This window comes from Danio rerio, chromosome 8 (assembly GCF_052040795.2).
Source record: "Danio rerio strain M-AB ecotype USA chromosome 8, GRCz13ab, whole genome shotgun sequence".
Classification (NCBI taxonomy): Eukaryota; Metazoa; Chordata; class Actinopteri; order Cypriniformes; family Danionidae; genus Danio; species Danio rerio.
This window is the reverse complement of record NC_141028.1, coordinates 42,382,408-42,454,496: the sequence shown is the minus strand read 5'-3', so window position 1 is coordinate 42,454,496 and position 72,089 is coordinate 42,382,408. Positions and strand designations below refer to the sequence as shown.

General features: G+C 36.1%; 2 protein-coding genes and 1 long non-coding RNA gene across 5 annotated transcripts; 1 reads left to right on the top strand and 2 right to left on the bottom strand.

The window, feature by feature from the left end:
* Nucleotides 1–44,368: 44,368 nt before the first annotated feature.
* On the bottom strand, nucleotides 44,369–61,377 carry got1l1 (glutamic-oxaloacetic transaminase 1 like 1). Of its 2 annotated transcripts, NM_001123304.1 has the most exon segments (8): nucleotides 44,369–45,204; nucleotides 45,361–45,503; nucleotides 51,657–51,816; nucleotides 51,899–52,049; nucleotides 57,801–58,018; nucleotides 58,160–58,283; nucleotides 60,643–60,824; nucleotides 61,176–61,377. In NM_001123304.1, coding segments are annotated over 8 exon segments (1,272 nt in total). In that variant the 5' UTR covers nucleotides 61,330–61,377; the 3' UTR covers nucleotides 44,369–45,064.
* LOC141375884 (uncharacterized) lies at nucleotides 49,794–51,938 on the top strand. The gene is made up of 2 exons (XR_015498306.1): nucleotides 49,794–50,509; nucleotides 51,117–51,938. It is a non-coding gene; the product is annotated as an uncharacterized LOC141375884 (long non-coding RNA).
* Nucleotides 61,378–61,562: 185 nt separating the features above from the next.
* On the bottom strand, nucleotides 61,563–65,294 carry npm2a (nucleophosmin/nucleoplasmin, 2a). Of its 2 annotated transcripts, NM_001199913.1 has the most exon segments (6): nucleotides 61,568–61,912; nucleotides 62,555–62,648; nucleotides 62,740–62,850; nucleotides 64,494–64,576; nucleotides 64,938–65,127; nucleotides 65,242–65,294. In NM_001199913.1, coding segments are annotated over 5 exon segments (471 nt in total). In that variant the 5' UTR covers nucleotides 65,050–65,127; nucleotides 65,242–65,294; the 3' UTR covers nucleotides 61,568–61,841.
* Between the last annotated feature and the right edge of the window lie 6,795 nt (nucleotides 65,295–72,089).

Here is a 72,089-nt window from a genome sequence, read left to right as displayed (position 1 = left end):
CGCATATACGCGTTTCCCCCAGTGAGCCTGCTCGCGCAGTTACTGTGCAAGGTCAGGGAGGACGAGGAACAGGTTGCTGGTTGCGCCCCTCTGGCTCAACCGGACCTGGATGTCAGAGCTCTCCCTCGCGATAGCCCTCCCCTGGCAGTCCCTTCGAGAGAGCACCTACTCTCTCAGGGACAGGGCACCACCTGGCACCCTCGCCGATCTTTGAAGAGATTTTTAGACGCGAGGAAGACTTAGGTAACCTCCGATTGCGGTGGCTAATACCGTCACTCGGGCTAGAGCCCCCTCCCCGAGCGCGCCTATGCCCTGACGTGGAGTCTATTCACTGAATGGTGTGTCTCTCGCTGAGAAGACCCCCGTAATTTGCCAGATCAGCGTTGTGCTTTCTTTACGCCGAGAGAAGTTGGAGAGCAGGCTGTCGCTCTCCACACTCAAGGTTACGTGGCTGCCATCTCCGCTCTCATAACGCGGTGGCTGGCAGCACCGTGGGAACGCATAACCTCATCATCCGGTTCCTCAGGGGCGTCAAGCGAATTAATCCACCCCGCCCCCTCTCATGCCCTCTTAGGATCTCGCCCTCGCTACACAAGCCGCGTCAGATCCCTTCGATCCTCGACTCAGTATCTTTCTGTCCCTGAAGACAGCTCTGCTGGTCGCGTTGATATCGATTAGAGGGTCGGGGACCCGGAGGCATTTTCCGGTCAGTGACTCGTGCCTGTAATTGGGCTGGCTTCTCTCACGTCCTGAGACCCCGCCCGCGATATGTGCCCAAGGTTCCTACCACTCCGTTTTAATACGAGGTAGTGAGCCTGCAAGCGCTGCCCTCGGAGGAGGCAGACCCAGCCCTTCTTTATTGTCCAGTTCGCATTTTGCGTATTATCCGGACCGCACTCAGAGTTTAGATCATCTGAGCAGCTCTTCGTCTGTTATAGCGGTCGGCAGCAGGGAAGTGACGTACCGAAATAAGTTCCCACTAGATTGTGGATGCCTTTCTTTCACTATCAGAGCCGAGATGAGCCGCGTCCCCCGAGAGCGCGTGCGCACTCCACTCGGAGCTTCGCATCCTCTCGAGCGCGCGCACGCGGCGCCCCTCTAACAGACATCTGTAGAGCTGCGGGCTGGGTGACACCCAACACATTTGCAAGGTTTTACAATCTGCGAGTGGAGCCGGTTTCCTCAAGGGTATTAGGTAACCCTTGGTGATTGAGGAAACAATTCGGTAGGGTGTTGAAACACGCTTGCTGCGCCATTTTCCCTAACACGGAGATACGTGCGCCTTTTTATCTGTCAGTAAAGTTCCCCGTCAGGTGAGCCCTGCAGATTCCTCCGTGGCCCCCAGCACTGACTCAGCGGAGGAGTCACTTGCTGGCCCACTACGTTGTAGGTCTGCCCGCTGGTCAGCCCGCGTTTTGGGTAAAGGTGCCTGCTATGCGTGATCCCCACTAGGCGATCCCATATGCTTATTCCGCCACGGTTAAGTCCCCCCCCTGGGCGGACCCGTGTCTTCCCTCCCCGCTTTCCACTCTTTTGCTATGCGTACTCCCCCTTTTTAGGGCTAGTCCATATGTAAATTCTGCCATCTATCCCCCCTTGGGTAACGGATGGCCTCCGCAGCGTCCTCCCTATCGAGATTGCACGCTTCCCAACGTACTGTCGTATTTTCCTAGAATTATCTAGATGCTCACGACTTCCCAAAAAATATATATAAATCCGTAAAACTTCTGTTGAAGTAGGATAAATTAGGGCCAGGGACACGTTGGAGGACCGCGCCCCCCATGATGTGGGTGCGTCACGCTTGCTTGACTATCTCCTCATCGGGGGTGTTGGTAAGGTGCAGTCATTATGGCGCTTTCAATGGGCTCCCAATGCGTGGATTTTACAATCAAATCCACTTATAGTGCTGAAGTTCCCCCCGAAGGGGAACGTTCGAGGTTACTAAAGTAACCCTTCGTTCCCCGAGGAGGGGAACGGAAGCACTATACTCCGTCGCCATAATGACTGTCCCTTAGCTGTTGAAAGTCTCTTCAGCTTAAAAAGGATAGCGTCTGCTGGTGCCAGGTGAGCTTATATACTCAGTTGATTGCTTATGCCGCTCACCTGCGCAGGCTTGCGCTGCCAATTCATTCTTAATTGGCCCGTTCAATACTCTTTCAGACGAGTAGCTTCTGAACCGAACCTCCCAATGCGTGGATTTTACAATCAAATCCACTTATAGTGCTTTCGTTCCCCTCCTCGGGGAACGAAGGGTTACTTTAGTAACCTCGAACGTTCACTTGACACTGATACAACGTTTATAACAGGAGAACATGTAGATATAAATAAATAGCAGTTTGTTTTTAGAAAAGCGTGTCTTGTCATGATGGATCATTTGTTTTGCACAAACTTCTGTTACAGGAGAAAAGGCTCTGGAAGATATCAACGATTGAAACAGCATTTAAAATGGATGATTCCCTATTCAGTGCACTTTATACTGAACAAAAGAGAGGATTGAGACACCCTGTGATTATGAGAACATGTTAAACATCCAGCGCATGCCTGTGAACGCATAAATGTTTGTAAATGTCATCATGGCAGACACAACTTTCTGATACAAACACAACATGACACACAACAATTGACAAAGCTGCTCGACAAAAATTTGTTTTGATTTAAAGAACATTAAGTCAAAATTTGACTTAAAATTAGACCAGAATCAAAAAGCGTATGCTTGGGCTTATGTTAATGTAACAGAAAAGAAAATCATGGGAAAATTTATAAACATGTTGAGAAGCAATTCTTACAAATGTGGTAATCATTTAACTATATATATATATATATATATATATATATATATATATATATATATATATATATATATATATATATATATATAAAATAAATAACATTAGACTAAACATAGGCAGAAAATTAATAAATCCTCTAAAAATATTAATCCCAATCTTTAAAAAGATTTATTATAATAGTAAAATGGGTACTTGATTGAAAAAATAGTGTACTTTAAAAAGCACCTTAAAGTAAAATATTATTTATATTAAGCAAGCATATCTTGTAAGCATATGCATAAAATATAAGTATACCTTATACTGTAGGCCTTATTTATTCCCTAGTTCACACTGTTGGGCACATGGGTCTCAAGTGTAAACATTTTTTTTTCAGTATTTCTCATTAATTTTCATATGGGTGCTCATTTTGGGCAAAGGGAAAGATTAAGGAGATTATCCATTTAACATTGTTGAAACGAGACAAGAAAAAGTAGCTAAATTTTAAACTGCTCAGATTAAAGGAACAATTTTTTTAAAGGGTCACAAAACACTAAAACTATTTTTTAAGATGTTGACAGACATGTATTAGTCCCACATTACTTAAAAACACTATTAGGACACATATTTTACTAAAAAGTGAAAAGTGGTTGTGTTTGCGTTGTTTAGAGCAAATTTGTTCTTCTTGGCGTCATTGAGTTTTCATCATATCTGTTCATTTATTTATGAGAAAGACTTGGTTCGGACCATTCAGTGTGCTCTATTGTGAACAAGATGCAACTTCAATAATATGCATGATATAGCTTCGAGGACTTCTTTTGCCTGTTATAGGGTACAGAGAGATGCCATGTTGTGTTTCCAACCGTATATCAAACAAGTAGTCGAATTGTTCTGAGAAACGGGTCATCAGTGTTGCATTTATAAATGTGTTGCAAAATATATATATATATATTGTATGTACATATGTATGTACGTATGTACATGATCTTAATAGTATTCCATGACACTGGAGGGTGAACAAAGCAGACCACTTTTTTCACAAAGTTACATGTGAAGTCATAGGAAAGTCATCCAAACCATTGCAACTGTATGTGTTTTTCCATCCCACCAGCAAATAGTTTACATTTTTAAATACTCAGAATCTGATGAAAGATTGGGCAAGTTAAAAGCCTGGTTTAAAACTCAATTTAACTGAAATTGTCATCATATGATGAAAACAAACATGCTGCTATGTATAATCCCATGGAGTTATAACACCTATAAATATTGTATTTGATGAGGCTTCAAGGTCTCTTTGTGTTTCTCTATGTGTTTTTTGCTTAATCATCCAGTACACTATTAAAGGTTCTAAACCAAGAAGACATGGCTTGTTTTCAAGTTATTTTCAATCAACGGGTTGAGGTCAAGGCTTTATGAGGTTGGTCAAATTCTTTCATTCTAAAATCAGATATCTTAGTGGATTTCCTTTGCACTCAAGCATGCTGGCACAATGTAGTTGAGCAGGTAACATTCAACTGGCATGCAGCAAACAAAAATTTGTTTTTAACTCTTTCTTTTGTATGATCAAACCAGTGTGATTAGCCTTGTCATACGATCACACTGGTGTGATTAGAACGTTTATCTACTGCTTAAATTCAAATCTGATGTCTCATGTTACAGGCACAGAAAGAGGTGCTCAGCACTTGTCATAAATCTCAATTTTTCCATGCTTTCAAACACAACATTTATTTAAGTTTCAGACATTTAAATACAAATAACTACAAGCAAAACATTCCATTTAAGTTTTGTAAAATATATGCAGATGTCTATGGAGACGCCAATAATATTTATTTATTTTTTATTATAACTGGACGATGTGCTTTATTCACATAAGATACACACTGTTTATGTTATGTTTTTAGAATATTTTCTCTATTCCTCTCCCAGATAAACAGTTACTTAACTTCATGCATTTCGGTAGAGCATTATGAATAAATTTGATGTAAATTCAGGAGCTCCTGCAGTGCTGACTTAACATGGCAGTGCACATTACACGTCATAAAACAAATTATATAATCATTATTAAGCTATTTAAAAGACAAAATATATGTTCTATCATATATTTTAAAATCCAAGTATACAAAATTTCACAATAAAATTAGAGCATTTTTCAATATTTAAAGAAAATGACTAAAAAGAAACAAAATACAATATAAGCATAGATCATTGGGGCTGGTGGGTTATATGATAAACTTGACCTGTCACCATGGGAACTTTAGCAATGCAATGGATTCTAAGCAATGGTCACAATAAAAAAACTTAAACAGGAGGGTCAGTTGGAGTATTTAAAACTCATGTGTGAAAGGGTTAAGACTAGCAAACAGAGAATTGTGATTTGTAATAGTCATGATAAAGCCAAAACTGCATGTATTAACATCTTTGACTACAGCAGGGGTGTCAAATCTTTCTCCTGGAGAATGTCTTGCATATTTTTACTGAATTTCATTCAAAAGGAATTAGGGCATTGGGATGAGCCCTTCTAAAATGAGTGCAGTGTGTGACTGATACTTCAATCCTTGATTATTTTAAAGGCTGATTTACACTTCTGCGTCAAGTTCATGTGTATGGTTTGGCGCAACCTGTATGGGTTGGCTCATGTGTATGGTATGGCACGGTCACATAGCCCTGGCCGTAGCTGATGGCATTGCTGACGTGCACCTCTGAAAAAATGTAACTACCTGTTGTCATTGTGACAGCCAAGCGTAGTGCAAGCTATGTGATTGGTGGCAATGATGAGTGTGGGTGGTGCTGAGAGCCAAGAGCCTGATGGAGCGAATGTTTACAAGTATCAAGTCTTGGAAACAAGCTCCAGATGGAAACTTTTGTTATTTGTTTACTTTAAGACCAACATTGTTCCACATGCATCGGTTACCCCCATGAGTGATTTTAAGCTACTTGTATGTTAAGGTAGCATTCAGAATAAACAAAACACCCGAGAAGAAACTCAACACGGAAGAAGAAGTGTTATTGCAGATTAACACAAACAGCATGCAGAAGTATAAATGCATGACAAGACTTGGGACCACAGCGATCAGTCAATGCAGAAGTACAAATCAGCCTTAAGAGCCCACACACTTTAGGGAGGCTCAGGAGTTACTAGAGGGCTCAATTCATCCCAATTGTTAGCCATCAATTTTTTTGAAGAACAAAGTTTGCTTTGCTTGATCTATTTGTTGCTGTTAACTTTTTTGTCAGATAAGTATCCATTTGTGAAATGGGCAGATGTAAATGCCCTCCGACATGCATTTGAGATGATTGCTCAAATCACTTCTGGAGGTGGTCTCATTCCAGATGAATCTGGACAGTTCTAAATGTTTCTGGTTGTTGAAACCACATATGTAATTTTTTCTCCTTCCAAGTGCAAATGCTTACATGCAAACACCACATATTACAGTTAAATATGTTCGTTTCATTTTATTTAAAAGATTTTTTTTCCCACTTTAATTATGAATTACAAAGTTAAATTATTATTAAATGGCAGCATTAACAACTGAGATACTGCTTCTGTAGTCTATCTCTGTGAAAATAGCAAAAATACTGGAAACAATAAAGTGTTTCCTTTGTTTACAAAGACATTGTGCTTAGTTTTTGAGCAAGAAGCACTGTACAATTTACAATGATGTCTATTATACCTGTATGGAAAAACAAATTATTTTTTTTTGGCTTGTATTGACAGAAGTTGTAAAGCCTGCCTTGTACACTAGTGATGATGTTTTGCAGCCTGCATATAAAATAATAAGCTGCTTGTATAAGGTGTGTGTGTGTAAACGTGACCATCTTAGTATTACACATGAATCTTAAGTTTAACTATGGAGGGCAACCGTTTTTATGGTGTCCTTTTTACTGTTTAATTTTAAAATTGGGCATCTGAATCTAGTTACCATAGAGCAATAAGATGAGGTAAAAAAAAATCTAAATCATTGGATAATATTGTGTTGTATTCTGGCTTTGTGAATCTGGAGGTGAAGGGTTGAGCTAGGGCAAATCTCTAATGGGTTTGCACTCTGACAGTCATTAATTTTCTTCATTGTTAACCCTGTCAATGAGCACCTGTGAAATGGAAGCACAGGAGCATAATACATCCCATCTCCCAGCCTGTATTATAATATACACAGTTACGCAGCATCACTAGCGCACCAATAATTATAGGACATAGAAGGAGAGAGATGGGGTGAGCTAGGAAAATCAGAAGCTATTATGACTCATATCTAGCTATAATTTAGGTGACCAGATTTATGTGAAATTTATTATATGAAGAATAAATCTTCTATAAGCCAGAGATAAAGGAAGATAGAAAGTGAAATTACATATTAAGGACACAACACATTTTATACTCAGATGAACTTATTTACGTGAAATCATGTAATCTCTGAGCTCACTATGTCCTCTGAGTCTTTATTTTCTCAAAGGAACATGTCACATAAGAAACAGATTACCAAGACAGCATGCTGGTTATAGTAATAAATAGTTAAGTATATACTGGTGTGCTCAAAATTATTCATATCCTCTAGAAAAGTCAATACTTTCATATATTTATTTATTTACTTACACAAACTACCTTAGTGTAATTTTTTTTTTGTGTCCAATTTATATTGGTGTAATTTTAATTGTGTCCAGTTAATATTAGTTGTTCTATAAATGTATACATTTAGACTACTTATTAATTTGATAAATAATTAAGGCCAGAACTTATCTTTTTTCTTTTTCAAAATTAGTTATACCCTATTCCTAATCACAGTATAAAAAATATATATATATATATATATTTTATGAAACATGATTTTCGCACTTGATCATTATCATTCACCATTAATTTACCAGTCTCAAACAACAACTAATCAATTTGGCATGCAATATTTGATGGCAACACTATGGCCAAGAAGAAACAATGCCTGGTAAGGGATACAAATGCATTTTTAAAACAATTTAATGTCTATTTGTCAACCACATGAAGTGTGGTCAAGAAGATAAAGAAATTTTAAAAGGAAGTAAAACAGTCAAGTTTACATTATTTTGTAAATTGATTTACACTTTAATAATAATAATAATAATAATAATAATAATAATATATAGCAAACTTGGTTATAGAAACCATTTTAAAGAAAATGGCATGTTTTACTATAACTTTTTGAACTAGGGTGCCGTCATCTTGATAAATCATTGTGTCTGGCGTCACAGGGTTGATTCTGTTCCCTGAGGTGAACAAATGCAGTGGAAGTAATTGAATGAACATGGAGACTGGAGAGAATGCATGAAGCTGTGGACGTGCGTAAAACAGCTGGTGCACATACAAGCAAAATCAGTTTTGCTAGGTTTATGGTGAGGTTAGGACTAAGGTTAAGGTTAGGACTCGGGTTAGGGTTAAGGTTAGTATTAGGGGTAGGACTAGGGTTTGGGTTAGGGTTAGCCATAGTATAAATAGGAATATAGTTAGAGTTGGGCTATATCTAGGGTTAGTACTAGGGTTAGGGCTAGGGTTATGTTTAGAGATAGGGTTAGGGTGAGTTTTAGGAATATAGTTAGGGTTAGGCTAGAACAAGGGTAAGGACTAGGGTTAGGGCTAGGCTTAGGGTTAGGCCTATGTCTAGTGTTAGGGTTAAGGTTTGGGATAGGATTAGAGCTAGAGCTAGGGTTAAAGTTTGGGATTGGGTTAGGTTTACGGTTAGCGCTAGTGTTAGGTCTAGGATTAGGGCTATGGTTACCATGCTATGGACTAGGGTTAAAGCTAGAACTAGCGTTAGGACTATGGTTTAGGCCTAACCCTAGACCTAACACTAACCTAGAGTTTGGGCTAAAGTTAGAGTTAATGCTTGAGTTAGGACTAGAGTTAGGGTTAAAATTATTGCTAGGATTAGGGGTAGGATAAAGGTTAAGGCTAGGATTAATTTTAGGCTAGGGCCAGAAACAGGTTTAGGATTAGGTCAAGAAAAACAAACTTAAAATGAAAGTAAAGCAGTCAAATTTACATTATTTTCTAAATTGATTTCTACTTAAACGAAAATATAAATAACAAACTTGACTAGTGTAACCAAGGCTAGGGTTAGGGGTAGGTTTAGGGATAGGGCTATGTTACGGTTAGGGTTAGCATTAGGGTTAGGGTAAGGACTAGAGTTACACTGTAAAAAAAAAAAATCTTAAAAAAAAGGTCAAATGACTGGCAGCTACGGCAGGCAAACAAAAACCTTCAAATTTTGGTAAAATTTCTTTGTTGAAATAAAGTGCAAAAATAGTAAATGTACAGATATTTTCATTTAAATGTTTACAGAAAAACACTGCTATTTTACAGGCTTTTCCTAGATTATTACGATCAAATCCATTTATTAAAGTAACACAATAAGAGTTTTACAGAGAAACACTTTTAACAAATCATTTGTGATTCTGGCTGTCATCCTTTCTTGCATTGTCTTGAGCCTTCACATTGCCAATTATATACTATATTGTTAGTAGCCTGGAGAGGTCACAGTCATTCTGTTTAATCAAATCACCTTCTACTGGATGTAAAATGCTCATTATAGAGCATTATAGAATTTTATAATGTTAAGTTCTAATTCTGTAGTTATTTTGGTGAAAGTAACTATAAAGTAATATAATAGTAATGTAACATATTACAATTCTGAGACAGTAATATTGTAATGTAAGGGATTACTTTTAAATAACATTAATAAGTAATCTGTAATGTATTACAGTTTGGAAGTAACTTGCACAACACTGGCTATATGGGAGTAAAGTGTGGGGTCCTCTCCCCAGTCATGATAAGTGAGCTAAAAATCCAATTGAAGGGTCTACATGCAGAGTTATGTATAACATCCTAAGGGTACAGAAAACACCCAGCAATACATGCAGGGAAGAATTAGGTAAATATCCTCTACCCATCCGTATGAGAAACAAGTCTTCAAATTTTGGAAAGGCATAAAAATGAGTGACCCCAACTCTTATCATTTTAAAGCCCTCAAAAACCAAGAAATGGACATTGGCAAAATCCCCCTAATTCAAAGGATCCTTAGGATATAAACAAAAACCAACACAATGAATGTGACTAACAGCAGGTAGCATCAGGACACGGACATGCTCATCCACATAATTAAGCCAAATCAAAGTTTAAATGCATGAAAAGAAGGGTATGATTTATTGTAATGTAGCAGCAGGACGACAAAGTAAACTTAAATGTTATTTAGGCCTAAATAGAGATTATATGACACCAACATAGCTGAGTGAAGTAAAGGACAGTAAATTAAGAGCAAAAATGACCAAATACAGACTTAGTGCTCACAGCCTGATTGTAGAGATGTGCTGATACACACAGAACTGGCAACCCAGAGAGAGCCACATCTGCTAACACTGTGCCCAGGTGGAGGTGGGGATGGAGGAACACTTCCTCACCCGCTGTACAACCAAGCAGCTCATCAGAGAAGTGTTCAACCCCATACTCCAGAGCATTTACTCTCAATTCACTGATTTAGACAATAAAACACAACTTCGATATTTACTAGGCGAAAAAAAACCTGATTGTATCCTTCTAGCTGCATAATACATTTACGCCTGTCACAAAAAAAGTCTAATAAAAATTATATAAATAAAACATCAGTAATGCGCTTACAAACACACACATATCTAGATTATTATAAATGAATGATTAAAAATATACTTTTTATTATTGTTTATTATCACAGTTTTGTCCATAACTGTTGATTGTTAAATGTACAGTTGATTCTGATTTATTATTATATATTTTTTTCATTTGTATTTTGTTATTGTCATTATTATTATTATTATGATTATTATTATTATTATTATTATTATACTATATATTATAATTCTGCACTACTATTTATTTTGTAAATAATGCTTTGGCAATACATTTGTAACATTTGTTATGCCAATAAAGTAATTATTGAATTGTAATGAGAGAGAGCGAGAGAGAGAACTGAGGAAGCAGTGGATTCTGAGAGGCAGAGAGGCTCTTTTAATGTTAAGATTGGTAGACAATGGAAACATGGACCATTGATGTCCATTTTATTAAAAAATATTTTGTTATGTTGAAGAGTAGACAAATTGTGCACAGAGACACGGCAAACTCTAATCTCACTTCATATTCCATAGTTATGATCCTTGATTCCGAGCCCTCTCACTCTACATGGCCTGTATGCAAGATCTCTGCAATTTACTAAAGGATGGTTTTCATTCACTTAGAGCTTTACACTTCTTTACACACACACACACACACACACACACACACACACACACACACACACACACACACACACACACACACACACACACACACACACACATAACAGGTTTAAACAATCTAATTGCAATTTTTTACATCACATTGAATACAAGTGTCTATCAAATTAATAAATAAAAGTGGTGGTTTTGCCAGTTCTGTTTGTATAGCATGATCATCAAAGTCAAGATAAAAAACTTGTTTTAGTGGCTTGAAAAAAAATCATATTCAAAAGTTAGGTTAGGCCTATAATAATTGCCAAATTTCATTAGCTTTTACTTTTAGATAATGTAGTGTAATATGTTAAATAATATTGTGATGAAGTACATTAAATTTTCCCCTTCCTGCACTCTGTTCCCCTACAGTAGTTGTCTCCGTGTTCCCTCCTCTGCTTTGGTTCTTCCTTGTGTTTCCTTGTTTTCTTAATTTCGATCACCTGTGACTTTTTTCAGCCTGTGTATTTAAATTGTCACTTTTCATCTGTCTGTCATTTGGTTTTTGAGTCAGTCCTCTGTGAACTTGCCTTGTGTTCTCTTGGTCTTCTGCTACATCTTGTAAGACTATTTTGTTTTCCCTGTTACTTATTGTTTATTTGTTTTCTCCCCTTCTTTGTATGCTTATTATGCTGTTGAAACATTTTGTATACCTCATTCTGAGAAGAATCTAAGTTGTCCATTTTAATACCTCATTATTGAGAAAAATCTAAGTTGACTTTTTCTCCAAAAAATACTTGTTTTCTGGATCCTTAGTTTGAGTGATTCTTTTGGGTCCAACACAACTACCCCTGTGGCTCAGTGGTTCACTCACAAGACTCCACACCAGAAACCTGGGTTCAAGACCCAGCTATGACAATTTTAAATGCAAAAATAAATAAATAAAAAAAAAAATGTTAAAGTGTCCAAGTGTCCTCTCTCTCTCTCTCTCTCTCTCTCTCTCTCTCTCTCTCTCTCTCTCTCTCTCTCTCTCTCTCTCTATATATATATATATATATATATATATATATATATATATATATATATATATATATATATATTTACTGATAATTAGTTTTTCAAATTTTATCCGTTTTGGACAATCCCTTTATAACAATTATACATGTTTTTTTTTAAAACTCGATGAAAACCTTCCATAAATGTGACATAAACCGCTCATTGTTGGAAAATTTCAGCTTTAATTTACTGTATACAGTAGCACATAGTGTATTATGGTTCAGATGTGTTGCAGTTTTTCTTCTTGGTTTTTCTCAAAAAGACAATTTTCAGAGTCTGAAATTAAGCAAATCTTTGACATGGCCTAACTGTCAATGTTTTATATTTATATATATATATATATATATATATATATATATATATATATATATATATATATATATATATATATATATTACATTAAAATATAAAAAAATAAGAGTTTGGTCACCAGCTTTAGGAATTAAAAGCTACATTTAAATTCAAATGAGTTATTGATTGCAAATTTGCAAACTGACGCATGAAGCAAAAATATATTATTGTAAAGCATCCTATAGAAAATATGAATTTTAAAGAGAGATCTGTGAGGGGTGTACTCATTTATGCTAAAACTGTATATTTTTCATTTATTTATTAATGCATTGATTTTTTTTTTTTATTCATGCGCTCCTGCAGTCCAATTAAACTCAAGATCCCACTTTCATTTACACACTGTGCTATACGGGTTATGCTGAGCTTAGTTCTGGGTGCATTTTGGGGAATATAGCTTTTCGGAATAAATAACAACCTTGGTGGTGAGGTGCCGGAATAAACTTTGTATTTCGTCCCTTAAAATGATAAAGCTTGTAGAATTGCAAATCATTTTTCAGCCCGCCTTTCTGATTGTGCATCAATCAAACCAGAGGAAATGATAATGATTTTGAAAATGGCTCTGTAAAAGTGATGTAGTTGCGCAATGTCCAGTGTCTAAGAATGTCTCAGGAAATGCTGTACATGTGCCACTGTGCTTTATGTTAAAAGTAATTTTCTGCTCCAGTAGATATTGCTGGAGGTGCTTGTAATTGCAAGAACAGCTGTATAAATATACATGAAACATGTATAGTGTACTGTATACCAAAATACATACTGTGCACTTGGAACAGTGTTTGTGATTTTTCTCCACATAGACCACACAGTGTTTCATTTTGTTGAGATTAATCCATTACTCTAAGGCAATGTGAAAGAGAAAGCAATCTTTCACAGATTAGAAGTATGAATAGGTAAAAAACAAAACATATTTTCTATTCATTTTGTTCAGTCAACACACTACTGAAAAATAAAAACACATTAGATGATGAAACAAGTATGTATGTAAACTTGTGGTGTCTTTAAATGTTTTTAATTGAAGTCTTGTTTTTATCAAAGCTGAATTGATTTGATTGAATAGCAAGTTCGTTACAATTTAAAATAGTTTTCAATTGGAAGACATTTTAAAATCAAAATTACATTTATGTGGTGGCAAGGCGGAATCTTCAGCAACCAGTAATCCTGCTTTCAGTGACACATGATTCTTCACAAACAATTCTATGCTGATTTGGAGATCGATTTATAAATTATTAAATAGTTTAAAATTATTATAAATACAGTGTAACCCAATGCACATAAATGCATAAACATTTGCTATCTAAACTTATCTTGACTTTAATTAATACATTTTTTTAAATTAAGCACTTTATTCATGATTTCAACTATAGATTTTATACCTGTCAGCAATGGGATGTGAAAATAAAGAATACGCAATTTTTTTTTTTTCATTTTAATTAATATTAGGACTAAATTAGTTGTTTTTAAAAAGAAAACCCACCAAGATTGACATCTTTAGATGTTATTATTATTGTTATTATTATTAATTATGTCTGTTCAAACACACACAAAAAACCCAAACTTTCACTCCACCTCAAATCGTGTTTACAGAATCTATTTGGGAAACAGCATCTATTTATTACTATGGAGCACATCTGACAGTCACACACTACTACATGGACTGTTTTGAGGAATGTATAGAAGGGTTAACGGTTCCTGTTATGGAAAGAAAATGAATCGTGCCTTTGTTATATTTATTTTAAAGTGTTTTCATGCCTAAATAAAACAAAAGCACAGAACAGATTCACATTTAAGAGTATTGGGTGTCCCCTGGGCCCAGTTTTTCAAAAGGTTTAATCCGGATTAAATTGATCCAGATTTAGTAATTCTGTTTTTGCGATCCGTGATCAGGTAATCCAGCTTACTTTTTGAGCCAGTTTTTCAAAGCAACATTGGATTGGATCAATCTGATCTGGATAGGAACTTTTCAGGATCACTAAATCTGGATTACCAGTGCTCAAACAGGATAGGAAATCACAATGTAGAACTATAGATATAAAAAGAGCGACAAGTAGAATAGCCAGCGTGGGGTCAATATAATTTTTTTTTTTTTTATGAAAACTAAGAAAATGTAATAAATATTAAATTAATAATAATAATAATAAATAAGAAAAACAAGAAAAAGCCCACCCCATCCTTTTCCAGCAGTCCGCTCATCTGAGACCTACAACACAAACACTGTACATTGAGGATATTTATAATAAGTTTCAAATATAGATGTAAATTTAAAAAATACTTAATGTCAAAAACTCCACAATAATCTCAGACTTCCTCATCTGATGTGAAGCGTATCCTTTAGGAGGGGGATCTCAAGTCCTTGGTTTGCTGCAGTTTGGTTAGAGTCAGTTGTTTCTCTGCCAGGCGAAGCTGTGCTTCTGCCCTTTCAGTCTCTTTTTGCAATTGTTGAAAGAGATTTCAAAAATCAGTCATTGCCATTTCTTGCATTTTTTTGTTTATTCTGTAATCATTGCTATCATCATTAATAAATATTCTAATAAGAAAAATATTTTCCATTGTGATGAATACATATATATATATCAATTAGTGACGGAATAAAATGTATTGTTTTTGGTCAGTTTTGACAGCTGTTTGGGGGATTTTATGAGGCCAAACTCTTTCTACTTTGCTGGAGGCCTATACAGAAAGGCTAAATACGTTAAAGCCAATAATCACTATAGCCTGACAGATGAAAAAATAAAATTAAAACCTTATGAATAAATAGTATATCTCGTAAGATACTGCATGATCCAAAAATAGTATTGTTTAATAAATTTTTTAAGTTTTCATGACATTTTAGGCATAAAATCCACGCTAAATCCACCCTTCTGACGGGATCAGTTTAATCCATGTTTTTTGGATCAAAGTGATCCAGATCCTACAAAAAAGGTCCGAAAAACCCAAACTAAAGGTTTGATCCGGATCAAAACAAAGATTGGATTACGTGATCTAATCCGATTATGTAATCCGTTTTTTCTTTTGAAAAACCCATTTTCAAGATTTGATCCAATCCCTTATCCAAAATCCTAGTGGATTACTTTTGAAAAACCGGGCCCTGGTGGTTTGGGTTGCATATAGGGAGGATCAGCTCTTTAATCTTTACAACCACTTTTCATTGAAAGATTGAAAATATGACAGAAATATGGGAAAATTCCTTTACGAGATAATATCGGAATAGCATTGTAAAATACGAGAGAATCCCAGAAAAAATGGCAGGGTTGACAGATATGATATTTCATTCATAAGGGCAGCACTTTGGCTCAGTGGTTAACAATAGCTATGAATATGATCAGATTTCATCCTGTTGAACAATATATGTAACTACCAGAGTTGGGTGTAATACATTCCACAGTAACGTGTTACTGTATTCTAATTATATTTTTGGGGAACGCAATAAATGTAACAAATTACATTTCCAAAGTTGTGTAATTTGACTATAGTTACTAAAGACTATGTAATTGGATTACTTGCGAAACAATTATAGTTTATAGAAGAAAAAAAAAATCATTTAAATTACTTTTTCTGCTGCAACGTCAGTTAATAAGAAAATTGCTGAAGAATGAGAGCTAAACTAGCTGCTGATGAGAGTGGCTGCTTCTTCAATTGAAAATACAGACATTACTTTGATTTAATTGAATGATAAAACAAAATTGCTGCTGTGAAATCCAGTCTTTAGTCTCTACAGAACTTTAGACTGCTTTTATCCTGACCATCAGCTTTTCAAGCACCTGAACAGAAACCATTCTAGGACAATACTCGTCAACAAGGATGACACAGGATCAGAAGTGAGGTATCTTCTGAATGTAAAGAGACCTAGACCTAGTCCAGTTCATCATCATGATTCCAGACTACAGCGACGACATCTTGTGACAAGAACTGACCGCTAATTCATACAAATGTTGGTAGATTAATCACTCCAGACAAATGATGTCAATGGTTACAGGTATCCAGTTTTCTTCTAACAGGTTGGGAACATGCGAATGATGAGTAGGGGTGTAACGATACACCAAAGGCACGGTTCGGTTCGGTTCACGGTTTTGGAGCCACGGTTCGGTTCGGCTTCTGTTTGCTGTGGGGTTAGGGTTGATGTCATCTTAACAGCTATGCTAAGAAACAATATTTTCTCTTAATAACAAAAACAACTACACTTTTTCTTTGTCAACTTTGCCTTCACGTTTTAGTACAGTCAGGATACCTGAGTAAAGAACTAAAATGTAATAAATATCTCTAATAAAAACAAGTCAGAAAAAAACAAATCACTTTAGTGCAGCCATCTTAACTAAGTAAACTAAAATTAAAAAAAAAAAAAAAACTGCAGTGTAGACTAGTGTGTAACGAGGAGACTGACTCGGAGGGATCCATTATGCAGTATTTATTAGTCAAGCTTTCACTCAAACACACAATATGCACTAAAGTGCAAACACACATCAACAATAGTCTGTGAAGTATCAAGACTGGCGGTGAACAGACACAGAGGGGTTTACCAGGCATTGATCGAAGGCAGGCTGCGAGTATCAGAGTCCGTGTATCAGGCGTGGGTTGTGGGCAGGCAGCGAGTATCAGAGTCCGTGTATCAGGCGTGGGTCGTGGGCAGGCAGCGAATATCAGAGTCCGTGTATCAGGCGTGGGTCGTGGGCAGGCAGAAGGCGAAGCAGAGTCATAAACAGGCTGGAGTAATACACGAGGAATCAGGCAGGGAATAACGCTCAGAAATGCTGGCCGGGGCTAAACAAGACTTCTGACTGAGTGTTTGTGTGCGGCTTATAAAGGGTACGTGGGTCGTTAGCAAGATTCAGGACAGGTGTGTGCACAATCTGCGTAAGTGAATGATGTAATGCTAGAAGTCCGGAGAAGGCGGCCTCTGCTGGCCAGCGAGGGGAGTGACTGGGACCGAGTTGGTGACAGAGACCCCCCCCAACGAACGGCTCCTGAAGTGAGAAGAGTCTCGACGCCGGGGTCTTCCACGGGGGCGAGGGGCCGGCATATCCGGATGCTGCAAGTGGAACTCATCCAACAGAGTTGAGTCAAGAATGTCCTTACGGTTGATCCATGATCTTTCCTCCGGGCCGTACCCCTCCCAGTCGATGAGGTATTGAAGTTGACCACCCCGGCGTCTGGATCTCAGGATCTCGTGGATCTGATAGGCTTCCTCTCGGTCGATCATGAGAGGCGGGGGACCCTGTTCACCGGCTGCCACCTCCCTATCCGCCTCGGCTGGACCAACAGCAGGCTTGAGCAGGGAAACATGGAAAGTAGGAGAAATGCGATAATGGTTAGGGAGTGTCATTCGAAAGGAAACAGGTGATATTTGACGTTCAATTTGAAATGGACCCACGTACCTGGGACTGAGCTTCTTGCAGGGTAGTTTCAGGCGAAGATCTCGAGCGGATAGCCATACCCATTGTCCTGGGGAATACGTGGGACCAGGACGACGGTGACGGTCGGCTTGCTCCTTGAATCTTCGGATAGCATTTTACAAGTGGGTGTGAGCTGCGTTCCAGACTTCCTCGCACTTTCTAAACCAGGTGTCGACTGCTGGGAGTTCTGAGGTCTCACCTGACCAGGGAAATAGGGAAGGTTGGAAACCTAGCACACATTGGAAGGGAGTCATGCCTGTAGATGCCTTCCTCAGGGAGTTCTGCGCATACTCAGCCCACATGAGGAACTTATTCCAGTCTGATTGGTTGGAATGACAGTAGGTACGTAGGAAGCGACCGATCTCCTGGTTGAGGCGTTCTGTCTGTCCATTAGACTGAGGGTGATAGCCGGAAGTCAAACTGATATTTACTTGGAGGTTCTGGAAGAAGGCGGACCATAGTCGGGATGTGAACTGGGGACCTCGGTCTGAAACAATGTCTTCAGGAAGACCATAATATCGGAAGACGTACTCGCAGAGAAGTTCTGCTGTTTCCAGAGCTGTGGGTAATTTGGGTATAGCGATGAGACGACAGGCTTTGGAGAAACGGTCCACGACCGTGAGAATGGTAGTGTTCCACTGTGACTGGGGTAAATCCGCGATAAAGTCGATAGCTATGTGAGACCATGGGCGATGGGGAATCTCTAGAGGCTGCAGCAGACCAGCTGGACGGTGACGGGAATGTTTATCCATTTGACAGGGGGAACATTTATTGAGAAAGTTGATCACGTCTTTATTCATGGATGACCACCAATAACGGGACTGGATCAGTTGAACAGTTGCAGTGCTGCCTGGATGACCTAAACTGGGGTGATTGTGTACTTCAGCAATCAATCTTTCACGGAGCAGGGGGGGCACATAAATCTTGTTCTCGGGACATGCCTGCAGAGTAGGGTTTTGGTCAGAAGCCTGCGTTATCTCATGTTCAATGTCATATTGGATGGGTGCTATAATTAGCGGATTCTTCAAAATGGGTTCTACTTCTAGTAAAGTATCCTCGTCAGAGATACGAGAGAGCGCGTCTGCCTTGATATTCTTTGAGCCTGGGATGTAAGTAACTTGAAAGTCAAAACAGGTAAAGAATAGCGCCCATCTGGCTTGTCTGGGGTTTAAGCGCTTGCAGGATCGGATGTACTCCAGGTTTTTGTGATCTGTGATGACGGTGAATGGGTGTTTGGCGCCCTCAAGCCAATGTCTCCATTCTTCGAGAGCAGCCTTCATGGCGAGGAGTTCGCAATTACCCACTTCATAATTTCTCTCAGCGGGGTTCAGCTTACGTGAATAGAAAGCACAGGGATGGAGCTTATTCGAGGTCGGGGATCTTTGGGACAGGATGGCTCCGATACCGGAGTTGGAGGCGTTGATCTCAACAATGAAAGGTCGTGTGGGGTCTGGATGACACAGAATGGGTGCATTAGTGAAACGGGCTTTGAGCTGGTTAAACGCTCTAATGGCTTCCGAGTTCCACTTCAAGCGGGCGTTATTGGCTTTAACCATGGCTGTGAGAGGAGCAGCTACTGAACTGAAGTTCCTAATGAACCGTCTGTAGAAGTTGGCGAATCCCAGGAAACGTTGTAACTGCCGGATGGTTTCGGGTTGAGGCCAGTAAGTGACAGAATCCACCTTCTGTTGGTCCATAGCAACTCCCTCGGGACTGATAATGTAACCCAGAAAGGACATGCAGGTCTGATGGAACTCACATTTAGAAATCTTAGCATACAATTGATTCTGGATAAGGCGTTTTAGCACAGCTCTGACATGCTGAATGTGTTCTGGCAAGGAGTTGGAGTATATTAGAATGTCGTCGATGAACACGATGACCCACTGGTTGAGCATGTCTCGAAATATCTCATTAATAAATGCCTGGAACACGGAAGGACTGTTAGCTAGGCCGAAGGGCATAACGAGATATTCATAGTGACCATTAATGGTAGAGAACCCAGTTTTCCACTCATCTCCTTGGCGGATACGGACAAGGCTGTAAGCGCTGCGGAGATCCAATTTGGTGAAATATTGGGCTGAGCGAAGCTGTTCAAGGGCTGCTGGAACTAGGGGTAAAGGATAACGGTACTTAACGGTTATTTCATTTAATCCTCTGTAGTCGATACAAGGGCGCAAACTACCATCCTTCTTCGTGACGAAGAAGAACCCGGCTGAAGCAGGTGAAGTATATGGTCTTATAAATCCCTTCTCCAGCTCCTCAGAGATATACGAGTTCATGGCTTCAGTTTCTGGTTGAGAGAGGGGGAAAATACGACCACGAGGAGGCGTGGTACCGGGTAATAAATCAATGGCACAATCGTACTCACGACGAGGTGGGAGCTTGGTAGCTTTTTGCTTGTTAAAAGCTTCGAGGAGATCATGATACTTCTCGGGAATTTGACAGATTTCGGAGTCCTCCATACTGGATATGGTGTTGATCTGGACAGGGGAAACAGAGTGTAGACATTGGGTAAAGCACTTCTTGCTCCATTTAACAATCTCACCAGTTTTCCAAGAAACTTGAGGGTCATGGAGTTGTAACCAGGGGAGTCCGAGTATAACATGGTGACGGGGAGAGTCAATAGCAAGGAGGGAGATTTCTTCTACATGGAGAGAGCCTGTGCGAAGACATAATGGCAGAGTTTGGAACTTTACGTGTCCATCCCCCAGGGGGAGCCCATCTATAGCAGTGATGGCTAGAGAGGAATTACAGGAGGTTAGAGGGATGGAGTGAGTAGAAGCAAACTTGCAGTCAATAAAGTTACCAGCGGCTCCTGAATCGACCATAGCCAAAGTCGAAATCTCAATCTCCTTATATTTTAGACAGACAGGAACGCTCACAATGTCATTGGTAGTCGTGAAGACGGTGGTGGCACTCACCGGAAGAGCCTTAGTTGGAGGTTTGTTGGGGCACAAGATCTTCATATGACCTGAAAGTCCGCAATACAGGCATAGGTGGTTCCTCCTCCTCCGTTCACGTTCTTCGGGGGTTAAGCGAGTCCTGCCCAACTGCATGGGCTCCGTGGGAGTTTCAGGGGATACAGGGCTGGAAATGGCAGAGCACAGAGGGTTACGAGTGCGAAGTAAGGTGTCTAACCTGATTGAAAGTTCAATAAGCTGGTCCAGTGTCCTCCCCTCATCTCGACATGCCATCTCCTTTAGCAATTCTGGTCTCAAAGCTTTCCGGTAGAGTGTAGTGAGCGGATCATCAGCCCAGCCTGTTTGCGCTGCCAGTGTGCGAAAATGCAGAGCGAATTCAGCTGCGGGTCGATCTCCCTGTTGCACACACAAAAGCTCCTCAACAGCATTACGACTACCCTCAGGATGATCGAACACCGTGCAAAATCGTTTGAGAAAGTCATTAAATGAGGGGAATATCGGGGTTCTGTCTGGCCAAACTGCGGTAGCCCAGTCTAAAGCTTTTCCAGTGAGCAGTGAACATACAAAAGCGATTTTCCCATTTTCATCCTTAAATAGATGGGGTTGCTGGGCAATGAACAGTTTACACTGCAATAGAAAGCCTTTACATTTAGCTGGGTTACCTGAGAACTTATCGGGTAATGCCAAACGAACTCCTGAGGCAGTCTGGGTCTGTGTCAGCAAGGGTTGACTTGTAGAGTAATTGGCGGTGAGTTGCGCTGTGGAAGCAGCTTGCAGGTTTTGCAGAGATTTCACCAGTTCATCTGTTAACTGAGTCAAATGCGTTAGTTGCTGTTGATGTGTGGTTAGTACCTGAGCTTGAGCTGTGAATTCATGAGACAAAACCTGTATGGCTGCGGGATCCGTGGTGGGCGAAGTCTTCTGTAATGAGGAGACTATTTATTAGTCAAGCTTTCACTCAAACACACAATATGCACTAAAGTGCAAACACACATCAACAATAGTCTGTGAAGTATCAAGACTGGCGGTGAACAGACACAGAGGGGTTTATCAGGCATTGATCGAAGGCAGGCTGCGAGTATCAGAGTCCGTGTATCAGGCGTGGGTCGTGGGCAGGCAGCGAGTATCAGAGTCTGTGTATCAGGCGTGGGTCGTGGGCAGGCAGCGAATATCAGAGTCCGTGTATCAGGCGTGGGTCGTGGGCAGGCAGAAGGCGAAGCAGAGTCAGAAACAGGCTGGAGTAATACACGAGGAATCAGGCGGGGAATAACGCTCAAAAATGCTGGCCGGGGCTAAACAAGACTTCGCACTGACTGAGTGTTTGTGTGCAGCTTATAAAGGGTACGTGGGTCGTTAGCAAGATTCAGGACAGGTGTGTGCACAATCAGCATAAGTGGATGATGTAATGCTAGAAGTCCGGAGATGGCGGCCTCTGCTGGCCAGCGAGGGGAGTGACTGGGACCGAGTCGGTGACATAGTGAAAGATAAACTCTAATTAAGTTTTAAGTTCTTCAAGAACACCATAATGTCTGTCCACATTCTCAGGTGAGAGGCTTGATCTCTGTGCTGTAACAATGTCCCCCGCTGAAGAGAACACTCTCTTACTCGAGACATGTTGCTGTGACTCCAAGGTAGCATTTAGCCAACTTGGCTACATAGAGAAATTGGCTCTCGTTGTCCTTCCATCATGCAAGTAGATTTGACTCCACTGGAAGAGTAGGCATTTGCCTATAACACGCAACCTTTTCTTTCATCAGTTGAGATAGAGACTTGGAGTGCTCGGCTCCACTGGAAATAACTTTACAAACAATTCAGAGATTGGTGCCTTTTTGGCTGGAGGATCACCACTGATGGATGCCATATTTAACTGCTCCTCTGAGACCTGGGAAAGGCAAGGACAAAGCCACAAAATAGTTTCAAGGTAATACTGCTAATTTCAGTTTATGTCAAACAAATAGAGCTACGAGAAACAGACACAGTGATGCTCATTTTTGGTTATCTATGTTTTCATTTACATAGATAGGTTTCTGTTTAAATTAATGAAAACAATATACATATAATGTGTTTGTAAAGTGGTTTTTACATTTACATATAAAGCAAGGAACAACGGAGACGAGGATCCAAGTGCTGGTAAAAAAAAAAGATTATATTAAAGGCAATCAAATACAAACAGAAGGGGCTGGTACAAAAAGGGCAATCCAAAAACATGGTCAAAAACAGGCATAAAGTCATACTTGGCAGTGTAACAGAAATTAGCTCTTTTATGGATATTAATAATCAACAATAACGGTTTATTCTTAATTATTAATATTCCGGCTTAAGCTTCAGTCAATCCGGTCAAACAAACATATGATTGTATCTGATCATGCCCGTTCGACCGAGTTGCCACGGCAATGATCTATTCATTTAGAAAAAGGGAATTTAATTGCTGCTTCTTGTGAAGTAAATTAATCATTCATAAGTTTTAACTTATAATAGCTAGGCAGGGGAATCTGTATTTCAGTGACATTTTCTCGTGAGGCAAACAATACAATTCATTTGATTATAATGGAATTTATTGACTAGTCAGACGGATAACGAACAAATGCACAAACATATATTAAACACAGAACAAAGGTAAACCACGTGAAGTGGTCGGGTCTATACAGGTCTAGAGAACATGTAACAACAAAGAGAAATAGTAAAGCGAGGAAATAGAGATTTTAGATAAAAGAGTGACAAAACTTTAAGTTCCACACGCACCATTGAGGATCACCAAGAAAATAAAAAACACCTTTTTGATAAAAGGGGCACAGCTAATTCGCATAACTAAACATACCTGGACTTTCATGTCTGGAGGTCTCTCTCTTTATGCCGGTCTCTTCCTGATGAAACTCCTTTGATGTTCTTCTTGATGGGTTGATTTTGTAATACAGTTCGGACGAACACGATCGCAAACTTTAAACTGAGTTTACTTTGCCTGAAAATAAGGAAAGCGTGGCGGGAAAAGTCCATGTGGCTTAGAAGAGCCGCGTGACCCTCCAAGGGGCCACCTTTTGATGGGTTCTTTGTTCGGACTACTCTGCTCAGATGTTGGGGGTCAGCCTGGTTATACCTGCGGGTCACGTGACAACCCGTTCAGCATTCTCGACCAATGATTTCAGGGCAAAGTTTGAGCGGGAAACTTCCTTTGTGTCGAGGCTGCTCGTATGCAAATTTGAGTGTCCGCCCGAAGCATGCGGAGAGGCATTTCATGCAGGGAATGAAAGAAGGGAAGCAATGCGAGTTATGATCTTGCTCTATGCATCATGTGTTGTAAAATGTCAGCAGAAACCCATCGGTACCAAACATGGGGGGTTTAAGAGTACATCAACATAATTATTCACATCCTTACATTATTTAAACTAAAAAGGGCCTAAAAGTACGAATTTGTATAAACTATGAGGAATGGTACACATTACAAAAGTTAAGTGTAATTAAACAAGAGATTTGGGTTCTAAATGTCTTTGTTTAAAAAAAAAAAAAACTTTGGAGAGGAATGTCTTTTTCTTCTGTGAGGAGAGGGCTGCTAGATGGGTTTTTCCTCTTATCTGCCATGTTCTTTTAAAGTCGGCAGAGAGTGGTTTAGGACCGTTCTGTGAAATGTCCCAAACTCGTTACTTGTCAGCAGAAATTTTTTTAGGCCAGACTTTTCGTCACCGAGTGATCTAAATTGCCCTGGAAATTGAAACCAGACCGGAATGTTTACCTCCAGCATATATGTTACAATATATATGTTACCAGTTATGTTACAGCAGCAAACAGGAAAAACAATGGTCACACTTTACAATAAGGTTCATTAGTTAATGTTAATTAATGCATTTACTAACATGAACAAACAATGAACAATACATCTACTACTGTTTTTGTTCATGTTAGTCAACGTTAGTTAATGAAAATACAGTAGTTCATTGTTAGTTCATGTAAACTCATGGTGCATTAACTAATGTTAACAAGCATGGACTTGGATGTTAATAATGCATTAGTAAATGTTCAATTATGATTAATAAATGCTGTACATGTGTTGTTCATGATTAGTTCATGTTAGTAAATCCATTAACTAATGAACCTTATTGTAAAGTGCTACCAAAACAATAAACAAGGCAATGATAAAAAATACAAACAGGCAAAAACCCAAGATGCTAGGACATGCAAGGTACATGCAAAGACTCCATGATAAGCTGGAGTGTGTGTGGTGTATATATAAGCTGCGTCCCAAATGGCACACTATACACTACGCACTCATGCACTATGTACTTATGCACTTACACACTCAACAGGATAGTATATGTATGTAGTGTCGTCCCAAATGGCACACTTATGTTTTTTTACTAAGCGGAAATTCAAACCGTTTTCCTGATGACGTTTGACGGTTGCCAAATCAGTGAAATAAACGACCGAATTATCAAATAATACCTGCCGTGAGTATAACCGCATTCACCATCTGGAGGCGCTATAATCACTCTCATAGGAGAATTTTGCTTTCACCATCCAAAATAAATAAAGTTATTCGACATGTGCGTCCGATAGCTCCGCCCCTTCCGCTACGTAAGCAAATCTGCAGTCGTTGAGTGCGTGAAGTGTCCATCAATACACACTTCATTTTAGCAGCAGAACGAGTGCAGCATCCGGGTAATTAAAGTGCACTTATTATTATTAGAGTTTTCAGTGTGAACACACTACATACACTATTTATACTACATAATGGCGTAGAATAGTGCATAAGTATGCGATTTGGGACGCAGCTATAGTCTGAATGATCAGTCTCAGCTGTGTGTGTGTCATCAACCATGATCAACATCTGGTGTGTGTGAGACTTGGCCTGAAGGGATTTGTAGTTCTTAACAGCATCTGTAGTTCATCTGCAATCTGTCAGGAGTGGATCGCTGGTGATTGTAACAGCAACATAAAGAAATGTGGGAAAGAGAAGCGATATATTTTCCGGATGCACTGTAAGTGTCACATCCAGTTTCTCCTCCTCATCAACTGGAATGGCAATCCAAAGTTCTGCATCATCAGCCATCCTCATCTGCTTCAGCTGAACTAGGAAAGTGTGGTAAAGGACTTCTACTGTACATCTCTGCATCATTTTCATTTGATCCTTTTTTGTTTGATTTCATACTGATCACATATTTGTTGCGGATTTCAGCATTATAGCATGTGCTGCGGTGCTCATCCTGTAAGCGGTGGTGCCGAGTTAGACTCTCATTATACTGTCTGACAAGTTGTCCACAGGGACAGAAATTAAAATTTTTTATACAGTTATTTTATGAGATTTTCAATTAGGAAAGTGGCAAAGTTTTATTTATTATATCTGTAAATATATTTGTATGATAAATATTTAATTATTTGATTTATACGTAATTAGTTTTATACGTAACCCTCTAATGCACGCATTATGATAAATGTGTAAAAAAATAGTTGACTGTTTTTCTTTTCTTAAAATGGCTTAACTTGAAGTGCTGTAAAAAAAAAAAAAAAAAATATATATATATATTTTTTTTTTTTTTTTTTTTTTAGGGTATTTTATTACATTTTGCCATATGACAACAACGTCCAACAGTGGATCTAACTTAGAAATTTAAAATTTAAAACTTTCCTTATAATTAATAAATTTTTTGTTTGAAATGATCTAATTGGTGTTGCACCAATTATGACCTTTAACACAGAACTTATAAATAACACCTTAAACATACTTTACCACAACTCATATTCCAACAGCTTTCATTTATTCCATTCTTTTTTTGCTAAATATTATTGAAAACAGTCGTATTATTGTTTTATCATATATACATTGTTTTATCATATATACACAACATACAGTAAATACAAATATTTTCTCTAAAAAATATTATACCAAACAAATAACAAATCTAGTATATCCAGATGCATCAGAATAATGTAGCTACTAGCTAACAATGTTTACATCTATTATACTATATACTTCACCAGTCTTATCTGCATCTGAGCTAGCTTACTTGAACTTTCTCTATCAAGTGTCCAGTCTGCATTAATCCGCATGGTCACTAAAACCCATCTTACCCTTACTTTCATCTGCAGGAAGAGCCAGTTCTGTCTTTTTCTTGTTTCACTTACCATAGAACGTGGTAGTGCTCGCTTATACACCCTATTCATAAGTAGAATTGCCATTAAAACTAGATTTTATAGATAATGCAAATGCCACTAATGCATGACTAATCAACATTATATTACTATCATTCATGTTGTTTTTGTTACAACTTAAAAGTTCACAGCTGACCTTGCTAGCTAGCTAACCCATTGCAATTTTGCATGTTCCACTATTGCACAGTGTTGCCAATTGGTAACACACACACACATTTAATCGATTTACAAAAAACTAATTTGATTTAAAAAAAATTGAGTTGTGAATATGTCATCATAACATACTGGAGGTGATGTTTCAGATTATTTAGTGGATCTGACATAATTTGATTCTTTGTTTTTATTGATGTTTACATTTGCATTTAGCAACTACACTCTACTCTCTTATGTTAACTACTCTAAGGTCTTCTCTTTACAATAATATATATATATATATATATATATATATATATATATATATATATATATATATATATATATATATATATATGCTCGTCTTAAAGGAACAGTGGCAGGAAAATGAACATAAGTATCATTCATTCATTTTCTTGTCAGCTTAGTCCCTTTATTAATCCAGGGTCGCCACAGCGGAACAATCCGCCAACTTATCCAGCAAGTTTTTACACAGCAGATGCCCTTCCAGCCACAACCCATCTCTGGGAAACATCCACACACACACTCATACACTACGGAAAATTTAGCCTACCCAATTCACCTGTCCTGCATGTCTTTGGACTGTGGGGGAAACCAGAGCACCCGGAGGAAACCTACGCGAATGCAGGGAGAACATGCAAACTCCACACAGAAACGCCAACTGAGCCGAGGCTCAAACCAGCAACCCAGCGACCTTCTTGCTGTGAGGCAACAGCACTACCTACTGTGCCACTGCTTCGCCCATCATAAGTATCTTGTTGCCATATTGTTACGCCGTGCAGGGTTAAACATTTGGTGTATATAAACTATTATAAATATTGACATATAATATATAATAAACATTTTCATAATTCATAAGCAATCATTCTGTGGTGGAAAATCTGACATATGACCAGTCCTTTTAAAATTGGAAATGAAAATGGCTCGTCCCATCTGTCAGCTTGTTCTTTGTTTAATACGCAAACCACAGCAGTGCAGAGTAAGAGATCGAGGTGTGTGTTTATCCATAGATTGTTATAATAGCTGGTATCCAGGTGGGGGGAAATGACTGTGGTGACTGCCTGACTCATTTCTCATGACTCAATATCAAACACAAAACTTACTAACACTGCATATGATATGTAAATGAAAAAACAATTCATTAACATGACAGCATATCACATTTCTGTATAGAACTACCAGCACAGCATCACTATAAAACACTCCTCAGAACAGACACCCTATGGCTAGCTTGAATGCACCCCACCTGGGACTGGCACACTGTGATCCAGACACTGATGAGTCAGTTATCTACAGCTGGTTAAACTCCAGTCTCTTCATTTGTTTGGCCAGAGGAGGACTGGTCCCCCAACTGAGCCTGTTTTTTTTTTTTTTTTTTTTTTTTGGTCAATTCCTGGAGCTGCTTTGAAACACTCTGCATTGTAACAATCACTATAGAAATAAAAGTGTGTTGATGAATGTCACAGCATAGGACTGTATGGCGTGCTTGTTTGTGCCGTGCCATCAGTCAATAAGCATTCCTGCTTTTACTGAATGATTAGTCATATTTAGAAGTAACGTTTTTTGTGTGTCTACAGTATGTGCCTGTTTGACCTGTTAATGTGAAAAGCTCAATGCTTTACCTTATTGATTAAGATAATTGGATTGCCCTTTACTGAATAAAACTCTCTTTTCATAGATTGCAAACACATTCTCATTAGTCTAACTCTAACAGTCTCAGAGGTCATAGTTAATAAGTCAAATAGTCAGTGGTGGAAAGAGTACTGAAAATTATACTCAAGTAAACGTACTATTATTTGCCTAAAAATGAGTGCAAGTAAAAGTATATGTTGTAAATATTAATCAAAGTATAAGTAAAAAGTACACATTTTAAAAGTACTGAAGAGTAGTGAATATTACGCTGTAAAAAGCTGATGCATTCACATGTAACTTGAGGATATGTGTAAGTGTAACATTCTGTAGTGCATTTAGCTATTGACCAGCAGGCGCACAACATTGTGAGGCGTTAATATTAGGTTATGTTTAGGTTGTGACTTCAGGTGACCAAAATTAAATGTCTAGCCAGAGTCTAAGGCCATACTCACACTATGCACAGTTGCCTCGACCCGGGCCAAAGCATGCTTGACCCCCTCCCGTCTCCCCCGATGGCCCCTCACTCACATTTCAATCAGGTCTGGGCGTGCTTACGTCATCTATGCTACGCTGTTCAGTGAGCGCTCTCGCTCGGCAAAGTGGAGATTTCTCTAGTTATATCGTTTCAGTCATTTGATATGCAGTGACATGCAGTCAAATATTTTGCCAAACAGTCCTTAGGGATGCTGTGACATGCAGTCATATATTTCACAGACAAATCCGCCTTTTTTGATGCTTATAAATAATCATAAAGCCCTCGTGCTGCAGGAATGAGAAGGTTTGCTAAAGGTGCGCAGCTGTCATGCAGTGAAGTGTCTGTGTCTTTAATAAACTACGGTAGTTTGTTGAACAGTATGAATGATTAATAAATCCATATGAAACAGTCCCTTAAAAGTCACGTCTCGCTTTCTGTTTCGGGCTTTGGCGCATTTTGCACTCACACACAAGCGTACTGTGCCAAAGCCCAAGTAAACCGTGCTCAGGCCCACCTCTTCCCACCGGGCCTGGGCCGGCCAAGTGAACCGTGCCTGAGCCCAATTCAGCACACTCAAACTTCTCAAACGATCCGGGAAACAGGCCTGGGCACGGTTTGGATAGCACAGTGTGAGTGCGCCCTAAGGACAACGTTATTTTGATATCCAATAATGACATTGATATTTGGTTGATTTTAGATTGTATTAAAAAGAGAAAAAAATCCAACGTCACCAATATCTTAAACCAATGTCATATTGAGGTCAAATACTGACATTTATTCATCAGGTATTACAACAAAAATCCAACATCTCAAGCATTTCAAGTTGTAACATCATTAGATGTTGATATTTGGTTGATTTTAAGTTGGATGTTAGACAATGATGTCAACCTGACATTTAGTTTTGACCTCAACCTGATTTTCATTTCCAAACAAAAATGCAATGTCTCCACGACAGTGGGGTATAACTTCAAGCTAATGTTATTTTGACATCTTGTGCCTGCTGGGTGTTTAAGGCCATTTTGGTCAACATAAAGTAAACATCTTCTAATAAGTGACATGCATCTAAGCAGTCTCTGTGTCATGAATCTGGTTTGATTGTTATCCTTTTTCCTTCTGTGTTCTCCCACCAGCTGTTAGCTCTTGCAATCAGCGCGAGCGCTGATCAACAGGCACCTGTTCTCGCTTTGCCCTTATTGACACTCCTATAGCTCTCTCCCTTTTTCGTCCCTCTGTTGTCAGATTATTGTTGCTCTGTGCATTACTCTACGAGTGTTTTGTACTCCACTTACCAGACCAGATCCACTTTGTCTCATCCAGAAATTGTCTGATCGTGTTTAATGTTAAATGTACAAGTTTGCTGCATCCTGCTGATTTGTGCTCATATGTTGACTGTGCTCTGACCATCAGCACCAGGAGGTCAGAAGTTTCCGCATCGCAGTGCTGGGCAAGGGACCAGCCCACTCTCTCCCTTGCTCTCGGCTGGGTGGCTTTTGAGTTTCATTTTTCAATAACCAGCTCTGTGTACTCATATTACGACAGACTGCCTTGATTGACTTTTTCTAATTAAAGACTTGTTGAACTGCAATTTTGCTCCTTGATTCTGTTCCGTGACACTCTGGGTCAATGTGTGTATCTTCTTGGACACTTTTGATGCTATTATAAATCGCCCATGTCTTGAGGTTGTTCATTATAATACGATTTACCTTCCATGTGCGATTTGATTGGACCAGAATCGTAGGACTGATTTTTTTAATCCCCATAGACAAGAAATAATAATGTAGAGACAGCAGGTTGAAGGAAAGTATTGTAGTAAAAGTACCAATACTGCACAAAAATGTACTCAGAGGAAAGTAAAAGTACACATTTATTAAAACTACTTAGTAAATTACAATTCCGAAGAAAAACTACTCAATTACCGAAATTTGAGTATTTGTTATTTGTTACTTTACACCTCTGCAAAAAGTATATTTCCAATACCATGGAAGCAAAGAATTCAGGCCCAGATTTGGCATAAATCCGGCACAGCAGGCATTCATCTGGTACTGACATACAGCAAGTGGGCCAAATATGGCCCTGGTTTGGTAGAGGTGGCACCGTCTTTAAGGCAGCACACAATACTTGGGCCAAATGTAAACTGTAGTATTTGATCCAGATGGTAATAATTGATATGTGGGCCATGTAAGTTTGACCTATCTTGACCCCAATAGCGTTCCTGTAAAATTAGCTTGAATGCCTAAAAAATGCATACTCAAAGTAAATTGCATGCTATTTTTGAACCTTTTATATGCATGGTTTTGGTCTCTTTTGAAAGGTGACACACTGAGGTTTATTCAATTAATAGTTAGAATCACTTTAAATGTTATTGGTATTGATTAATTAAACTTAAGACACACTGAAAAAAAATCTGCCAATAATATTCATCTTAATTAATGCCTGCAGAGGACTATATTATATTATAGTATATTATATTATAATATATTACAGACTATAATAAATTAAGAAGTATTAGTTTTGAAAAGACAACTGGATCAAAGCTTAAAGACTTACTAAGCCGAGTTTTCTATTTTGATTAAAGTACCTTAGGAAATTTGTTTTATCCATGTTTATCCAAGTTCATCCATTTTTGTTATTTTTGAATAAAGAAAAAAAATCTACCAATCAGATTACTTTAAGAAAAAGCACAATGCTTCATGGGTTTTTCAATTTCATTGCAATTGTGATGCATCAACATATCTTGACCAGTTCAGGCCCCGTTATGGGTTATTAACTTGGCTGAGACTTGGCCCAGATATGGTCAGTGTTTGGCCGTTCTCATGAACCGTAATTCACTACAGCATGTGGGCCAAGCAAAAGCTGATTGTGTGGACCAGAGAAATTTTGCTATGTGGGTAGTGTAAAACCACAGTAACTATATTCAGAATGCTGTTGAGACACATTTCACATTAGTAGTGAATTGTTGGCATTGTGTAATGTTGATTTCTGGTGAAATCAATCAACCAATCAATGATTAAATCATCCATCAATCAATTATAATACTTAAATCTGGAAACAGTAATAAATAAGATTAGTTAACAACAAATTTGATTCAAAAATACAGAACAAAGTTGGTTCGTATAGCTTTCTTTCATTCATTTTTTCAGCTTAGTCTCTTTATTAATCAGGGGTCGCCATAGCGGAATGAACCGCTAACTTCTCCAGCATATGTTTTACGCAGTGGATGCCTTCCTGCTGCAACCGATCACTGAGAAACACCCATACATTCTCATTCACACACATACACTACGGAAAAATTAGCTTCCCCAATTCACCTATAGCCCATTTCTTTGGACAGATTAATAAAGGTACTAAACCGAAAAGAAAATGAATGAATGAATAAATCATCTCATGAATACAGTGTAGACTTGCAGACTGCAGTTGTGATTCTACTGAACATACTGTATTCCACTTTAAGATGAGATGATATGTACAATACCTGAAAATTTTTGACCGATCTGTGACATGAGGAAATACATCCAGTTCCGAGCAAACAACTGATAGAGAGCACAAAAAAGCCTGAAACCATCAGTCAAAAAAAAAAAAAAGAACAGCAACAAGAATATGACGCATTGCTTTTATATATAAACCACTCATGATAAGAACACACTTATTACCTCTATGCTTTCTCCTCTGCTTGAGACATGAAAAACAAAATATGAAATGTGCATATTTATCTAGTTGCCTGGTTTTCAATGAGCACTCTTCAATGATGGTAGAGTGTTTTTGTGATCTTCCACCTCAACTGTGGCGCTCCAGAATCCTATTTCAGCCTGGAGGGAAATGATTGACGTGTCTGACTTCTTCTGCTCAAGGTCACGGCGGTGCCCTTTAAACCTTTCTTGTTAACTATTTTATTGATTTAATATCTGTCCAGCTTAGAGTCATGTGACTGGGTTCATTTCAAACTAATTATAGGTCAGTATTTGAGCCCACCCAGTTGGCCCAATGATGGTGTTCAATGGTGGCTGATGGTTTACTGCACTCACAGAAATAAAGGTATGTGAGCTGTCACTGGGGTGGTACCTTTTCAAAAGGTTCAGATTTGTACCTAAAAGATCCATAATCATACCTCAAGGGTACATATTGGTACCTAAAAAGTACAAAAGTGTTACTCTTAAAATTTGTAGGTACTAATATATACTTTTGTGGTACCAATATGGACCCTTCAAGTACAAATGTGTACCTTTTGAAAAGGTACCACCCCAGTGACATCTCGTGTACCTTTATTTCTGAGAGTGTGTGTGTTGGCTTTTTTTCAGTATACAATACTGTTTTAAATTCATTTGAACTCACATATGACTCCACTTCACTTTAATATGAGATGTTCATTGCTTTATGAATTTGGGTGAATGTTTGTATGTTCTATTTCATTTGTTACTGTAAATTACACTCACTCATTTGGATCCATATAACAGATTCAGTCTTGTACCAGCCAAGTTTACAATTTCTTAAGCTTGCCAGTCCTAGGGCTGTTTCATAAAAGTTGTTTAGAAAAGCAGGGATTAAAGGCAAAAACCAGACTTCAATGAGCCGAACTAAACATCCATGCTTGAATTGGTTCCATAACAGCGACTTGAAGATGATTTGACCTACCTAATCTGTGTTCAGCTTAAATAATGTAGAAAACTGCTCATGCATGTTACTGTTGTGAAAGGTCAAGCATAGATCAATTATGTTGTATCCTACCATAGCAACTCAAAGAAAAAAAAAAAGGGCTCTGAAATGAGACACATCTATGTTCACAGCGATTGAGCAGCGTTTAATTTTAAAATAAAAATAAAATAATAAAAAATAAATAGTAATTTAAACATAGTAATCAAAAACTACGGCTTGCAACAATGCAAGAGGAAAGGCTGACAGGAAATTGCAGATTGTCCCAATAGGCTACACATATATAGCAATATATTTTAAAATATAGGCCATTATTTAGGCCTGTTAATGTAAAAATATATTTAATTCAATTTAATGTTTGTCATAATACATTGAAACTGCGCTTGCAATTTTACTTGCGCGTGCCAATTGTTGCTTGCAAAAAAAAAAAAAAAATGTAATGCATTGGAGAAAACCAGGCACCACTCATCACCAGGCTAATACCATCCCTACAATGAAGCATGATGGTGGCAGCATCAAGCTGTGGGGATATTTTTTAGCAGCAGGAACTGAAAGACTAATCAGGATAGAGGGAAAGTTGAATGCAGCAGTGTATAGAGACATCCTGATTAAAACCTACTTCAGACTGCTCTTGACCTCAAAATGGGGTATGGTTCATCTTTCAACTGGATCTTTCCAACATCTTTCCATGGCACACCGCCAAAATAAGGCTTCACAACAACTCGGTGAATGCCCTTGAGTGGCCCAGCCAGAGCCCAGACCTAAATCCTGAACAACCCTGGAGAGATCTGAAAATGGCTGTACGCCCTCACTTCCCATTCAACTTGTTAGAGCTTGAGAGGTACTGCACAGAGCAGGGTACTGCACATGTACAAGACTTATGTACTGTACATGTGATTTTTCAGGTTTTTTTATTTTGAATAAATAATTTATTTTGAAATAAATGGATTTAATCCATTTTGGAATAAGGGTGTAACATAAAGAAATGCGGAAAAAGTGAAATGCTATGAATACGTTGCACTCCATATTGCTATATCTCTCTTTTAAATTAATATTTTTGTACACATACAATAGTTTTTCTGCATCAATGAAAAAAAAAATTTAACTAATTTAACAAAAAAATAAATAAATAAATAACTAAAGATCATAGTCCAAAAAAAAATAATACTCCCACATTAATATGTTGGGGGAAAATGTTAAATACAAGTTTAATAAACAGGAAAATATCAACAAAAACATAAAACAATATAATTTTTTGTTGAAATGTTATAGTTTGTGTGTGTTTGTTTGCAATGACTTATTTGAATTTAAATATATTATTGTTCTATTAAAGATGTTAGCTTGAAGTCTAAAACATGAGTTGATGTACCTATCTGCTCCAGCTACTTCATTTTAGTCTGTAAAATTATTAACTTGAGCAGAGGCTAGAGGTTTAACATATTTAACATAATCTACTAGAGTTAATAATGCAAGATCAATTTAAATAATCTGAAAAAAGTACCTCATTATTAAATGTATTATGTCTATTACAAAGTCAGTTTGAAGATAATCAATACAAGGCATCAGATTCTCAAAGATAAATCTTAAGAAAAAAGATAAATCTCTTGCAAGAGATGCAGGTAACCAGGCAACAAAATAATTCTGAGCCTCTTGACTTTTCCTTAAACACTCAGATCAAGACAGGTAGAGGTATTTGAAATAGCAATGATAATTTGCATGTGGAATGCTAGATCTGAAGAATTTGTGTCCTATGGGTCATTTTAATGGAATGTCCCAGCTAAGGGGACCCACTAGTAGACACTGTGTCACACCAAGACATTTCAGAAGACATCGGACATGATGGAGAACTTACCTGCAGACACACTGAAAAACACTGGAGGGCTTTCCAGCATTTTATGTAAAAAAATATCTGTTTGTGAATATACTATGTTTTATTGTTCATGTGGAGATGTCAAATGATTCTGATTACCTTTTACTTAAAATCAGTGAGTGTGAGTCAGATCATCTGTTTCTTCTTTTAAAACAGGTCACCGGCTATGGATTTTAACCACAACAGATGATAACAATTGAATCTTACTTAATGAATATGAAATAATCAAATTTGAAAGAGCTTAAAGTATACTTAATTATCTGAAGGATTGATTAAATATTAATTTGTAGAGCCTCTTCTGTATACTAACAGAAGACAGACATGAATGAAGTACATATGATTGAATAATGGAAGTTGGTGGTTGTAAAGTTACTCATTATATTTTGTAAATATAAACTTGAACCTATAAACTCAAGGCTTATTCTAAAATATCAAATTGGCATTAGCTACTTTAACATCTAATGTAAATTAGAACATCATAAACTACATACATAGTCTACACTACACCAAATCTCTGATAAACCAGTTTTGTATAGTGGTACACTTTTGCTAGATAAAGAGATTATCACAGGGATCTTCCACTTAGCTAATCTTGACAGTGTTAGCAGCAATTTTTAACACCATGAAGGTCCTACTGGAACTCAGAGAAAATGAATCTGTCAAAAAAAAAAAAATCTTCATACTCTGAAAGACAGAGATGCAGACCACTGACAAGAATTTGTGTTTGCTGTCCTTGTTGATGTTTCAAACTACCCAGATTCACTTCTTGTAGACTTATTTTCCCTCTTTACCTAACATGTACACTGATACCCAGGAACTTGCCACATTGGAGCAACACATTGGAACAACATTGCACAACAACCATTCTCTGTCTCAAAGAGAAATATTATTTGCTCACTGTGAAGCAGGAATTTGCAAAAATGGAGCCTTTCAGACCAAGCATTGCGATGATTGGACTGTGTTGTCAGATATGGCCACTGGGTGCTCACCTCCTTGCAGGCACACAAATAAGATATTAATATTAGGTTAGATTTAGGTTGTGACATCAGGTGACCAAATTTCAATGTCTAGTCAGCGTCTAAAGACAATGTTATTTTGATGTCCAATAACGACGTCAAACGTTGTTGTTATTTGGTTGATTTTAGGTTGTGTAGGAAAGTGACCAAAATCCAACATCATATTGATGTCAAATACTGACATTTATTTGTCAGGTATGGCAACCGAAATGCAACAACAGATAGATGTCATAGTGGTAAAGTCCTCACAATGTTAAGCTGTAACATCAGTAAACACTGATACTTAGTTGCTGGGTGCTGACGTCAATTTTAGGGTGCTTTCACACCTACACTTTTGTTTCGGAACGTATCTCGTTTGCCCAGTTAGCGCGGTTCGATTGGCATATGTGAACAGGGCAATCGCACTCTGTTCCGCGCCAAAGTAATCGCTCCGAGATCGCTTGAGTGAGGTGGTCTCGGCTCGATTGAAACGAATCCTGGAGCGGTTCGATTGCAGTGAGAAAGCGATCCGATCCGAGCGCGGTTATGTTACAGTGTTTTATGGATATGTAATAGACTTACGGCTACATGAAGAGAGAATTATGAGTAGGGCGGGAAGTTTCGCGAGTCTCCAGATGCCCGCAAACGAGTGATGATCTCCCGGTAATCTCGCGTCTCTCTCCCAGTCCTCAAATAGGCATCGTCGCGCAGCCTTCTCACCCCTCCCCACCGTGTCTCTCCTCAGACACGTCACGCGCGCGCACCCTGTCAATCACCACCAAACCACCACCTCCTGACAGCTGAGCGGGACGCTGCAAAATAAACCCTGACACTCTGACCAATGTAAGGAGAGTTTACTCGCACGTGACTTGTTTTAGCTCTTTTGGTCCGATTAGAAACTTTGCAGTCTGAAAGCGAACCGCTCCAAGAGCAAAGAGCAACAATGTAACAATTTTAAACTCTGTTTCGGAACAACTGAATCGATTCACAGGTGTGAAAGCACCCTTAATTTCCAAACAAAATGCAACATCAACGTCCATCATGTGGAAATCCTGTGCCTGCTTGGCACTGTCATTAAGGTTATTTGGTTCTGGTTCTTTTTAGTTCTGAATTATTTGAAAAGAATGTAATTATGAACATATGTCATTTATTTATATAAGCTTGATGACATTATTGCACAGCAACTGAATATAATCTTTTTTAAAGCAGCATAGGGGCAAAAAATACATATAATATTATTAAATCCAAACAGGACGACGATGTGGCGAAGTGGGTAGCACATTCACCTTATAGCAAGAAGGTCGCTGGTTCAAGCTTCGGCTGGGTCAGTTGGCATTTCTGTGTAGATTTTGCATGTGTACCCCATGTTCGCGTGGGTTTCCTCCGGGTTTGCCCCACATTCCAAAGACATGTGGTACAGGTGAATTGGGTAGGCTAAAATTGACTATAGTGTGTATGAGAGTGTATGGATGTTTCCCAGTGATGGGTTGCTGCTGGAAGGGCATCTGCAGCGTAAAATATATGCTGGATTTGCTGGCAGTTTATTCTGCTATGACAACTGCAGATTAATAAAGGGACTAAGCTAAAATGAAAATGAATGTGTGAATGAATTAATAAATCCAGGTTTTTAGAAATCATGCTTATCACTGTGGGCCACTTCAAGCCTCTGGGCCCTTTCTGCTGAGCAATAAATTGTGCTTAGCTCTCAGTTAGATCCAGACTGAAGATTCAGAAAAAATATGATTTATTAAATGAAGTACATTATTAATAGCTATATAAATAAACCAACACAAGAAACCTTTCAGCACATTTCTCTGTTTGTTGCTCATGTTACAACAACCATTCATACTTTTTCTTTTTTTTTTTCTGGATTCAGCATCTGGATTCAGTTAGCAAGTGTGTAACGAGGTATGTGAGCAACAATGTACTAAAACAGTTTTTCGTTTAAGAGAATCTTTAACAACATGTGCAGTGGTGATGTAGCTGTGAAAAAAAAACAAAAAAAAAAACAATGTGCTTTCACATATAATCCTAATCATGCCTTTGTCGTTGAATACACAGGCATGAACATAAACTGAACATGTAAAACGTATGCACATGACGTCACCTTTTGTAACCTACTCCAAGTCAACGCGGTATTGTTTTCAAAAGTCAACTCATTCTCAAACAGTAGTTTCCTGCCCTCACAAAACTCTATATTATTGCAACCAGAAAACGTATAACATTTTAGATGGAAATTGTGTCAATCCATTTGAACAGGGATCACTGTCATCTCTACAGAAAAGGTTTTGAGTGCAATTCATATTGGTATCCATAAAGCAAGCTTTATTTTTATCTTTCAGGTGCTGTGAGTCATCTGAGGGCAGATAAACTTGTGTGGAGGAAATAGCTGACAGAACTGCAGTGACTGTTCTATACCAGATGTATTTAGATTGTTTTGAACTGTCACTGTGTAGGCGGCATGCTGCTGTCCCTGCTGTCATTTACAAAAACAAAAAATTCCATAAGACAAATTATCAGTGGAGCACTAGTGTATGAGACTATTAGAGGTAAAATACAAATAAACCTGACTAAACCTGTATAAAAATAAAAAGGCACATTTGTATCTTTAAACAGTGCATTTACATGCATATTCATGCATATAATGTCATATAAACGCATTAGACTTCTTTTAATTAGTTAAAAGTCAAATATAGCCAAAATCCCATAAGTAAAGGCTTTTGTTTTTGCCTAATGTGTTGTGTTGAATAAAAATGCATTTATTGCGTTCTAGCAGTTTTTGTATGTGCAGGTTTAATTGTGCACATGAGGTACACATCACACACTAGAGCAGGGGTTTTCAAACTTTTAGGACAACCCTTACAGTGCATAGCATCAATTATATTCAAAACATATATACAAATTACCCGATTTAGTGTGATGGCTGAGTCTGTCTCTGGGAGGACAACATGCTAATCTGTGGTTGGATTTCTGACACGACTAACCGTAAATTATCTTACACTGCCAATAAGATTGAGCCATAGCATATTTGCTTTTGATGTACGTACATGCAGAAAATGCTGCTTCACGGTCCGTGTACGTTATGTACATTTGTTTTTCATTTTCAAACGGAATAAAGGAAATTGAGAACACGGCCGTTTTTCCGTTTTTCTTTTGCTCACGAGAAAACAAAAAAACGAGATTTTGGCTGGATTTTCGTTTTTTGGTTTAGGGTAGGTAAACGGATAAACGACTTTAAAATTCATTTTACACATGTAGGCGGTGCTGAAACGCCCACTTTCCTCTAATTGGTCAACCAAATCTGAGCTCGTGACGTCGCCCCCTCAAAATAAAAGCCTACACACAGGCTTTTATTTATTATTATTTAATTATATATAAACTAAGTTTACATATTCTATTATTTGAACCACACACAGTTAGCAGGCTTACATTCATTGCATATGTATAAATTAAATAAAAACGTAAATTAGCAGTATTCTTAGACATTTATCATTAAAATAAGGTCATATCACTGCCAAGCTTCTTGCTGCTGTGCACCTAATGCTGAGCAAAGATAGCCATTTCCGAGCAGCAACTGGTTTGTATGATTATTTCAGAGCAAGTGCTTTATAATAATAATAATAATAATAATAATAACAACAACAATAATAATAATAATAATAATAATAATTATTATTATTATTATCACTTACTAGTGTTTTTATTGTTTAGTTTTTTTTTTCTTTTTAATAGTTGTTAGCAGAACCAGAATAAGAACACATTAGGCCCTGCTATAAAAACAAAGGTTACCATTTGTTTTTATTTTATTTCTTCATATTTTAATTATTATATATTGAAATTATTTATTTGATAAATAATACTATTTTATTGCAACGCCAAAGTAGGCCTATCTTATTATTTTTTTGTAATTTGCTGTTATTGTTATTGTAGGCTACATGGCAGGCTATGCGAAATATTTTAAATAACATTCACTCGTCGTAACCTTACTAATTCGAGAGCCGAGCCTAAAAAAGTGTAAGTGCAATAAGCCTGTACAATAAAGTTAGCCGCAATGCATATTTCTAGCGCATTCTTTCACTCAACAATTATTGCTGAAATAATGAAATAAATTTCAAATTAACTAATTAAACACATTATAGTTGATAAAAAATAGTGCCTAGTAGTTCCGATAAACAGATGAGCTCTCTGCATGTGCGTTGCGCTGATAATTTGACATTGCTCTTCTTGAGAAAGTGCTACATTGGGCCCTGCTTATTTTAAATATAAGGTTGGTGATAAGTAATTTTTTTTCATTTATTTTTTTGCACATTATTTTGACAATAAATAAGGCACCCAGTATTTCTGATGCACAGTCTCTTTTATGGCTACACTAATGAATTAGAGGACACAATCTCAAACAAAACTTGATGCTTGTTTACATTATCTAAAGTCATTTCTTACGAGGTAGGATCTGTTGTTGTAAAGCTTATATATTTCGTTTTAATATGCAAATAATTTTCTTTAATTTGTAATAGGCCTATATTGTCCCTCATTGCATAAAATAACCAGCCTTTGTATTTAATATATTTGTAAATTGTCCATCCAGTTTGATGCAAGCTAAACAACATTTTTGCCCGTTTTGCTTATTAAATGAGTGATTTTCACGGAGAAACAAATCATCCATCCACACAGTTTTCTATAGGAACTGTGTAAACAAAAATATACACTTCATCGTAGCCTATAGGAAAATGTATCTGTTTAGAACCAATTTTGTTTGGTATAATTAAAAATATTAAAAATACAATAAAAATAAAAAGGAAGAATAACAATTGAAGTGCAATGCTTCAAAATAAGATTCAATACGCTGCATGCAGCGCCAAAACACAAACTGGTTTTTTAGTTTAATAAAATAATAATATGAAATTAAAGAGAAATATTCATAGTTCCATAACTGTATTATAACTGTATTTATCCAAATGACAAATCATCCGTTGCGCCAGTTTCACTTTTAATCAAGAATGTGCCAGAACAGCCTAGACTCTTCTAAAAATGAGGAAATTTACAGATTACCTCGGAATAAGAACTCGGTCTGTGAAGGATGCAGAACACAGAAACTCGTTGAGAATGGAGATGCATGTTAGATGTTTTATATCTCTTTAGATATTGTAAATAAGCAACAAGTTTTTATTGAGATTGTGTCATGTCTTTTCTTTGACGCACGCGCTGAACAGCTCCGAAAAGGCGCCTCTATTTAGCCTGTAGCCTAAATAATAGTTTAGATTTTATAACATATAATGTTCCATTACTTTAAATGTATAATGTTTTTTAATATTTATGGATTATATAAAATATATAGTTTTTCTAAATGCACTTTGATCATTCAAGGATCATGCGTTGCATATTCTTCTTATTCTTCATTAGGCTTGATCCGTAAATTGTGTATTTTATAAACTGATCGTTTATAAGGACTAAGCTATTAATACCTGTAATTCCTCGCACGGAAAAGTCTTGATGAAAGAAATAAAGAGTACTTAATTCGGTATAGGCATATAATTCGCTTATTTCTGCGCGCATCGCGTGCTTTACCGAATTACCTTTTTTATTATTTTATGCAGTAAATGCATCTGGCAGCACCGAAAAGAGCAAATGCCAAGTTATTAGCGCAGCGCACAGACAGCTCGTCTGTTAGTCTGAACCAGGGGTTTTCAAACTATTCATTGCACATCCACCGATCCTATTGTATTTTATTTAGGATAAACCACTTATTTAAAATATTCCGCAGCCTGCCATGGCAAGGCATATACGTGTATATATATATATATATATATATATATATATATATATATATATATATATATATATATATATATATATATATATATATATAATGCCACAATAATAACAGCAACAAATAACAAAAAAATAAGACAGACCTACTTTGGTGTTGCATTAATATCTTAAAGAGCGTTTATAATATTATAAACATAATATTTAATAATTTAATAATTATATTTAAGATAAACACCTTACCTCCATTTAATAAACACTTATTTGCCATATTCTGTTAAATTGAAGTTTAAAGTTTAAGTTAAATCATTTAAGTTAATAACTAAATAAATAATAATATTAATAATGATATTAATAACTATAATAATAATAAAAATAATAATAATAAATTATTATTTTATACAGAGTATTATTTAGGCCTACAATAGCCCTGAAACAATGTAAACCAGGTGCTGCTCGGAAAAGGCTATCTTTGCTCAGCATCAGGTGCACAGCAGCAAGTTTGGCACTGAACTATGAATGTATTTTAATGGCAAATGTTTAATAATACTACTAATTTACGTTTTTATTTAGTTAATACATACGCAATGAATGTAAGCCTGCTAACTGTGTGTGGTTCAAATGATTGAATATGTAAACTTAGTTTATATAGGCTAATTAATAATAAATAAAAGCCTGCGTGTAAGGCTTTTATTTTGAGGGCGAACGTGAAAGTGGGCGTTTCAGCACCGCCTATATGTGTAAAATGAATTTTAAAGTCGTTTATCCGTTTTCCTACCCTAAACAAAAAAAAAAACGAAAATCCAGCCAAAATCTCGTTTTTTCGTTTTCTCGTGAGCAAAAGAAAAACGGGAAAACGGCCGTTTTCTCAATTTCCTTTATTCTGTTTGAAAATGGAAAACAAATGAACAAAACATACACGGCCCCTTCACAATGCCAAGTTCTCTGAGCCCTGACTGTGTGGTTGAGTTGAACATTGAGTATGTTTACAAGGCCAACAATACTTTAATACGATTAAGACAATGCTCTGATTAGAGTCAACCATGTAAAACGATTTTTGATTACCTTAATCTGACTAAAGTCATATTTGAACTAAACTGAAATGAAATTAAGACTTGGGGTATGAATATATTAGTGGCATTATTGAAGTAAACACTTTGTTTACTTCATTATTGAAGTAAACGCACATTTTGTGACAGGATCCACACACACATTATAAAATGCTGAGGTTTTTTCTTTTACTTTCCATTCGGCTTTCCATAAAAAAAAAAATAAAAAAACACTCTTCCACCAGTTCACAGGGCAGTGAAGGAAATGTTTATGAGTAAAAGTGAAACTTGAAACAAACTGCAGTAAAGTCGAAAAATTAAAGATAAAAAACCCAAAATTACATAAGTCTTTGCAGGAAACATGACTAGCCAGGTGATGCAATATTCAAAAAGCACTTTGCGTAACACCTTAATTATATTATTGTCTTATAAAGCCAAACTACTGATGTCCATGTAAACATAGTCAGTAATGTCTTCAAAGTAAGTGAAAGATCCAAAAGGGCATCAAGCTGATTTGATTCAGAAAGGTACTTTTTTTTTTTTTTGTCAGACGGCTCACCGGTTTGACTTTCATTCATTCACCGTCATTAGCTTTAAAAAGCCCCCGGTCCATTTTATTTGTAAATATTTCACTGGAACGCATTAACCCTAAAAGTGCCTGATAGTTAGCTGTGGAGCTAACGTTAATCATATTCCCTCTAGCGAACGCATAAAAATCGTCATCATAATTTACTCGAGTGCATGCCTCAAAGTTTCGCGCCCCCCCCCTGCCAACAGTTTAAAAACCCCTGCACTAGAGTATGAGTACAAAATATTGTGGGTGCCAATCGTTACCTGTGAATTTGATCAAGACTCACACCGAACAAATCCATGTCAGTCAGATGGCCTCTAGACAGTCCATGGCCAAATAAAGTAAAAAAATAAATAAATAAATAAAAAAAGTATATATATATATATATATATATATAATCCAGGTTAATTTTATTTTATTATGGTCTTGGCAAGCAAAACATGTTACTTGTGACATCTGTCAGAATATCTTATTTTATGTATGGAAAGAATGAAAACATGTGAACTGCACACAAATGAAAAAATGACAAGTTTTCATTTTTGTATGAATGATCTCTTTTAAAATGAATGTAGCAGCATTGATTTAAACCCCTCCTACTAAACAAGTCTGGCTTCATGTGAAAACTCGTGCTTTATCTTATGACTTTTATGGCAAAAAAGAAAAAGAAAGAAAAAGACAGAAAGAAAGAAAGAATTCCCTACTCTTTTATTAGTGAAAATGATATGGTGCCCCTAATTTTAAACCATACTGATGTGTGAAATGGCTAATGAATGCATTTTTATGTTTTTTTTATTATTATTATTATTTTTAATGTGAGGCAAGTATGAGAATGTTGCTTAATAGGTGCCATCACAGAATGCTGTGGTGTGATATGAAGTGTTCATTTATTTCTCATTGGTTGTTACAGGGACTGTCTATTGCAGCTCTGTCTACATTATAGCCTTCATTAAAAGTTAAGCTTAACATTAAAAGTTTTTGTGTGCTGAGTATCCTGTTTAAACATATGTAAATTATACCTACTGTAGATTCAAAGAAAAAAAAAAAGATGATGATAAAAAGAATATTGCAGATGAAGAGTTTGATCTGAGATCAAAGTCCAGCACTCAAGGCTTGATGGATGGATTCAGCAACATAGTCCAGGTTACGACTATTAATTGCACTAATATTAAAACACCCGTTGGGTAATAAGTAGATGTGTTTCTTCTGAACCAGAAACTCAACCTGTTGAACTGACAAAGAAGGTAAGAAAGAATTACTTTCTTGAAAGTTTTTCAACTGCATCTTTAATGAATTATGTATTGAGATCCTCCTGTAATGTATGCTGAACTACTGAAAGTATAAAGTAGCATTATAGTGTCCCCAGGAATGTATTATGTATCACTCACCATTGAGTCCAAAACAGCAATATAACCCTCCCGGTTTTAAAATGCGGTCCCAACACCCCGGAACACCCAAAAGCCTCAGTCTCTCACGTAAACGTTCTCGGATAAGCATGCAGCGTTCAGCCATGGCCTTCACACTCTCCTGCCTATAAATTAATTAGAAATTAAATACATCAATAATTCAAACTCATTTGCTGAATAATTTAATTAGTAAGCCTTGGGCATTTGTTCATCTAAGAATTATCACTGCATAATACATGTGAACAAGTGAACAAGATCAACTTTTCATCTTCTAATAATATGACATTTCATTAGAGAATGATTTTACATTGCACTTAAAACATTTGATCTAAATGGAAATGGGCACAGTCATGAACAATATTTGTTTGGAGAGCTTTGATATGAAGAGGCTGTGCAAATAAAACGTTATGATGAAAAGCCTTTTAGGGATTTGTTTATTTCTGGCCTCATATCCCGAAAAAAAGAGAGGGGTCTGGATGCAGACCTGGTGCAGTGCAATCTGAGCTGCATCCAATGCTTTTTAATGGGCTGACCTAACCCTACCCATCACAGTAACGTCACTCGCTCCATTTAAGTGCATTGTGTCTGACATTGCGTTGCTGAGTGATGCAATTTCAGCTTGCATCATAAAGGCTGCATCCAGATACTATTGGAAAAAAAAAAATTATCATATACATTTAAATGAGTAGCTTAATGCAAACAGTAGCTCTAACGCACGTTATGCAGCTTCAATTCCATGATGTATTTGAGACATTTGTATTCAGACTATAGTTTGTTTCTGGTGTAGAACAAAAGGTATTGATCCATTGCCAACAAGTAAGTTTATTGCTCATACACGACAAGTAATGCAGTTCTTGTAATGGAATTAATTTTTAGCATTTTGTCAGTCTTTCAGCTATAATCAAACTTGTACATGCAAGCTTAAATATGCACTCAATAGAGCTAGTGCCATCAATGTGTGGGTTAAAAGTCTCATGAAATATAAATAAAGTTTTTTTGATGTTAGCATTTAGGAAATCTTTAAGCTAGTGCACCAAAACAGTGCCAAAATATTTTGTTTAGAACATATACAACTCAACCGCTTTCTCTGGCCAAGCAGTGATCTAATAAAAGGCATTTGGCTGTTTTCTGAACAGGGGAGGGGCTAAACTATGCCCCACCCTCTCTTCACGTTTCTGTTGAGATTATGTCGAACATCAAATAAAAATGAACGTGTTAAAGCACTTCACAGGACCTTTAAGGATGGGGTTAGGTGTATGCATTAAAATGCATTACATGCAGTCTCAGCACTGCATGTGCACCTGGTTTGCAGCCATACCCTACATGCTATGATTGACTGTGTGATATTTCTGGACAGAAAACTAGTGCTAATGTTTAAAACACATTTTTACAGAATACATTTTTAAAATCAATTTACAAAAAGATCAAATTTGATGGTGAGTTGTCTGATTTTCAGAGATCATTTTTTTTCTGTGAGTTGTGTATTAAAATAGAGCAATTGTGCTTAGATCAACAAAAATGTCTTTCAGAGATTGCCTGAATAAGGAGGTCTGAGGGAAATTAAAAATGGATTCAAGACTCTTTCACCAGACTCTTGAATAAACTTGACATTTCAAGAGCCGGATTGTAGACTTTAAAAGATAACTAGGAGGAAGTTTGCACACATGAACACTAGTAAAACACATGAGAGTGAAGAGTCTGAGGACAGGTAATTAAATGCCAAGGCATGTGTTTTTCCAAAATATAGACCTGACAAAGTGCTGTGGCGACTGTGTGCTTTGATACTGGTGAGTACAGTAAGTGGAATTGTGATTAGTAATCCGGTAAGGGAGGCTGGCATGACCGTGACAGAACCTCCCACTTCAAGGCCCACTACTGAAGCCCGAATCCTAGATGTTGTAGGGTTATTCTAAGCCTCTGGGTGCTGGGGCATTAGGATGGGATGCAAGGAACTCGATAGAAGGTTGATATTATACCAATCTCTGGATCTTTTCATCTTCTCCTGTTGACAAGGAATTCCAGCTTACCACCACTGCGTTGAAAACTTGGGATCTCTTTCAGAGGATATCCCATCCTACTTTATGATGTCGAGATCATCTCCAGAACAAGGCTCTGTGGAGATACAAGGAGAATTTACTCCAGAGGATAAGGTAAGATCAATAAATCTGGGACTAAGCTTCTTGCAGGGCAGTCTGTGGCTGAAAGCCAAAGCTTCTGTATTGAAAGGAAAGTTGATGTAGGGGCTCTGGGGACATTCGCTTACAGTTGATTTCAGCATGCCAGAAATGTTGGTGAGTTGAATACCAGACCCGTTCACTCTCCCAGAACCAGTGTTTTAAAGGTGGTACTTATGATTGCTCCCCTGAACAGGGGAAAGGGGAGGTTGGCAAGTGATTGCACACTAGAAGGGAATGAGATCCATGTTTGAATAATGAGTGGAGTTCTGCATGTCCTAAACAAAACAATTAAGCAGTTCCAGTTCCTGTCTTCTTGTCATTACATCTTGTTGTCTTATGGTGTGTATACAACAAATGAGTGATAGACCTTCTCAAGCCAGCGTCTCCATTCTCTGAGGGTGAATTTGATGCCAAGTAACTCTTCATCCCCAATATTGTAGTTCTGCTCCACCAGGCATAGGTATTTGGAAAAGGTGACATATGGATGGAGACATAAAATCATACAGCTCCCACTACCGATGTAGATCATACAGCCTATAAAATGAAGGAATTTTTTTGAATTGGGATAGATTAAATTTGGGGTTGACATGAAGGATTGTTGGAGTGTTTTCAGGGATGTTTTCATGGGAGGCTTTACGAGTCCTGGACAGAGACTAGGGATTGCTCTTTAAATAATAGGTGAGTAGAAAACTTATGGAACTGTGGCCTTAGTAGAAGTGTTTGTAGAAATTCAAGAAACCCAGGAATCTTTGAAGTTGGGTTGTGGCCAGGATTTGATAGATTCCACATTTTCCTCATCCATCTTGATAAAGTGGATTCTTATCTGGGAACCCAGGAACTGAATGGTGGATTGGTGAAAGGTGCATTTCTTAGCTTCGATGTACAAATAATGCTTTCGGGAGCCATTAGAGAACCTCTGAGATATGCTGGTAAAGTTTGTCCTTGTTCTTGAAGTATGAAACAGAGCAGTGGAGAAATCCCTGGAAATGTCATTTGTGTATTCCTGGAATACAGAGTAAGCATCGATCAATTCATATGGCATAACAGAGTACACATAGTGGCCAGAGGGTGTCACAAAAGCAGTCTTCCACTTGTTCCCTCACGTATCTCGATGAGGTTATAGGCACTCATGAGTTCCAGCTTGGTAAAAATTGAGGCTCTGCAAAGCTGTTCGAGTGCCGATGGGAAAAGTGGAAGTGAAACATGACAGTGAGGTTGTTGAGTTCTTGGTAATCAGTGCAGGGCCTCAAGCTTTGATCCTTTTTTGATGCAAAGAAGAAGCTGAAAGCAGCAGGGAAGTGGATGGTTCAATGTAACCTTATTGAAAGGCTTCTTCAATATACTCCTTCGTGGCCTTCTGTTCTGCTCTGATGGAAAGTTGGTATAATTTTCCTCTGGGCACTGGATGATAAAGTAGGGGTATTCCTTATGGATACAGACAGTAGTGGAATAATCGAGAATCAGTTATTCAATGTCTTCTTGATGAAAATTACCTTATGGAAGCTTGATGGTCCATGCACATTTGAACACTTTCTTATCCGAGGGGACCGGTTTTAAATTGTATCTTATACAGGCCGTTGCTGACTCTCTTTTTGTGTCAGGCAAAGATGAAGTTGCCAGCTGACTCAGAATTGATCGGCAAAGTCTGTACTTCTGTAATGGTGCACTGGAGTTCGTACCAAACAGGCATATTTATTGAACATACGTATGAGCATAAGACTCATGTAAACTGATGAATAGCAATGTAGACTGAGTTTAGAGTACTGTGCTTGTGTTGATTGATATGGAAAGTTTATTGAAGAATCTTGTCATGTAAAGCTGGATCATAGACTTCATGTGAAAGTACACAATAAAAAGTCATGTCATATGCTTTATGGTACTTTAACTTGTTTTAATGTTAATCAGGTTTCAACTTTATTTTATGTTATACATAAACTATTAAGTTTCTTTAATTGATGTAAGTTAAAAAAAAAAATGTATAAAATTTGCTTGATTTAACGTAAAACTGTGCTCTTATACTACTATGAAACAGGTGACTATTAAGATCAAGTATGAGTTGTAAGTATTGTGGTGATTTTGAGTGCTGATTGTTGAAAGCAACCTAAGGTGACTGACACAATGCAATAAGATGAAATATATATATATATATATATATATATATATATATATATATATATATATATATATATATATATATTTTTTTTTTTTTTTGTTTTTTTTTTTGTTTTTTTTGTTTTTCTATTGCTATTTAGTACTGTTCTTAGGAAATAACAGCACATACTTGGATGTATCCCTGAGGATAAATTAGGTGCAATTTGACTTGTTCTTCAAATTCTTAGCCCTTATGTTGACTTACTGGTCAAAATGACCAAGTCACCATTTAACAGCAGAAAATATATATACATTTTTTATTATCTAGTAATTTTAGATACTTTTTTTTAAAGATACCACAAGATTAGAAGAAAATGAATAATTTTCTATTTTTTATGAAGACTGTACACATTTAGGGCAGGGATTATCAACACTGTATCTGAAGAGCTACCTAAGATCAGAGTTAAAGCTTAATGGACCCTTTTCACAAGATTAACCGTCATCACAATCTTAAATCCTAGAACGTTTTTAATATTTAGATAAAAAAAAGAAATGAACATTTAAATGCGTTTATAATTGTATTATATCATCTTTTCTTAGGTGAGGTGTTTGTGATGCAGCGTCTATAGGGCTGAGAGTAAATTTGACATTCTCTCCTCTTGCTGCCGTCATCAGTTTCACACACATTTTTTTTTTTTCTTTTTTTACATTTTCTGAAAGTCTTGATTATTGTTTCAGGAAATAAAGTTGTAAGAAATTATTTGTTGTACACTCCTATTCACTGCAGTTGAATTTTATCCAACCATGACACCTTCCGCTACTGAGAAGCCTGGAAATTTGAAAAGGGTCTATTCCGCAGGAAGGTAGCTCTCCAGGAACAGGGTTGGTGACTCCTGATTAAGGGTAAGCCTTAATTGTCCTTGAGGTCAATTTCAACCCGTTGGCTAAAAAACAATTTTTACATCACAAAAACTACAGGTACACAGTGGCACACAAATAAATTTTTTAGAGGTTTAGTATGCGGGTATTTTTTGACACGGAGGTCAATCTGTGTGTACAGAATTTTAGGACAACACAAGAGTTAATACATCATGCTTCCTACTGGAGCATCAGTCAGTAACTATGTTCCTATCCATCCACATGTTTATGTTTAATGGAAATGGAAAGATGTGCATACATTTTTGTAAATGTGCATAAAAATCTAGGATAAACTTTGTTTTGTCTCATAAGTAAATATGCATAAACTACTATGGAACAACATTTACAGAATAAATACTAGCATGTACGTAAAAAAGTCATCAATTCAGCGGTTATCTTCTGAGGTGAAAGTAATATATTATACGAGAATAAATGGCAAATTCCATTTTCTTATTTATATCTGGTGCTAGTTTTTAAGCATGAGACAATTTAGTTCTTTATGAATCAATGGAAACAGTGATCTATTTGTAAATGTTTTATGCAATGTTCCAGTAATTATAAAACAATGTTCTCTGTAAAACCTACTGTAATTATAATTTGCAAAACATAGCTTAATTTTTTTTAACATACTTTGTGCATTTTGTAGTTTTTGTAATGTTTAAGTCCTTCAATTGACAAATAAAGGCAAATATGGTCAAATAGTGTAACTATGAAACAAAAGCACATATTTGTACCAGATGTGTGCTATTAATAATAAAAAAATTGTACTGGATAAACTGGACCTAGATGTACACAAACTAGTTCGGTTGTGCTCCGCTCTTCTATACTAAATAAAAGAACCAGACATTTATTTAAATCACATTGAAAACATCATGATACTACATTTACTACTACTGACTACTACTACTACTAATAATAATAATAATAATAATAATGATAACAATAATATCATGTATATATTGTACATACTGTACAATGCTTTTATTATTCATACTGTATGTATAAGTACATCAGTAAGTTCAGAAAGAATGAAGTGCAGACATGAAATACAACATAAATATTTTGCGTAATGCATAATGCATTTGATCTTACCACTCTACCAGATGAGCAGGGTTACTTAGAATAGTGGCAACCACTCTGGCACCTTCCATTGGAGGGCAGGACCAAAGTGTTTGCACCATCTTCTCAGCTTGAGATTGTACAGCCAAGACATTCTGCTTTAATACACAGAGAAGATGCCCCACTCTCTCACCTGTGAATGTGAATTTCCAATATAAGTCTAGTGGTAACATGATTCAATCATAAATCACATGTTATTAAAAATCATATCATACGATAGAGGCCAAAATTGTGTGAAAAAGACTGAGCGCAGAGGAGCTCAAGCCCCAAAGAGACACAGTGGTGAAGAGGCCAGGCATCTTGCTCAAGAGAACCACTGCACAAGCCTTGGGCAGACATCAAGAAGAATGGAAACAACTTGCGTCTCTAATAAAGAGAAAGAGGGAAAAAGAATTAAAAGACTTCAAGGTAAGAAATCCATAAATATGAAATGCTATTGAAGCACTCTGTCACTATTAATTCTTGAATTATGTTTTATCTGAACTAACCGCAATGACATAAAAGCAATACAGCATACATTGTCAATGAACTAAACACATTCTGATGTAAAAGGCATATTTGGCTTGATTCTTCTCTAAAACACTAGACCAGGGGTCACCAATCTTGATCCTGGAGGGCCGGTGTCCCTGCAGGGTTTAGCTCCAACTTGCCTCAACACACCTGCCTGGATGTTTCAAGTATACCTAGCAAGACCTTGATTAGCTTGTTCAGGTGTGTTTGATTAGGGTTGGAGCTAAAATGTGCAGGACACCAGCCCTCCAGGAACAAGTTTGGTGACGACTGCACTAGACAATACACTTACTGGCACAATTCTAAATGTTACTTCACTCCAGCAAAAAATCTTTTGCATGTATTGAGACGACATAAGATGTAGCTTTGTATGATCCAGAGATTTAGAGAAAAATGTAGTCAAAATGTATTTTGCTTCAAGATATATAAAATGCATTTCTTTCATGTACATGTGTGTGCGTGCATGTGTGTAAAGACAAGTTTAAAAGGTTTACGTAAAATATAGTAAACTATTGTTGTGTTATAAGGTTTTACAACAGCGACAATATATACAATGTTTTATTACATGATGATTATTTCATCTTAAATAATCATTCACATGCAGTAAATAAAAGTCAATTCACACAGCACAGATGAATAGCAACAAACAAGGCTGTCAAAGATTGTTGAATCAGTGTGTTAACCCTGTCGTCATCTGTTGCTGTTGGTCATTGGAGTTTTTTCACATGATCAATCTGTGTTTATTGGATCATGGAATGCCTGAGAAGTGTGATATGATTTCCAACAAGCAGCAACAAACTGACATAATCTGAGGGACTAGATGGGCTTCATGTAAATTTCTTTAAAGCTCTGAGATGCCTATTATTGTGCATGGAATTCATGGGGTAGTGTAAACATGAGATATTTGAAATAATTTTACAGATATTTACTGGTACGACTGGTATGTGTGAAAGAATCTAATAGCCCTTCACATCGTGATATTGGTAAGTATCTGGAAAATTTTTGGAATTGCTTTACTGGTAAATTAGAAAGTGCTGTTCACACAGGCAAGGACACACTGTAAACTTTAGCATTCATACAGCTGCTTTTGTCCAAGACAAACCAAATTACTTAACTATAGGACAGAAATGTTGTCACTATTATTCAAAAGCAGAATCGCCAACCGCAAAACTGTTATGTTTACACATTTGACTAAATTACAAAAAGCCAATTCTGTGGACGGTGAATGAATTCAATAAAGAAATATGCAGGAACACATTCGTATGTCGAGTCGTACATTTGAATTTGTGCTGCAGCTTGACCTTTGAAATGAAAGAATCTGACTCACCGGAGCATTCCTTCACGCGTAGGCATACAGCTGAATGCAGAACTTGCACGTAAACTCATATCTGTTTAACATAAGCATTTTATCGATCAATTTTCCTACACCATTCACACAAACCAGCATTCCTGGAAATTACCAGTGATGTTACAACTTCTCGTTCTGGAAAATTGGCAGAATTAGGTCCAATCCCAGTTCTATGTTTGTAACCCCACCCCTTCCCATTAGCCCTTAAATCCGAATGTGAAGGGGAAGGGCTTTAAAATTTACCCCAAATAATTAGGACAGCAGCACCTGCACATGTCATCAGATGTCATCGCGATCTCTTGCTTCAAATGAGATCAGACGATCGTGACTGCAATAGTTATTCCAGTTGTGTTATTTTTTGGTATTTATCTTCAGGAAATCGCTGTAGGCATATATTATGTTATCATAACCATATAATATGGCAGGGTTTTTCAAAGTCTTAGACAGTGGGCCTCCCTTTTGACACAACTTATCCATTGGCGCCCCCCTCCTCCCAAACACGCACGCACACACGCAAACACACACACACACACACACACACACACACACACACACACACACACACACACACACACACACACACACACACACACACACACACACACATACATATATATATATATATATATATATATATATATATATATATATATATATAAAGTATATATATATAAAGACAAAGACAGATGTCAGACTATTAACTCACTTTTATCATCATTTGCATGAAAGTGCAATTATTTACAGTGTAATAACAAGTATTTTAATGTAACGTTTTTAAAACTAGGATGATGGTTCAATATGAATAGAAAAGATCCAAGAACTGTCCATCCCAGTCAAAACAGTCAAAGTTTTGCGGGTCTCATGCTGTCATTAGCCAAAATATCTTGACAAACCACACATAAAGGTCGTGGTTCATCAGCTGGTCCTGTCCATGTAAATCCTAAACTCAAATACTGATCATCATATCGTTGTCTTTTGAGTTTAAGCCCTGAACTTGAAGGCTTTGAATCGGGGGGTCTCAGAAACCGATCCATTGTATTAGCAGGCATTTACCTGTACTGGCGGGCGATTTTTTTCGGGATTAATTTCCACAATTTCCCCAAAGACGATGGACAGGGAAAATCATGGGTGAAATTATTAGAGGGGTTGAATGTCTTTTCAAGGTATATGCGGGAGTACATTTGTATGCATTTCAAAACAGAGATCATGTTTTACAAATACTGGTGATTTTAGTTTAATTTGATGAGTAATTATAATATAGACAAAACTACAGTTAAAGCTATCCGCCTTCCACAAACAAGTGCTCATCATGGTCATTAATCTGTAAGCATAATATATCCCCAAATTGTTGTTTATTTTGGAATAATAGACCATTTATACAAACACAATTCTCTGTTTTGTAATTGGTTTGACAACAAAATAAATTTGTTTAGTCAATTATACAATAAAGAAGGTATACTTTTCTTACAATTAAGTCCTTGCTCATAACAAAATCTCAATAACCCAGCAAGTTTTCAACTGTAAATACCAAGGAGTAATGATAGAGCTATTCATGCTCTTTTCCAAAAAAAAAAAAAAAAAAATCATTACCTTATATCCAATTTGATTGGATGTCTTTATTAAAGGGCGAATTGAAGAAAAGTGTGACTTTTTCCACAGAAATATCATGTTAAAAATATAATTAAAGAAATATCCTATACACTCATTCACAGGTTTTATCCAGCAAAAATGTTAAAGTAGGATTGAATAAAATTGTATTTTTGTAATGAATATGAGGAGACAGTTTTACACTCATTTTTGGCATTGTACGTAGTCAGTTTATGGGGTGAGGTGCAAAAATATATTTATAACAATTATTTTGTGTTCAAAACCTCTTTCATCAATATAGAAAATTGTACATTTGTGCTTTACTTGATTATCCTAGTCAAGAGGAAAATAGTTTGATTTATTTAATTTGCTAGTTGTTAACAAAATTGTACATTCATAAATGTAAATTTACTAATTAGAAACCAAATATTCAGGTATTGATGACTGACATATGCTTGTATAATACCAGTATCGGAGACTCTAAACAAGAAAGCATGACCCACTTTAAAAATGTGTGAAGTCCACAATGTATTTAATTGTTACATAAGTTATATTACAATTTTTATATTTTTATTTTGTTTATAATCACCCCTTTGCATGTATATTTTTTGTATTGTAAAATGTTTTTTGTTGTTCATGAAAAAAAAAAAAAAAAAAAATATATATATATATATATATATATATATATATATATATATATATATATATATATTTATTTATTATTATTATTATTTTTCTTTTTTTTTTTTCCACGAGTAGGAGCTAATGTATGGTTCCAGACTTGAGAAAACCTCATGAACATTAAATGACCCGTAATTTGATGGGGCTCCCGCATTGACCGATAGCAACTCGCCTGTACAATTACCTCGTCATTCACTATATCTGACTCTGAATAAAAAGAAAGGAGGGGGTTACCACAGTTTACAGACGGAACTACTAACATAAAACTAATCCTGCTGGATGTTAAATAGCCTAGTTAATCTTGCTCACGAATGGCTTGAATGAGCAGATCTTATGCTGTTGGCTGCGCAGCTCTGACGTTGCAAACACTTTGTGTAAAACAAATTTTCTGCACAAATTCTGCAAATCGGTATTATTTTTTAACTGCTGTTTTATTTAGGCTACGTCAGTTTTACACATTTACGAACAACGTCGTTCTGTCCAAATTATGGCAAAGTTGACAGTGAGAAAGTCTGCTTTCCTGAGGCTGTCATGTTTCTGCGACTCCTAGCGAAACCGGAAATAGCAATACATTGCTTTGAAGGGAGCTTCCGGTGTTCAATTCCGCTGTGATAAAGGTCTATAAGATTGTAACTGTACTGTGTATTTACACCGTGGCCATGTTCATCTATGTAAACACAAGAAACAACATTATGCCAGATACTGTAAAAAGGCCATTACCAGCCACTAGACTTTTCTGACAGGATATTTCAGTGTCATCAAGTGACAGAATGTTGTGAGACTGCTGTACTGGAATTATTATTATGGATTATAGATCGTAGAATTTAGCGTTTTTTATTTTAGCTTTTTTTTTTTTTTTAAGCATGCCGGTAAAACACGAACACAGTTATGAATATATTAAAAAATGTTTGTTGAAAAAATACGTAATAATGACAAAAAACACAAATTTGTGGATCTCCTTCAGGGTGCAGTAATACTGGCGTTGTGGCTGGTGTATTCTGGGAAATTTTCGTACCCCTTGGTTTCGAGTGTGGTCCTGAAAAATCTCCTTTCAAAGGGGTGTATAACTCTTCCCCTTAGCCCTACGCCTTCAAGGCAAAGAGAATTGGGACACCCCTACCTCTCGTTTTGCACATTCCCGTGAAGGGGTAGGGGTGTAGGGGGAAAAGTTAAGGGGTAGAATTGGGATTGGGCCTTAATTTACCTTTATTTTCAAAAAGGGTCTGTTCACACACAAAATAAAAAAATAAATAAATAAATAAAAAATAAAATCGCCAGTAATTTTCCAGAAAAGTCTGCATGTGTTAAATGGGCTAGCATTAAAGGTTGTAACTTCTCCAATTTCTATGATCACATCCAGGCAATTTAGTACAATTTCGTTATCCTCTAATGACGGTTGGGTTTAGGGGTTAGGTTGGGTGCCATGCCTCCTTTTGAAAAATTCACATTTTCATACAACATTGGCTACAAAACTGACAAAACTCACTGTATGCATCAAAGGGCTTTGATTACAAAATTGTTCACTCATTTTATTTACAGCAATAATTGAAGCACACAAAATAAAAAATGTAATTAGAAATTTGAATAACAGGATTATTTGTTTGTTTTAGAGAGCACAGATATAATAACTTGAATGATGGATCAAACCCATTTAAGAAAGTTTTTTTAAACCTTAGAAAGTCTCTCACCCTAAAGATTGTTAATGTATAAATGTTAATTTTAGCCTTGGGGTTTACAATGTATATATTTTATAATTAACTTCATAAAAAAACTGTTGCTTGTTATTTAAGCTACTTATTTTAAAATGAGTTGAAACGACACGATTCTAAAGATTTTTTGGGGGGACAACTTTTATGATTGATGTTGAATCCACTTATATTTGTAGTAAGAGATATGTGAACTTAACTGTTTTGGGATGACATGATGGAATTGTGTGTAACTTTTTACAGTGTAATTGGGAAATATGTTATGCTTGATTTTTTAAACCATACCACCATGACATCAGCAACACGTTTCCAGTCCTCCTGGGAGAGCTCAGCACCAGTGGGATTGTGGCCCGAAACAAACAGGACCACCACACAATGCTCTGGAGTGTTCTCCAAGTCTTGCACCATGTTTTCCACACACAGTCCATTGGAATCTGCATTGCCGTACCGATATTGTTGCACATCTTTAATCCCCGCTGCCAAAAATGTGTCTGTCAATGAATCTTTGGGAAAAACAAACAAACAAAAAACATGTATGATGGCTGCATTACATTGAGATATTTTGAGAAATTCTTCAGGTTGGAGAAGAAAGAACTGAAACTTTAGATTTCAATTAATACACAATTTTTACGCTTTGAACACACCATCACAGGTACTGGGGAGCAAAATGGGTCCACTCCAAGGGGAATTTGAACGGTACCAGGATCTCAGCAACTCGGCACCCAGACGCACTGCTCCAGTAAATCCAATGGTTTGGATGCCAAACACCTATTGTATGGCCAAACACATTTAATGAGCTAGAGATTTGTTAAATCAACCTAATCCACCACATAATACTTTTTTTTCTTTGCCATAGAATAAAAACCTATCATTGCTTAATAAATTGTGTAAATCTTTGTGTATAAAAATAATAGCAGGCCAATTGGAAAAAAAAAATGACTGACTGACAATCCACATGAGTTGTATACGAATATCCCCCACGGTGAACAAGAAAAACCCCAGTGTGCGTTTGATTGGTCACAATGTTTCCTCCCTCCATTACCATGCTGACTGTAGTAAAATGCCATGGAATGATTAAGCAAACAGAACCATTAGCCCTGATAGTGAAAATTGGCCATAGAGTGTAAGGAACTGAAATGAACTGCATGAGAAAAAGGTCATTAATAATAATAACAATGACCCTTATAAATATGTCCAAAAACAAACCAACCATATCATATCAATTCCTAGTGTTGGAAATGGATCTGTAAAAACATTTCTGAAGATTTGTGTTACACTTAATTAAGCCACATACAGTTGCGTACAAATATGAGAAAATTTATTTTAGCAATACATTCTATCACAACTTCAAAGTTACTAAATTTACTTTGTAATCTTGTTTTAGGTACATTTTATTAGCTTTGCTTTTCTTAAATAAAGAAAAGCTTCTAAAGTAAATGCTTAATTTAAATCAACACCAATGTGAATTTCTTAATGCACTCTGTACAAAAACAAATCACCTTAAAACAAAAGTACCTAGCTGAACAGGGACCTCAGTACTTTGTACAGAATTATACAAGAATTAAGTATGAATGAGTCATTTTGAGGAAATAAATAAATAAAATTCTTTTTGGAAATGGTCCCATCGCATGATATGGGGATACCAGTAAGGTAAGAAGATTTCTTAGAATCCAAATGAAAACTGATGGACAAAAATTTGATAACATTTCAATATTGCCTGAGCTAACTTTTGGAATTGCATCTGTTTTCAGTAGTAATTAGCAGCTAATTCTATGTGTTTATATCAGCTTATCTAGATATCTTTTAGCAGCATAAGCACATAGCAAATCTGGGCCAAATAAAGAGCAAATTATAACAGAATGAGGAATTCTCACTTTTAATTTGCTACTAAATAGCTCTGACAGTTTTATTTTATTTTATTTTATTTTTTTTTACCATTTATTGGTATTTATAATGCACATTGTAAATGTTGTTCCTAATCCATATAAAAACCTTACAGCTAAAGCATCCACCCTAATCCCAGTAATAACTGTAAATTAGAAGGCAGAAGTCATTGGCAATAGTAAATATACTATTGTCCCCATACTAAACATTTTACCTTGTTTTTGAGAACACCGTACCAAGTGCAAGTTACAGCTGAAGTTGCAAGATGAGAGAAAAAACATATAGAGTTTAAAACTGACAAATATTAAGAACTATGACGTGAATGCCACAATGTATTATGTGACATGACTTAAGGAGCTGGCGATTTCTGTCGACATAAGGGAACCTGGAACAAAAATTAATACACACGTGTGTGTGTGTGTGTGTGTGTGTGTGTGTGTGTGTGTGTTTGTGTGTGTGTATATATATATATATATATATATATATATATATATATATATATATATATATATATATATATATATATATAAATAATATATGTGTGCGTGTGTGTGTTCAAGTATAGTGGCAAAATTTACAGGTAAAGCAAATAACCTGCAGATTATACATTCACAAAGACCACTGAACTGTAAAGAGAGGGTGGAAAAAAGTGGCTGCACCCCTTAAAAACAACTAATTATACAAAAAAACAGCAAACAGCATTAAACAAAAAAAATCCATTAGGTGAAAGTGCCACAATTGAAAGGTTTGAATGTTTATATCTTATTTGCAACTTTGCATACTGTAACACTAACTGAACATACTGATATCAACATTATTCAGATACCATTTTTTTTTTTTAAATCATGTTAAGTACATCTAAAGGGTAATATTTATCATTGGGAACAGTTGGTGTTAGTTTCTATTCTAGTTAGTTCCCATGTATTATGTCTATTATTAAACCAATTGCGTCACTTCTTTGTAATGCTGTAATCAAAAGCTTTTTGCAGTTTACAACTTCCACACTGACATTTCATGATAGTGTTGACGAAAAACGGTTTTAAACCATGTACAAACAAACCACACACTATATATGTACAATACCAAGCTTTCACAGCGCTATCAGTTTATTCAGCTTGCAAGTGTCTATTTATCAAAAGCTGGAAGTAGGGTTATTGGGGTAGTGTTCAACGTGTGCATTTAACAGCTGTAGGATGATAGTCTACTGTGACATTGTTACTGAAAATAATTAAAAGTATGTTACCCTGCTTTCAATAATGGCGGGGCTATCTTTGCCCAATGCAAGTTCAGTTGCCCTCCTGGTGAATTCTGGGATCCCAAGGATGGGTGGGTACTCTGGGGTTAAAGTCGGGTCTGTGGCAATTTGCAGTTTAATTTTGCGTACAAGTGGAAGCCACGTGGTGTGTCCTTGCTCCCCAACATACTCTGGTCATATAGAAAAGTATATTTTATTATGAACAGCCAATAAAACAAGTAGTGAACTGAACTTTTGACATTTCTGAGGATTAACTAATATGTCAAAAATATACTATTGATTATGCTGTTATGTTCATGACGTTTGGGCCACTAGTGTAAAATTCACCAGCATGTTGACTTTCCTATGCATCTTATTCTAACACTATAATATAAATTACGAGCACACACAGCTTAAATCTCAGTTTTTATTTCACACGTTTGTTATACTGGTCTATAATATATACTGTATATATTTAATGTTAATCATTGATGCAAGTTGTAATCATGTCACGTGTGGGGAAAGGCTGTAAAATTACTCACCCCTCCCAGCAAGATTCACTTTATCAGGGTATGTGTCTCGTTTGAAATCCTCTATAATCTTCAACTTGGAAGACATGAAGACTGCACCATTAAACACAGAGCTAGATGACAATTCGTGCTGGTGCATTACTGGTGTTTCTCCCTCTACAAACATGTCATTCTCCAGCTCCTTGTCAATGACAGTAAGCAAGGGTTTGTTTACTGTCTGTTGCTTGGATGCGTGACTGTTTCCAAGCAACGGCTCATTAACTCTATAAACACTGCCACAGGCCTTGATGTCATACCCTCATCAAACTAGCATGCTTATTCTGGTAGTATCAAATTAAACAAAGTGAAGTTAATTTTACAATTTACAGAATGCTGCTAAAATCAAGACGCAGAAAAAAATCCCTTTTTTTTTTGATTTAACATTCTGTGATTTGTGTTCTATAAGACATGTATATCACAATGTAATAGGGAATACAAATAAAATGTATCATTATGTACAATCACTTTATTGCATTACACTTCCTTTGTTTGTCTTTTGCATTAAAACACTTAAAGATAATAGTCTGTTTTTCCCCAAAAACTATAATATTTTAGTAAGTATATACTATATTGAGGATGTTAGTTACACAGGACCCATCATGGTCACAACTGTCAAAATAGGCTTTCATGATTGGCATTTTAACCATCTTCATCCTCCTCTTTATCCTGTTTTTCCTCCTCCTCCTCCTCAATCATTTCAATAGGATTCACTGCAAAAACACGCCAAAATTATGATTATTATTATTTTTTTTGCATGGTTGGACCAGCCTGATCTCACAAGGAAAAGAAAGTATTTTACGTTTTGGCAGTTTCGGAAAATGTACTATTTTAAAAATACGTGGCACCCAACCCTACCCCTAACTCCAACCATCATTTGGTGATGAGCAAATAGTACTAAATTGTACAAATTCATATGTATTAGCCATTAAATCAAAAAGTTATGAATTGCCTTGAGATTGCGTTGGACACCATTTACCATTTAATTAAACATTTAATTTACTACATATATATATATATATACACACACACACACACACACACACACACACACACACACACACACACACACACACACACACACACACACACACACACACACACACACACACACACACACACATTATAAACAATTCAGAATTGTAATTACGTTAGAATTTAAATATTTTAGAAACCATATATTTAATTTCTTCAGTTGTAAAAAAAACTCTTTTGAGTGATTGTTTTTATTTTTCCTTCCTTCAATTTAATTCCAGTTCCTTAAAACCTCTCTGTCATTGCAATTTAAACTAGTCTAATTAAGTAATTTTTGTACAACCTCAGAACACGAAAATATATAAGAATACAATACTTACATGTTATATGCTGAGCAGAGACAAACACAGGCCCTTTACCAGAGCACAATTTAAAGGTGACAGGGGGTATAAGCTCCAAGCCTGGAAAACTGATCTGCAACATAATGACAGCATTTATTCATGAACATTTATGCTTAGCAGATCTCTGAAGACTTTCAGGCAAACTATTACAAACTAATAATCACCATTGGCATACAGTGGCGGAGGGTGGCAATGGGTAATGGTTTAGAAGCACCAACACCATCACAGACAGCCACTATATGCATCTCATCACCTGCATCCTCACTAAGACAAATCTGTGGAAAAAGAAATCAGACAATTTCATCGATATAGAGGAGAATGAGTTTAGAGAGCATTTTTTTCCAATGTAGGTTAATATATAAAATAAGTTACACAATAATACGTAGATACTACTACACACCATCCAGACTTTATAGGATGGGACTAGCTGGAAATGCAATAAAGAAGAGGGTACTTATTTACACATGATCCGGGAATGTTGCTTAGTTTACCCATTCTGGTGTAAATTTTGAATGGAGGAGTGGCTGGGCTACAAACTAGGCAACACAATGTTACCTTGATTTCCATATATGTTTACCATATGTTGTTTTTTTTGTTGAATTTTCTTGATGTGATTCAAGGTGGTTGAATATGTAACATGTATTACATGTATGTGTAGTGTGTTCTTTGTTCCTGGCTGTTAAACAATAAAAAAAAAGGGTTAATTAATTATTATTATAATTTTTTTATCTGATGGTGTATAAGTTATAAGTCACACTTACTCACACTTAACTAACACATATTATATTTGATTTACCAAAGCCACACAAGTGGCAATTTCACGTAAGTCACATCCATAACAGAGAGATGTCACATCCAAAACGAAACTTTTTCCTCATAAATGCAAAAATATTAAATAAAACCTGTAATTTTTGTTCTAGAGCCGATTCTTATCCTTATGATTATCTTTTTTCTATTGAGTTGTGCAATTGTTGCATGTTGTTAACTGCAAACTCGCATACTTTTTTGGTCACATCCATAACATATGTTTATTTTCCTCATTTAAAAAAAATTGTAAGATGTAAGATGTATATTTTAATATGTATATTAATACATATTTTTTATGTGAATTTATGTTTTGAGTTTTTACAGCAAATGTCACATATAAAGCTGGAATTGCTCATATACATACATACATACTTTATATATATATATATATATATATATATATATATATATATATATATATATATATATATAGTTTAGAAACGAAATAATCCCATTTTCGAAACATTAGATGGTTTGGTTAGTCAAATGGTGCAATGGTTCGTTTAAAAATTTGTACCGAGTACCGATCGCTAGTTTCATTCATATGATTAAATGATATCAGAACGACTTTGGAGAGAAACCTAAACTTTAATATCATATTTTTTAATAGGAAGCTATACAATATTATATTTGTGCATATATATTAGATTAGTCAGTACTGAAGCCAAATCTGGAGCTTATTTAACAAAATAACTGACAATAATGGTCCAAAGACTAGTACACGCAATTGTATATCTTATAGAAAAATATTAAATACACATTTAAAAAGAAGAAAAATCAAGAGAAGCAAAAAAAAAAAATAAAAAAAAAATGTAGGCTGTCATTTTCTTTCTGCAATAATTTGCTTGAATTTAATTTTATTATCTTTTAATTTCTAAACATGTTTGGTGACTAAAATATTATTTCAATATAATATATCTGTTTAATAATTCTGTTTTGTTAAAATGCAACAAAATACATTGCCTATATTCACTGAGAAGTTGATACAAATATTAGATTTTAAAATGGGGTGTACTCAATTATGCTGAGTACTTAATGTGGATAAGCAAAATATTTCACTGATGATGAGTCCCAAAAACTAGTTTAATATAATAACTGACAGATGTGTTACCGTTTTGATGAAAAACTGGTTCTCCAGAAGATCATTTTCTGCTTTAAAGACAGCTGTGGTTTTAGAGCCACTGAGTACACAACCTTAAAGAAATAAGCCACAAGTGGTAGGTAAAACAATACAATAGAGGTAAAGTTGGTTTTATATTCGCACATTCGTTCATTTAGCAGTCTATATATTGTTTACCATGTTACTTTGAATATTCGAGTGGAATTAGCATGCCAGTATGACTTGAAAACAACATTAACACTGTTTATTTGATTGTGAACAATACTGTACTTTGATAGTCATTGGCTGCTTATATGATTTCACTATTTAGATTTTGCAAATAATACTTTAATGAAATTATATTATTAAGGGGGAAGTCTGAATGTGTAAATATAAAACCAACTTTACCTCTATAACAATACAGGCCACTAAAATGGGTCACTAAAAATATCTTACCCCAGTGAACACAGGCTCTGTCTGACACAGATGATGAGCTGGATAATTCAGACAAGCTAAATGAAGTTGCAGAGTCGTTTTCATCAAAGCTGCTCGTCATGTTAGCAAACATAATCGCTGCTGCTTTCGATATATTTCAGTTCGTAAATGTTTGTTTACAAAGGGGCGTATTGTGCTTTTTTTTCGCGCCCTGTGAAAATAATTAATAATGCAAGGTCAAAACAAAATATATCGAATATGCCCTGCAACAAAAATTTTATACATGTAATGTTATATTGTAAACAATGCTATTCACGATGCTCACCTGTAAACAGCGAGAAAAACCCTGCACGCAAACCACTGATAAACTGAACCCGTGGATGATGAACTTCAGGTGTTTTGCCTCAGCGTGTGAGCCACTTCGTCATACACCAGAGGGCGCTGGAGAACTTTTTATCAAGTTTGTTGCCTGAGGTTGTTGTGAACGTTTTATCCTGCAGCAAAAAGTTTATATTTTTTTTAAACTATTATTTTAACTTTCTGTTCCCTTCTGTATGTTTTAAATATGAGATTTTTAATATTTTAGATTTTTATCCAAATATTATATCATATATATATATATATATATATATATATATATATATATATATATATATATATATATATATATATATATATATATATATATATATATATATATATATATATTCTTAACATAATAGTTTAATAACTAATTTCTAATAACTGATTTATTTTATTTTTGCCATTATGACAGTACATAATATTTCACTAGATAGTTTTCGAGACACTTCTATACAGCTTAAAGTTACATTTAGAGGCTTAACTAGGTTAGTTAGGTTAGGTAGGCAGTTTAGGGTGATTAGCCAAGTTATTGTATAATGATTCTGTAAACTATTGATAATATAGCTTAAAAGAGTTAGGGTAGTTAAGTCATATAATGTTTAACAATGGTTTGTTCTGTAGACTACTGAAAAAAATGTAGCTAAAGGGGGCTAATAATTTTGACCTTAAAATGGTTTTAAAGAAAATGTTATTTGTTTATGTATTATTTATTTAACTTGATTTGATTTACCAGAGATTTTTAACATCACTTAACAATTTGCAATGCTTAAAGGAATAGAATTGTATGCTCACAAGGCTGTATTAATATCATTGACACTATATTAAAAGTAAAACAAAAAAAATCACAATATTGTGAAATTATGAATGTAAAATAAAAGTTTTATTAAGAATATACACTAGTGGTCAAAAGTCAGCGTAAAACATATGCTAGAAAAATCAGTAATTCATTCCGCTTAGGAGATCCCAGATTAATAAAGGGACTAAGCTGAAAAGAAAATGAATGAATGAAAAAATAACAATAATTAATATTAAAGTGATTTCTGAAGTACCATGTGACTCTGAAGACTGGAGTAATAAAGCTGAAAATGCATCATTAAAATCACTAGAATAAATTATTAAATTAAATTATAAACTACTTTTTAACAGTTATTTTATAGTGCAACATTTCTCAATTTTAATTTTTACTGTATTTTTGATTAAATAAATGCACACTTGGTGAGCACGATAAACTTATTATAAAACATTTAAAAATCCTACTGACCCCAAACCTTTGACCGGTAGTGTACATTGTTAAATGAACAGAGTTAATTTGAAATAGCTATTTTTTTTTTCTCATAACATTATAAATGCCTTTGTTGACATATAATAAATCCTGCTGGCTTAAATTATTAAACTATCTGTGGACGGAAAGTTCAGCTTTTTTGATCAAACATTTCTTAAACAATACTTGTTTATCAATTATCAGAAAAAAAGAGATTAAAAGACTTCTGACCTTTTGCTAACCTCTTAGTGTTTTTATTGTCTCATGATTTTCATGTGCTTCTGTTGCAGGGTGAAATTCTTGAACACATTGTTTTGGCGGGTGAGTCTGAAAGTTGCCTGTGTTGCTTATCAGATAGTCAACCGATCTGTCCTGCTCTATGACATTTTTACCTCTTCTTTTCTGAGGAATTCTCCACGTTCTTTCTTCGGTAAGTTTCAAAAGAACATACCCACTCACTCTATACTCATGTTATCTCCAGTGCCTCAGTTATCTTGGCATCGGCACCCTGCCTAGACCTGCAGTTTATTTGAGGAACACAGAATTATTTAGAACTTTGAAAAGAAATATGATTCACATTGCTTAAACACACAGCTGTTTTGGTTGATGCTATTTTAAGCCAATTACGGGAAATGTTCATACATTTTATTATCTAAATGTTTATACTTGGTTAAGGAAATGAATGCAATGCTTTCGCTTCAGTACACATGTGCCAAATGCAATGACTCACTTGTAATTCAAGAAGTTTTTTTCTTTTTTAGTAAATAATAAAATGAGAGTTGACATTTTGTCTAAATGTCTTGGCTTTTTACTCCATGTATTAGATGATATACCTACATTAATTGGAGTAGGAATAAGGGATGTTGCAAAAAGAGATCCACACAGACACACACACACTGCTCAGTCAAAAAGCCTGTCTGGCAATTAACTTAAATCATTGAAATATACAATATTTCTATATTTTGTTGTAGACTGTCTAGCTGCATTTGCCCTTATATCTCAACTGGAATTGTTTAAAGTTTAGAAATTTAAATATTTGACCACCAGTGTCTTTTTGACTGAAGAATGAAAGAAATATATTAGAAAAAATAAAGTATTTTTTTTTTTATTCTTGAAGTGAACATTTTTTTTTAAAGATGGCCATAGCCTCTTCTTCATCATTCATTTTAATTCATCTTCATTCGACAATTCAGTACCCTATTATTATTGTTAAAACAGTCAAAATTGCTATACTTTTTTAGATACTTATGGTGGTGATACAGATATAAATCTATGATTGATTAAACAATCTCTAAAAAGTATACAGTTGAAATCAGAATTATTAAACCCCTTTATTTTTTTAAGTTTTTTTTTTCAAGGACATTTTCACAGTATGTCTGATTTATATATATATATATATATATATATATATATATATATATATATATATATATATATATATATATATATATATATATATACTTATTTATTTTTTTATTTTTTATTTTTTGGAGAAAGTCTTATTTGTTTTATTTCAGCTAGAATCAAAGTAGTTTTTAAAGTTTAAGATAATCATATAGTTCACCTATCTCACATTAAAACTCATGTTCTTTGGCTTGGAACACCAAAATGAAGGGCTTAAAGAAGGTGCTGGAACTTTGGACAGCTTTTCGCAACGCTTTGGAGGTAGTGTCATTAATGTAGTCCACAAATCTTCCTGTCAAGAAGTACATGAGAGTTTATATCTTCTAATCTAATTTTACAAGGTGAACATCAAGGAGCTGTTTTCTTGTTCATTTAGTTTCAACACATACCTTTTAAAGTACCTAGTGCATTATTTAAATGGTAATGCTTATGGTTCACATCTACTTAATTTGGCAGTGTATCTTGTGTCGAAGCAAGACAGATGAAGGGCTAATTTCCTGGACTCCAATGTGGACAGTCCAATCAGTTTATCGTCTATAAGTTGCCATACAAATCAGACAAAACAAAATACTTTATGAGAAGAAAAAAAAAAAAAAAAAAAAAGGTTGGCCACTATCAACACCCAGAACAAATGTGTCTGTCTCTTTCTCCAACATACTCTTGGTTCAGTTGTCTTTACTGGTGGTGCTTCCTGTAGATCACAAAGTTGTCATCAAGACTAAAGCTTATAATTGAGATCTTGATCAATATCAAGGTATCAAGGTTCATAATTTGCTCTTGAAGTTCTGAGTCACTCATGGTGATAGTCAAAAACAGACTGAAAGACACAAGGATGAATCAAACAAATACACATGTGTTAACAGAAATAGAGTGGGACAAGTGCAATTTAACAATATCGACAAAGGTTCAAAAAGTGCCTTAACCTTTTGCTTATTAAAAAATTGAGAAATTGGATTTTAAAGTGATTTGAGGAACCTGAAAAGAGCAAAGAAAAAAAAAATATTAATATCTGAACACCCTATAGTTTACACCCGTATACACATACATACACACACACACACACACACACACACACACACACACACACACACACACACACACACACACATATATATATATATATATATATATATATATATATATATATATATATATATATATATATATATATATATATTAGCCCCCCTGAATTATTCACCCCCCTGTTTATTTTTTTCCTCAATTTCTGTTTAATGGAGAGAAGATTTTTTTCAACACATTTCTAAACATTATAGTTTTAATAACTCATTTCTAATAACGGATTTATTTTATCTTTGCCATGATGACAGTAAATAATATTTTACTAGAAAATTTTCAAGACACTTCTATACAGCTTAAAGTGACATTTACTGGCTTAACTAGGTTAATTAGGTTAACTAGGCAGGTTAGGGTAATTAGGCAAGTTATTGTTTAACGATGGTTTGTTCTGTAGACTATCAAAAAAAAGATTAGCCTAAATGGGCTAATACTTTTGACCTTAAAATGGTGTTTAAAAAATAAAAGTTGTTTGGGAAATATTTAAAAAAGAGAAAAAAATTCAAAGGGGGCATACACACACACACATATACATATATATATATATATATATATATATATATATATATATATATATATATATATATATATATATATATATATATATATATATATATATATATATATATACATACATACATACATGTATGTATATACACTTTTTACCTACCTAGTAGAAAAGCGCAGTGGACCTTGGAATCGCAATGAACCTTGGGATTGCGACCAAAGACTGTAAAAAAAAAAAAGAGATTGCTACATACAACGACCCCAACTCCAATGAATAATTTAATAATAAAAAGTAAAATATTTTTTTAAACTAAGTACTTTAAATGTAATATTTTTAAAGTAAAACAATAATTAATTAGTTTTATTAGACATAATTACCCTAAACTGGGTAATCGAATACAATTTCACTTATTAAATATAAAGTAAATGATAACATATTTACTAATCTTCAATAATAATAATAATAATAAAAATACATTATGCAGCATTAACCTACCACGTATCGCTGCACAGTTGAACTCAACGGTAAACTCACCGGTGATGCATTTTGACCAATAGCTGAGCGATGTAAACTCACCGTTGAATGGAAGTCACGTTGACCAAGGTATATTCTTATTTACAGTTGTCTCGACCCTGTTTACAGACGCTTTTCATTAACAAAACAAAAATCACATATTAAAAAAAAAAAAAACTGAGATAATAGGTGTAAAGTTTGTTTAAAATATTGCGTTGAAAGCTATTGGTAATTATACGAGGCTTTGAATGTCTCCATATCACACTAGAGGCAACCCATTGAAAGCAATGGAATTCCTTTTGCATCGGTAAAGTGCCGCCAAAGGGCACCCTCGGCGTCCTTATACTGACGCGCAAGGTGCTTGACCATACTTCAGATTTTGACACCTTCGGGGTGAGAATGGGTTGCCTATGCTGCCCGAACTCGGTCCTGGAGGGCCGGTGTCATGCATATTTTAGTTCCAACCCCAATTAAACACACCTGAACCAGCTAATCAATCTCTTTCTAGGTATGCTAGAAAGCTCCAAGCAGGTGTGTTGAAGGAAATTGGAGCTAAACTATGCAGGGCACCAATCTTCCAGGACCAAGTTTGGACACCCCTGGTGTATGCCATAAAATACCACGAGAATAATTAAACTGTGTTCCAAATTACAACCAAAATCTGGAAAAGTCAGGACAATAAGGAAAACTCAAAATAAAAAAAAAAGGTTTGTAGGACTAGTGTACAAAATCCTTCATGTTTTGGAGCCACTGTGGCCGTCACGCTCTACAAAGTCCTCCGGTATGAATGCTCTCAAGGGTCAGCAGCTGCAGTTACGCTGTAGTTGTGCTGATGTTTTGCTCATGCGCCGCTCACACTTGCAGTCTAAACTCATCAAAAGAAGAACATTCCACATCATTAAGCAGGCTACAGATTTCACACAATATGGGAAAGAAAAATAGGGAAAAAAAGTCTCCTACCCGAGAAGTGCCAACTAGTGCACTGTAAGGCATTGCAAAAACATTAGATGAAAAATGTTAGCTAGAATGAGTAAGATTTCTGCCAGACAAATTCATTGTATAAAGAGAGCAATGAAAAGCAGTAAACAGGTAATTGAAGGTTCTGGTCCTACAATCCTCAGGGTGTAAGACTCTTTCGAGGCTTGCAGTTGTGCAAAACTATTTGATGCTCACATGCAGAAAATGTTGCTCATAAACTTGTTGTTTACAGATTAATGGTATGCAATGGTATGCAATGCTAGATAGTCCAGATAGATGGAGTAGTGGGTGGAGGGCCCCTATCTTCCAAGAAGGCTGCAATGTCAGCAAGGATGTGGCATAGTCATGTTTTGGGCCAGAATCATGAGTGGAGGGCTAGTAGGCCTCTTTACAGTCCCTGAAGGTATAAAATGACCTCTGCAAAGTGTGTTTATTTCTGACTGACTATTTTTTTCATGGTAAAAATAGAAGAACACTGCCTTCAATAGCAAAAATATCTTCTTGCATGACAATGAACCATATCATACTGCAATGAATGCCTCAATTGGCTGCTATGAGCATAACAGGAGAGTGTGGCCACCATCCTCTCCTGACCTCAACCATATTGAGAAACTTTGAGGCATCTTCAAGCAAAAGATGAGGGTGGGAGGCAGATAGAGTCAAAACAGCAGCTCTGAGGGGCCATTCTGACATTCTGCAAGGAAATTCAAACAGAAACTCAAAACTCCAATGGATGCAAGTATTGTGAAGTTGGTATCGAAAAGGAGGGTCTATTTTAATTGTAGTTTGCTCTGATATGATGTTTCTGACTGCAATAGTGTGCATAATGCAAATTAAATAAATGACAGTGTTCATACAACAGCATCCATCTCTGCAATGACTCAAATAACCTATCAATAGTCATCTGGTATGACAAATAAAGCATTCTTGGCGGACTCCCAGAGTTTATCAAGATTCTTTGGATTCATCTTCATGCCTCCTCCTTCATACCCGAGACATGCTCATTAATGTCCATTTCTGGGGACTAGACTGGCCAATCCTGCAGCATTGATCGTTTTTGCTTTCAGGAACT

Coding starts and splice junctions, on each gene's coding strand:
- npm2a (XM_087263999.1), bottom strand. CDS start 65,049: ATGTTTGCTAACATGACGAGCAGCTTTGATGAAAACGACTCTGCAACT. Junction 62,649..62,739: donor TCCGCCACTGTATGCCAATG/GTGATTATTAGT, acceptor ATTATGTTGCAG/ATCAGTTTTCCAGGCTTGGA. Junction 61,913..62,554: donor CTCTGCTCAGCATATAACAT/GTAAGTATTGTA, acceptor GTGTTTTTGCAG/TGAATCCTATTGAAATGATT.